The 72,089-nt window shown below is 35.0% G+C and overlaps 3 protein-coding genes across 3 annotated transcripts; all 3 read left to right on the top strand.

The window, feature by feature from the left end:
• The first annotated feature begins 36,602 nt into the window (after positions 1 to 36,602).
• On the top strand, positions 36,603 to 40,492 carry LOC110914461. Its single transcript, XM_022159249.1, has 8 exons — positions 36,603 to 36,882; positions 37,477 to 37,542; positions 38,010 to 38,189; positions 38,321 to 38,509; positions 38,604 to 38,840; positions 38,958 to 39,396; positions 39,478 to 40,421; positions 40,473 to 40,492. Exons 1-8 carry the CDS (start codon positions 36,603 to 36,605, stop codon positions 40,490 to 40,492), a joined length of 2,355 nt encoding a protein of 784 aa, XP_022014941.1.
• Positions 40,493 to 46,173: 5,681 nt separating this feature from the next.
• On the top strand, positions 46,174 to 56,631 carry LOC118487551. The gene is made up of 4 exons (XM_035984493.1): positions 46,174 to 46,732; positions 53,626 to 54,378; positions 54,465 to 55,906; positions 56,554 to 56,631. The coding sequence occupies exons 1-4, from the start codon at positions 46,174 to 46,176 to the stop codon at positions 56,629 to 56,631; spliced, it is 2,832 nt and encodes a 943-aa protein (XP_035840386.1).
• Positions 56,632 to 57,221: 590 nt separating this feature from the next.
• On the top strand, positions 57,222 to 63,810 carry LOC110912858 (vesicle-fusing ATPase). Its single transcript, XM_022157677.2, has 21 exons — positions 57,222 to 57,581; positions 58,538 to 58,633; positions 58,713 to 58,794; positions 58,876 to 58,926; positions 59,029 to 59,196; positions 60,499 to 60,653; positions 60,755 to 60,863; positions 60,974 to 61,073; positions 61,164 to 61,219; positions 61,321 to 61,386; positions 61,494 to 61,576; positions 61,665 to 61,798; positions 61,888 to 62,098; positions 62,188 to 62,319; positions 62,414 to 62,474; positions 62,560 to 62,619; positions 62,690 to 62,748; positions 62,835 to 62,922; positions 63,051 to 63,173; positions 63,265 to 63,330; positions 63,424 to 63,810. Exons 1-21 carry the CDS (start codon positions 57,409 to 57,411, stop codon positions 63,565 to 63,567), a joined length of 2,217 nt encoding a protein of 738 aa, XP_022013369.1. The 5' UTR covers positions 57,222 to 57,408; the 3' UTR covers positions 63,568 to 63,810.
• Positions 63,811 to 72,089: the final 8,279 nt, after the last annotated feature.

The following is a 72,089-nucleotide window of genomic DNA, read 5'->3' as shown; positions in this document are numbered from 1 at the left end:
CTAGTACTAAGATTTCAGTATGTTGTGTTCTTATGGGATTCTTTCTACTTCCAATTTTAGGCCTCAACACCTCAACAAAAAACATCGCACGGAAGTGATGACCGCGATATTGATCTTTCTGATCTCAAGGAGGTGGCAATCTAGGTGATGATGCAACTTTTCATGTGTTTTTCTAATTGGCTTGACTTTATCTTCTGGTTACATTTAGATCTGGGTTTTTTTCTCTCTTGATTAAAGTTGCAGGAAACAAGCCAAACACCTGTTTGATCCTTTGCGTAAGTTTTTCTAAAGCTTCCTTTTGGTCATGGAACTGAATACCATTGAAGCCTGATCTTTATTTGATCGGCTTCTAAATCTTGATGTTTGTTGTTATTAACATATTACATTGAGTAAAATGTCATTTTCGTCCCTGAGGTTTGTCACACCCTGGCTTTGCGGAAGCGTGGTTAATTTGGTGTGACTTCTTAATACCATAGCTTAACCATAACAAAGCTATATGAAATAAAACCATGCAAGATCATCCATTTAATTTAGTTTTAAAAACCAAATACAACAACATTGTCTTGACGGAACACATCCTAACGACATAAACATTGTTCGACAAACATAAACATCAACATAACATAAACACAGTTTAAGGACTGTGACTTGTCCAGGAAAGAGTCACATTCCCGAAACCCGGATGACCTCGTAACTAGTGCAGCGGGAAAACGTGTCATACCGCGCCAGATCCTTTAATTCCCTGAAATACATGTAAGTTGAAAAATCAACAATAATGTTGAGCGAGTTCATGTGTAAGTGAGTAAACAAACCTTTGTAAGTATAAAAATCCTGGTATGTAGCAAATAAGGGAATTGAGATCACCAATGATTTGCAAGACCATTGATATGTGTGAAGTGCAAGTAGGGAGACTCAAACCTAGCAGATTTATGCGTCGGGCACAAAGTCACCCCGAGGTCCGTTTCTAGTTTGGCCTGGGGCTGGGCTCGCTACACCCAGATAGATCTACCGCTCCTGTCCCTCGGTCCTACCATGAGGATTAATGACCTCATGTTGCTCCTACCCACTCACATGATCTAAGTAGTAAACCTCCTTACGCTAACCATACCATGTATAAAGTACTTGTAATCATAGTAACATGTATTTCACCCCCGCAGTTTATAAAACTGAAAACAGTTAAGAGAAAAGGGGGACATGAACTCACAGTGGTGCGTCTCTACCAAGTATACCTCCAAATCAAGCAGCTGTGCGACGACCTACATGTACTAACTCTATTAGACGGACGGCCGTGCCTTAGCTTTATGGTTTAAGTTTTTGGGAAATAGTTAGACAACTATTTCGTGTTTACATTCTGTATATACTTGGTAATCATTCTCCTTCCCAAGGATGGGGGATTTAATACATGTGTGTTCGAAATATATTACTAAGTCTCACTTAAAATATATTTTATTTCTAACTCCAAAATATAAATATTTTTCTCAAAAATATTATATTTTATTTCACATAATTTTCCCAAAATAATACCTTGACGAAAATACGCGTTCATAAATATTTCTTTAAATTGCGTAAGTTACGTTTTAACGATCGAGTGGTAATAATAATTACCGGTATAACTTATATATATTTATCGTGAAAGCGTTCGTATTATTTTGGATTCGCTAACATTCGATAATATTATTTTCACCCTAAAAATAATATTTATACACTTCACAAAATAATTGACAAGTGACGTTGTGAAAAATATATTTACTAAATATATATTTATCACGTTTTATTTTGTGAAATCCCACCTCCGATATTTTGTAAATAAAGTCGTGGCGAAACTTATATTTTGAAAACATGTCGAAAAGTATTTCTAACACTTGTAGTGAAAATATTTCTAAGTGTTAGGTTTTTGGAAAAATTTCGCCAGAGTTTCCTCTGTAACTGGAGGTGGCCACGCTTTTAAGCGTATCATTTTCTTTTATAAATCAACCCAACAATCTTTTTATTCAATCAAAACAACGTCCAAAACAACAAACTAGTAAATAAATATGTAAGTCGCATAAATCACATGAACTTGTAGTTTTTCCAAATTATGAAGTGAATCCCATTACTTTTAGTGGATCTTTATATAAATCAATCCGGTTTCGTAAAAACCTCGTTTTTAGAGAAATTCCGTCTTTACAACTTTTCATCATCTTTTACAAAAATAGTTATTTTGTCGAAACTTTGTGCTACACAAGTGTTTACACACTTGTGTGTTCTAAAAATCATTCTTGTTAATGTAAGATCCGTCTTTAGAAAACATGATTTCTTTGATACTTGGTTCTTTGAAAACACCGCTTGTAGATCCGTAGATCTACTAGTTTTAAACACTATTTCACAAGAAAAATCGCTTTTACACAAGTTCATGATTCGTGTGTAGTAGAGTTTCATCCTTTAACCCTTGTTATATTCAAAACAACCTTATGTCATGATCCATGATCATGACCAAACCGGGTTACACGATGATCCGAGCCACCACAACATAGATCGGGTCCAAATAACCACACAATTCAAATACTACAAGATTTACACAACAAACAAGCTTTTAACCATCTTTACTTGCATTTTTAGTGGACTTTTATGCTTCATCTTGTAAGATTACGAGTTTTAACCGTTACAAATCATATTAACCATCTTAAAAGAGTTCGAGAAGGTGATTATAACAACTTACTACTAGCTCGAGGCTAGGGAAGAATCTAGACACAAAATGAGAGGATAAAAGCAATAGAGTGAGGTCCTTTGAACTCCGAATGCACCAAGCCTCCTTATACGGGATCCTTGACACTTGTGTGTTCTTGAAATGAGGTGATCAAAACCGAAAAATGGTTGTGTGTGGGGAGATGTCTTCGGCCGAGAGCTCCAAGGAAGGGAGAGGGAGTGTTGTCTTGAGTTGTGAGTGGTGGAATGTTATGGTGTGCACAAGGGTGATCTTATAGGCAATTACAAGCTTAATACCCAAAGGACTTCATGTTCTCTAGATATGGGACCAAAGAAAATAAAATAATCAAATGTTGTACCATGGGGGTCACAAAGTGACCGAAATCGGCCAAGGGGGGGGGTAGTTTGGTTAGTTTCCAACTAATTATTAGTTAATAGTTAGGATAAGTTAGTTAAGTTAGGGATTAACCCGGTTAGTAGTGTGTTGTGCATTACAGCGGGTGTTAGGGTATTCAGGGACCCTAACTGGCTCAGAAGAAGATAAATAATGTTATTAACAATATTTTCATGTTCCGGGTATAGACCGGTTGTTCGGTTGGATAGTAATCCGTTATAGCGTTAAACAAAGCTTTAAAGTGTCGTTAATACCATTTTTAGTGACACAACTTATTCCCGACACTTTGGAAAGTGTCTAGTAATATTTTCTCATGTTTTGGCACTTTATTAGTTAGCTAAAAGCTGAATTGTTATTTAAAGTGCTGAATGTTGTACTCAGAGTACGTTTTAGGCACATTCAGTCATTGTAACTTATTCCTAGAGACGCAGTTCTACAACCCTTGTATCCTCACACTCACTATTGGTGTAGTGAAATATTTCTGGCTCATACAGGCCTTAGAGGCAATATCTGCCTGATGCTGGCTTTATCAGCATGTTCAATAGGTTATCCGTTCATTGTGCTACTGTGCTTTTGTGCACCATGTTTGTCACTAAGGTTCAGCATGTAAATAATGTAGTGACGGTAAATAGAGTATGATGCAAGTATGTACAAGTATCAGAAATCAAGTAGCAGTTTGTTCACAATTCCAGGTAAGCACAGTAATTAAGCAGTAAATTATTGTTAATTAAGTCGTACGGATACCTGGTTTAGTGAGGGTTGTCACAAGGTTTGGCCAGTTTTGCGACTTTTGTCCAAAGGTTTGTTTTTTCGCATATTTGTTATCTATAACTGCCCAGGTAAGCAATATATTCATGCGGAAGGGGCGAATGAAATTGAAAAGAATAAATAGAAGCTTGTTGAAGAAGCTAATGATCGTATTGATTGACAGGAAGATGTGGTTTCAGCTTTGTGAGTTTTGATTCGGGATCGGGTATGTGTTACTAACCGGCTGCCCACTTTTATTTTCAATGCAATATTGTTGATTAGAAGAGATTTATATATTTATATACTATAATTGAGGTAGAGTAAGGAGATAAAAGTGCTAGGCTGGAATGAAGAGGGGGTGTGTGGTTAAACCAAGGCTTTTGGGTTGATAATTGTTGTGAGTTTTACTGCTATAATTGTATTTGGCTAGGCATGGGTATGTGTAGGGTGGACTGGAGGTCTTAGGATTCGAGTTTTGGGAATATAGATGTCATTTTGCAGGCACCCTACTATCTTATCCTGGTACTCAGTGCATCTATATAAGGTTTACAATTTGGGATTGAGGTGCATTTTGGCTGCATCATATTGATTTATAAAATCTACAAGTAGTTCGAGTAGTTATAATCTATTTCAAAACCAAATTTCTATATGTGGTCACTATGATCTCCAAACTTAATTTTTAATATTAGATAAACTTTATGCCTTTAGATTACTTAAAAACTTTAATTAAGAGACATTCTGACCTCAACTCATTTTAGTTATCAGTTGGAAAATTTTAAAGGTGTTTACCCAGTTTGGTCTTTTAGTCATTTTTTTGTTATTTTTATTATACTTAGAGTTTTCAATTAATAGACTAACCTAACTCTAAGAGGCTTATGCATTCAAGTTAAGTCCAGTTGAGAACTCATTATCAAACTACAAAATCATCACCTATACATGTCTTCCAATATATGTGTATATATGTCACGTGACTCGACACCAATACCGGTCTAAATTTTGATTAACACATTGCTTAAGACTCATGTCAGTATTTCAGACCTCCGACCAGTCTTCCGGCGAACCATCAGTGAACAGTTTCGATTCACACATCCGCACACGTGTCGAAAATTCAATACCTCTGTCGATCTAAGTTTTGATGTGCTTATTTCCGCCGATTTTTGGCTCTTTCTTTTTTTATTATTTTGTGATCAAATTAAAAGTTGTTTCAACTATAAATGAGTGTAGAATTTGGTGAATATGATTACAGAAACGATTTCATAGCTGTTGTAATGTTCATTATTAGTTTATTTCAATTGATTTTAGATGCATTATCCACTGTGGCTACTGGATTGTTGTGAGTTTTTGAGGTCAACGGTTTTTTTATTGCAGGTTACTGACCCCATTAATCCTCGATTAGGGTCATCTCTAGCAACACGAAAAAAACGATCCAAGAATGTGTTTATGAGTACATCAGTTTTGTGACGGGTGAGTCAAATAGTCGTTGCCAACGTGAACAGAGAAAGACGATCACAAGCCAAAGATGTGTCATGTGCTTTAATATAAAAGATAGATAAGTAAATTGCTGAGTTTTACAAACATAAACAAGTCATATCATAATTAGTTATTCCATAAACTTTTGACAAACCATAACATGTCAAAGTTGATATTTAAACCTTCTTCAACTGATGTGCTTAGACCCATTAAATTCTAATTTTTCAAATTTATCCCCGTATTTTCATTCTCTAGCTTAAAAGAAAAAAAAGGCTACTTTTTGTTTGTTTAATTTAATTTATTTAGGAGAAAGAAGATGGTTCCAGGAGGATTGATGAAGGCTGTGATAAGACCAAGAGGTGGTGATGCTATGCCTTCTGATGGTGATCAAGTTTCAAATTGATTTCTATTTGTGCATCTGTATTCATGATCTGTGTTTTTTTGTATTATTTTTTTATTTGGATTTAGTGCATAGATAATTTTAACTGTTAGCTTTGCTATTGGTGGGATTTACTGAGTATGATGATGATGATATAATTTTAACTGTTAGTTGATAGGTTTAAATGACAATTCTAGCAATTTTTCGATGCACATCTGTAGTTTTGGGATGAATAACAAGTTAAATCCATGTATGCAATAAGATCAATATGGAAGTTATTGTAACATTTCTTTGAAAGTGCGAAAGCTATCAAATTCGTCTCATAAGGCGAATGGTATTTTAAATGGTTGGAGAAATTAGACCCCTTTTTGCCAGTACTTGAATAATATGTGGCAGTAATTGAACTAATATGTTACTACGTTACCTTTGTTATGAACCTAATTACCTAAGTATGTAAGGTGCCATAGAGAGAGCGTAACTACATTCTTTTATTAATGTTTTGTTTTGTGCAGGTCATATATCATTGCACTGTTCGTACGCTAGATGGGGTGGTTGTCCAGTCTACTCGCTCAGAATTTGGCGGTGCGCTTGACTTTACATTTCATTTTTTCATAATTTTTGTGGATTTTTACCCATTGACCCTGTTAATCAGTTAAAAAAGATTAAAAGAACGTAGTGCACTTTTAATCCATTTTCATCATAAATAGCAATTCTACTTACAGAAAGACACAGCCAGAAAGCTAGTTAAAAATCCATAAAAGAATTTTAACTGGCTTTCTGGGCGTGTGTGTGTCTTTCTGTAAGTAGAATTGCTATTTATGATGAAAATGAATTTAAAGTGCACTATGTTCTTTTAATCTTTTTTTTGTGTACAAGGAGGATGTGGATGTACTGTAGGGATGAGCTCGGTACCATCCGGTACCGAACCGGTACCGAAAATCCTCAAAAATGGGTACCGGTACCGAATATACCCGGTTCGGTACGGTTTGATACCTGTACGGTTCGGTACCCGTACCGGTTTGGTACCGGTACGGTACTGGTATTTGAGGGTAAAAACCGGTACCGAAAATGCTAAAAGTCGGTACCGAATCGGTACCAAAAAAGTGCCCGGTTCGGTAAATTCGGTACCGGTACCGAGAACGATTTGCTCATCCCTAATGTACTGTTGAATGTTAAAATTCTTTTTTTGCTGCAAAAGTATTATCTGATGTAAAATTATTAGCTTCATAGGTAGCAGGTGATGTTCAATATTATAATTAATAGTCTTTATGTAATCTGAATGCAACAAGTTTAAGCTCTGGGTTGAGCAAGTATAAGCTCATTATATATCTTTTGTCTTCTTAGAAGTCTTGGCTCATTGAACAATTAAGATATTTATGATACAAACTATCATCAAGTTAAGTTTTGTTTTTCCCCGAAAAGTTTTTGAACACAAAAGCACATAAGTATTTAGGTTTTCTAGCCATTGTAATGTTAGAATTAATGATTTGTAGGTTGATGGTATGATTGAATGACTTTTAGGCTGATAGTGGGAAGCTAGCAGAGTTAGATGGGTTCACTTATTCATGGAGCTAAGGACGTCAGTGCAGATTGCTTGGGTCAGGTTTCTAATGTGTATTGGGTTGTCCCATATATGTGTTTCTTGCCTATTGTTTCAGGACTCTGCTGGTTAAATACACTTGCCCACATCATCATCACCGGTTAGTTTCTAATACTTATGAATAGGTTGATTTGGTCTATGCATTTACTTTAATGGGTCATATTTTCTTAGTACAAGGTCTTTAAATTACTGTACCCATTTATGTGATGTTTTTTCATATATTATTAATGGTTGATGGTATGATTAAATTTAAAGAAAGAATGTTATTTAACTACTCTGTTTAGTTTATATATTTTTTGTAACAATTTATTCACATTATGTTCTTATTCATGATTCGTATCAATAAATTTCAGTTTTTATTGCCTTTTTAGCTTGGTTTCTGTTCTATTCGATCCGAACATTATGACAAAAAAAAGAATCATATTCTCATGTCTTCTTTTTTTATTCAATTTTTGTTCATGTTAGTTTCTAATTATTTAACGAGTTTATAAATCTTGACTTCAATCATTCATCCAATTTCTATATAATTAACAGCAACAACACCAAGTAAGCTTTGTATAACACGATACTATGGTTCTCATAAGTTAAACTTACCTAAATTGATTGTGCTATTCTTTTATTTTTTTGTATTATTTTAAAGATAAGGCTCAATATACAAAATCCAATGTGAGTGCTCTAACTTGATGTGTACAGATTTCATGTCAACTTAATTGTTAAATTGAGACGGTGCATAAGTCTATTAAATCAAGAATATCAAATTAGATCTAAGACTGAATGGGTCAAATGGAATGGGAATGAAAAGAAAGCACTAGACTGAGACTTATAATGAGATTATTTGATGTTTTGAATGGATAATATCACATGAAAAAGAAAAAATAGTAATTTGCATTTGAATGTGTCGATTTCTTTAGTTGTATAATCATTGTCTCTGTATTAGAAAAAATCCAATCAGCCCTATTGTTCGGTGTGTATAATGTGTTTACTAATTAATTTTCAAGTAACTGATGCATAGATTAGCAAAGAGGCATTGGTGGATAATTCATTAACAAAGGAAGGTGGGCATGTGCCCACTGGACAACCCATAAGTTTAGTGGTTGTGGCCCAAGTGCCCAAGCTTTTTTGAATTGTGCCAAATTAATTCCCCCAGTCTCTGCTCATTCGTTCTTCCCCCTTTGTATTAGTGAGCATCACAACTCAGGAGCCAGTCAAGGCATAGCGATCATTTTGTTCTGAACAGTGGCTAAGGATAGTGGTCGTTACTACATACTACATACAGGGAATTGGGTAAAGCTGGTGTTATTTGTAATCAATTGCTATTTTGATTCAGTTTGAGTTAAAGTGGAGATTGTATATGAAATTGGTTATATTAATGTTCAAAAAAGTCATGTTAGATAAGGCTGCTCAACAGGGGTAAAGGAGGATTAAGAATAGAGTTTGCAACGAGGTCCAGAGAACACAAACAGGTAATTAACTCTCCATTTCTAAGCAAGGTGGTATTTTGGTGTCAACTTTTATGATTCTTCATTCTTAATGGGTGTATGTTTAGGCATGGCAAGATAAAATGGAACCTTTAGCAGTGAGTTAGAAGAAGAGAATGTGGTATTGTTGCAAGTAAAGGACACTTTTGTAAGCCCAACTTTTGTGCAGTCTATTTCAATATATATATAAGCGCGACAATTGTGTATATATATCATGCAATTTCTTATGTGACGATGAATGAATTATGCTGATATTTATATATTTTCGTTGTATAGGTTTTCTGTAAGACATATAGACATGTTGATTCTACAGTATATTGAATGGGACATATTTTCGGGACTTGGAAAGGAGTGTTTCCTCCTCAAACGCTTCACTCAATAGAGAGAACTCGGTTTATAATTAGGGGGTGTTTGGGATTCCTTCTCAAAAACAACTTATTAACTTATATAAGTCATAAGTTATAAGTTAGAATTTCTAACTTCTCCAAAACAACTTCTTCACACACAAAAATAAATCTGTTATACTAAAGCAAAATAATGGTTGACTTTTTGACTTTGATGTGGCTATTCTCTTTGGCCAGAGAATTGGGATTTTGGGCGGCATTCTCATCTTCTCTCTATTTCCTTCAATTTTCATTCAATGCTCTTCAATACACCAAAAATTTCCACCGCCTTCTCTCTTCAATTCTCTCGAATACCAAACGCTTTCCATATTTCAATGGATTTTCTAAATCAACCTACATATACTTCGTCCTTTTCTTCATCTTCTGCATCTTCTTCAATCGATTTCTGATTTTCTTCATTGATCCATATCGAAATCTGTAAGTGTAGATTGTTAATTTCTTAGTTTAATCATTCTTTTTTTGTTCGGAATTTGATTTACTTTTTGAAAAACTATTTTTCTATTCAAGAAACCCTAGCTCCGATTGTCATTCTAGATCTGTTGTTTATGTTTATTATCTTTATGTTTTTGGTATAGATTTTGATGTTTACTCATAGCCCTAAACCGATTGTAATGTATAATAACTTTTATTTCATATGTTAATGTTATCTATCCAGATCTGTGTGTATAATAACTTTTGTTCTGTTTTTGATTAATTTTTTTAAGAAATATTGTTCTGTTGTAGAAACCCTAAGTCCGATTGTAATTCCAGATCTGTATTTTATGTTTATTAACATTAAGTTATTGTTATTGAATTTGACGTTTACTCATAGTCCTAAATCCGATTGTAATGTTTAATTTAACATTATGTTATTGTTATTGAATTTGATGTTTACCCTAAGTCCGATTGTAATTCCAGATCTGTATGTTATTGTTATTGAATTTGATGTTATTTTTATGCAAATCCCTAAATCTGATTTTCATTAAAAAAATGTTTAATTTTGATTGAATCTGTATTCTATGAACCCTATTTGTTTATGTAATTTTTTTGGATTATACTAAATTATTTGAATGTATTCTTTTTAAATGTGTTTGATTGGTTGGTTTATTGATCATTGTTATTTTATATTAAGCCTGTATCTGATTGTCATTCAAGATCTGTTGATTTTGAGTATTAACATTACGGATGATTTCCATTATTAATCCTGAATTCTTTTTCTTTTATGTTTGAATTTTACAATATATTATCTGATTTTTTTTTTGTCATTCAAACCTGTTTTTGTAGGTTTCCAATATGCCTGGATCTTCTTCATTAAGGTATCTTTTGTTTTTATTATTCACTAACTTATTGTATTATATCTTTGAAATTATGTTGATAATATGTACATTTTGTATAAAGTTTTGATCATTATCTTATTTTTTGTTTTTTTATCAGTTTTTTTATACCTTTATGTTTAATGTGTTTATTAAAACAATATTTATCTTATCGTTTATCATATGTAATTTGTGAAATTTTTTTCATTTTTTTGGTTATTCTGTTATTTTATATCATTTGTCATGTTATGATTAAATAAACTTCAATCGTTTATTGTTTGTTGCTTTTGCTTTCCTTCTTTATCATTTGTTTCGAACAATAACATTTTAATGTTTACTAACTTATTATTTTTTAAATTAGTATCAGAGAACCCTGTTTCTGTAGGCATATGAATAAAGCAGACGAAGTTATTCTGGTAATTGATATACTATTACATTACATGACATACTTCTGTTTTTTTTTTTTTTTTGTTATCATTAAATAAGATTTATTATAATTTATTTTTATATTTTTTATTATGTAATTATAATTCATGTTCCACTGTTTTGGTTTGTTAGTCTATTCCTTCTGATGCTGCTTGCAAACTGTGGGGTATGGATAAAGCCCCTACAAATGTTATGATACATACTGATGATGGCCGGATTTTTAATGTTTGGTTAAGCGAATCTAAAGGAAATTTGTTCTTTTTCCAAGGATGGTCCAATGTAACCCAACATTTGCGACTATCCAAAGGATGTTTGGTAGTATTCAATCCCCTAGATTGTACTACTTTTAAAGTAACATATTTCCTTGATGGTGTTAGTGGTAGCTCTTTTTGGACATATCTGCTACGTACATCATCTCATTTTTATGTAAGTTATTTTTTACTTTTATCTATCTTAACGTATTTTTGTTGTTCTTTATTGATATTAAAACTAACTTACTTATTTTTTTTTGTTATCTGTTTTATAGGTCATTCATGAATTTATTCTGCCGAAAACCTTTAATACATCCATTGATGTAATATCCCCTATAATGATAGAGAACAAAACTTTTCACGTTATGATTGAAACGGCTGACGGTAAATTCGGTTTTACCGTTGGTATTGACGTTATTGTTAGTCAGTTGCAGTTAGATCCTGGTTGTTTTTTGTTATTTACAAAATATTTTGGTAATTATTTTAATTTAAAAGTTTTTGGAAAAAACTGTCACACCCCCAAAATCCACACACGGAGTATCACCATATGGAGGCATGACTGACCAGGATCCAGCCACCAATCATATTGAACAATATAAATTAAGTAAATAAAAGTCCAATCCAATCAATATAATTGGTGTCAAAACAATTCAACCAAGTTAAAGTTATCAGCGGAAGCATAAAGTTTAAAACCCAAAACATAAGTTAAAAGTTCATAAGTTTAACATGGAACTCAACAGTCCATGTCCCACAACGTCCACGCCTCCTCGTGCAAGCTCCTGAAATACCTAACGACCTGCAAGGCATGTAACAACGAGTCAACAACAAAGTTGAGCGAGTTCACAGTTGGTGTTCATTATTAAGTTGTTTCAAAACCAGGAGTTCATTTGTAAGTTGTAAGTTAATCCGTTTACCCTGTTTCCCAAACATATCCATAATCAGTGGGGGCTTCCCCATGTTAACCACTAGACCCGTTTACCATATCGACCACTGACTAAAGTAAGTTGGTGCCCTGACGTCAATGTCTATCATCATTGACTAGTGCCCAAATCCATTAGTTCACGCCCATCCTCTGCGGCACGGTGTGAGGCTTGTCAAACCTAAATAGCGCTATCTAACTAATGACCCGCTCGCCATTGGCCCAGCGATTAAGTCGATATAAAAAGGAGGGACTTCATGATAGAGAGTTTTGGTCTAGTATCCGTGTTGTCACCCTTCAATAAAGAGGGTGTGTACGAAATCCCCAAACCAGGAGATTACATAGGTTCCAAGTTAATTACTTATCACATGTTGTCACCCTTCAATACAGAGGGTGTGTACGTATTCCAAACCAGGATATCACACAGTTTTAGTTTAAATCCTTTACCCATTCCCAACCCCTGGGAATCCCATGCCTTGTAGAAAGTGTGAACTCACCTTGGTTTGCTCGGTTTGACTCTTAAAAATAGCTAACAGTCAAGGTCGGTCAATCACGTCCTAGTACGATTAACAGTTAGTCCATTAGTGGTTTCAAGTAGGGCACAAAGTTCCTACACGTATTCTAACATGTTGCACATAAAATATTATAATGTATATATGTACACATGCATGCAATGTGTCGCTATTCGAATTAGCGACCACATATTCGTCATAAATCACAAGTAAATCTTGTCACAAAATTTCAGCTTTTATGTGCATTTTCGGACAATTTGAGGTGCATTAATCGGGACCGTTCGGGCATCGGATAGTTCCCGAAGAATTACAGAACGTTTCAATCGAACCAGAGACCATTGCATTAAAATTTAGTGACCAAATTCCTTACAGATTTTTCGTGAAAAATCATGCGCCAAACCATGATCAGATTTGATGTAATCTGGTCAGGTTTGCCGAAGAATTTATTTAAAAATACACATTTATCCGATTGACGAAATTCCAGTTGGAGGTTTGCATGAACACTTAAGATCATCTACAGTATAAATTTCATGGTCTAAATCTAAGTACGCAGCAAGTTATGTCCAAAAACATATCGCGTAAAATTTGCAGAAAACGCAGCTTAAATTGCTGAAACAAAATAAATTATTTAAAATAGTACACGATGTCTAAAAATCATGATTCCAGCGCCATAAGTAGCGTATTTTGAAATAGCACGTTATAGAGTCAAGAAACGCTAATTTTCGTTAAGTTATTACCCCGTTATAGCCGATTAAAGTCGGCTGAAACTACCGGACAGCTTGCTGTTTTTCGCATATACATTACTAAAACGAGTTCCCGGGTTTCTTTACCGTGTTTTACCATCACATAACACCTTCATAATATTCATGGCAGGTCATATGTTGTTTTATATCAGATTTATCATACTTAACATCAAGATCATCGAGAACATCAAACCCGAATCCATATCTAATGTCTACACACGCATAATCAAGAACAGTAAGCATCAACCTTGACTAATATGATTCCTATACCACAAGATCCAGCAATTACACCCAAAACGCAGCCATGTTTCAGGAGTATTAACTACCGAAAATATGACTAAACATCTAAAATTATAAACAAGTTCAAGTGGCGATACCTAGCGATGAGGTAGGAGTATCAACAAGCCTTGAACCAAAGTTATGAAGTTCTTGAACCCCCAAGATGGCGTCAACAGAAAAGTAAAAAAGAAAAGAATGGCTGCTCCAAATTGTGTGGATTAGGGTTTATGGCAGTTTGTGGAATGTACTTGCATGATCACGTAATGTATTTTTATAGGTTATAAAAGTGGGGGCGGTTTGGGATTTGAGTTTGGGCAGGAAACAAAAACAAAGGTTTGGGCTGGCTTCTTGGGCTGCAACCAAGTGAATGGGGGAAATGGGCGGCACACATAATGACCATGAATTGTTCTTGTACATTAGTTTATGTTTATTATTATTATTATTATTATTTTACACTTATCTACAACTAACATATCAAATAATCAAACAATTATAACCAACTAACTATAAATAGAAAAATACAATTATTCAACTAATATATATGTAAAATATTCATGCTATGGTTCGGGTCTCATAAGTTTCAAGTTACGCGAGTGGGTTGAAGCGATACGTGATACAAGTGTTTTGGTTCAAACGGTTCGGGCCGGTTCAACACGATATGGATTTGGTTTCTATAAATTAAATAAGTATAAACGAAACGAACGGTTTTTACCTCGAAGTTACGGGTTGTCACAAAAACAGTGTTGAAAAGAACTTTCTTGATGTAGATGTCGATGTGGTAAGTATACATTTGGGTACTTCTATATATTTTTTATATATTTTTTCATCTAATAAATGTTCTATTTAACTTGCAGCCTTTAGTTGCACCTATCGATGCTGTAAATGAAATTTATAAGAACCACATGGTCGTGTTCATCGGTTTTCCCATATGGCTGGTACCGATTTTGTAAGTTCTAAAATCATTTTATAAAGTACAAGAATTTAATTGTTAATATATTTTTTATTTTTATTATTAATTATATTTTTATAACAATACAGATGCTTCCCGATCATGTTTCTGAAATGGAAAAACTTGATCTTGGTTTAAAAGATATAACCGTCAGACTTTTGAATCGGGATCCCCCAGTGCAGTTTACCAATGGTACTAGACGTGAAAGGAAACGTGAAGGTTTTCGATATGCTTTAAGGCGATGGTCGAAGTTCATGAAAACTGCTGGAATTAAGGTCCGTGACACCGTTGACTTTTCTTTTGACGAAAATGAGCAAGTGCTAAGTGTTGAAAAGGTTGTACCTTACGTTAGGAGTAGTAATTAGTTATTTGACATTTTGGTTTTTGTTTTTTCCTTTTTGATCAGTTAGATATTTACTTTTTCTATGGTTTTTGGTTTTTAACATTGTTATGGTTTTCAATATCAAGATAGTACATTTTATCATGTCTTAAGTTTTATTTTAACCACTATAATTGCAATCTATATGATAGTATCATATTATTAAATACCCAATGTGTAAAATGTTTAATCTTTATTTTAAGAATTTTTTTCCATTAAACATATACATAAAAAACGGTAAAAATAAAACCTTTTAAAATATTTACCAACAATTATAATTTATACCAGTTGGTGATATGTACATATAGCAGTCATACTTAACATGTTGATATAAATGAATTAATATATTCAGAGATTAACATAGATATTAATTTTTAAAAAATATGCCATTACTGTTTATATACACATGTTTATTAATATCATAACTGAAATACAAATTTTTCATAATTTACTTTGATATTTTCATATTTTTTGTAATGTTGTTCTAAACGAATTAGATTATTTCATAATATGTATTGTTTATCAATTTTTATTAACACTCATTTTTTATATGTCAATTACAAAGCGTTGTGGATGCTCATGGTATGTTTGATATTAATGGATCTATATTGAAAACCCTTTTAATCTACTGATTTGCTTTGTGGATGCTCATGGTATGTTTTGATATTAATATAAATTTAGTTTTTTAATGTTATCTTGATTTCTGATGACTACAAAGTAATTGGAATATGACTCGATTGCTATTTGTGGTACAATTTGAATGAATTTAATGTTTTATCTAATAAGAAGTGTTCAGTTTTATATAATTTTATTACCTTTTTGTAGTAATTTAGAAATTTACAGTTCTAATTCGTGGATTTTGATTCCATATAGCGTTTTCAGAATCTATACTATCTATTAAGGGAGATTACAGGATGAACTCGATTTGCCTACGTGTCATGTTTTTAGCTATTAAGGAACAGAGGAAGACACAAAGGATGTGTCAAATACATTTTAGATGATACATGTTCAAGGTAATAAGAAGAAACCCTCTGTTGAAGAAGCAACCAGTGAGAGTGTTTTGCTGGAAACATGGAGGGGTCGGTGATGTTGTCGAGGAGTGTCAGGAAATGCTAAGTGATATCATTTCCTTACACTCCTCGACAATGTCACCGACCCCTCTTAAAAATTCCATCAAATCTCTCTCACTGGTTGCTTCTACAACAGAGGGTTTCTTTTTGTTACCTGAACCTGTATCATCTCAGCTGTGTTGACTGACCCTGTATGTGTTGTTACATCAAGATTCAATTATGATTTTTTTGTTTTTGAAAATTGGTCGATTTAGTTTTGATCACTGCAGATCATCTCATTTTTATGTAAGTTATTTTTTACTTTTATCTATCTTAAAGTATTTTTGTTGTTCTTTATTGATATTAAAACTAACTTTCTTATTTTTTTTGTTATCGATTTTATAGGTCATTCCTGAGTTTAACAATCGGAAAACCTTTACTACATCCATTGATGTAATATCCCCCCTTTGTGTCCAGTTGATTTGTTTACTAAAGAAAAAATTAGCAGAATATTGTTGTATAGTTTATAACATTTTTATTCAGAACCCTTTAATCTTCTTAACTTTTTATGTTTTAACCATAAACTTTATATGATAGTAGTTGCAGAATTCGGATTTGAAGATGTTCTTGAGATTTAAGATTTCCGCAACACATTCCATATGCATTTTACAGCATCGGATAAATGCCGAGAAAAAAGTCTTATGTTCATAAGTGAAATCAATAGAGATCAATTTCATTGATATTCAGTTGCAAATAATAAGTAAGTTGTTTCCTCTTTTTATACTTTTAATTTTTGAATTTTATTTATTATATGATATTCTTGATGAGTGTTTAAATTAACCTATTTATGGATATGTAAACTGATTGACTGTATTTTTAGAAAATGCCATTCTTTGACATATTTCCATGTTTAATTGCCTTCATAATTGATTTTTTAGATATTTTATTTTTGGTTAATCTTCATTTTTTCTTTAATTAACATTTCCTACCTAATTATAAATATTCTTTAAACATTTCACGTTTACTTCATTCTTCTCTAATTAGAAAATTGTCTATGAATTTTCATAAGCCTAGGTAAGAATAGCATTGACTGTTCTATAAGAGATTGATTGGTTATCTATTAGAATGTGTTAGTATATATTGTTGTGTTTTTTTTACTAATCTTTCCTTTGAATTTTATGCAGAAATGGAACCACCTGCAATAACTCTGTTGAATAATTTAGACCTCAACGTTGATAACTACACCATCAGAATTCGCATTGTTCGTTTGTGGACAAGAGCTGATTTCAATAACGCTAGAAAAGTTTATTGCTATGATATGATAGTCATGGACAATGAGGTAAGCGTTCATAGACTTCTGTTTTAATTTAATATTAATTTTTAAAGTACGTATTTTTTGTTGAAAATGATGCTTTTTTTTTGTCAGGGAACAAAAATGCAAGCTTTTGTTTTAGCTAAAAACGCAACTGAATATCAACATCTTTTAGAAGAAAAGCGTTGTTTGACGATTCGAAATCCTTCGTTGGGTGAGAATCGTCAGAAGGTCAAATACGCTCACGGTGGTTTGAAGATTAACCTTAACAAGAACACCGTTGTTGAGGAATGCCACGAGGCTATTGGTTCTGAATGGGGTTTTGATTTTACTTCGTTTGATTCTGTTGTGGAGGATCCAACAGATGACAGCAAGTTTTTTAAAAGTCCAATTGGTATCATATACAATTTACACTATATCCATGCAAGATAACACATATTTATATTTTCCTCAGATGTAATTGGATTTGTGGTCAACAGTTTTCCCTTCGAGGTAGACATGGAAACTAATAATGGAAAGAACCAGAAGAAAGTCACGTTTATGCTTGAAGACTTGAAGTATTTATTTTTTTTTCACTTTTATTCCTGATACTATTATCTTTGTTATGTTATCTTTTCTACACTAATAATTTTATTTTTAACTACCTTTAATGTTCAGCAATAAGCAGATCTTTGTGACACTTTGGGACGGTTATGCGGATCAAATAATGGAGTATGAGAGCAGCAATTGAGGTGAAAAAAATGTGGTCGTAATCATTCAGTTTGGAAAATACAAATTCTGGGGAGGGGGAGAACTACTTTAAATCTATTCTGTATTTTCTTTACTATTTCAATTTTAATAGTTGTTTAAATTAATCAAAAAAAATTTTATTATTATGTACAGGACATTTGTCTGTTTCTAATTTGTATACCGTCACTCGAGTCTTAATTAATAGTGATATTGATGAAGTTGCTGAGTTTAAAAAAAGGTGCACTATCATAATATGTTTTTATAATTATGTAACCAGCTTTGTGAGTGTAAAGACATATTTCATGTTTGATTAGATTTATCGAGAAACTTTCTCCCGAAATTTCTTCCAGTTATTCTGGCTTAAGTTCTTCTGTTGTGAAGTCTGCCACTGAAGAGTTCCTTTCTGACTTGACTTTTTATCCCATTGTAGATATGGTAACACGGATTAAAATTGTTTTAATATGTTTTCCTTTATCTTTGTTTTTATACGTTATCTATTTCTTAAACACAGACGAAGTTTGTTGTCATTGTTGGGACTATCAAGAGTTTTGTATCGAACAATGAGTGGTTTTACAACGCGTGCACAAGCTGCAACAAAAAGGTTTCAACCATTACTGTTGTTAAAGAGAAGCAGGATGGTACTGATGGTTTTGAAGAGGTTACTGTCTTGGAATGCAAGACTGATGTTTGTAATACAAGGACCGTTTCATCAATTCCAAGGTAAATATTATCCATATTAAGCTTTGTAGGATCGTGTAAATGACCCGAATGAGTCGTTTAGAGAGGTTCTGATCTATTTTAGTTGCGGAAAACAAGAAATAGACTTAGATACAGCAAGCAGTTCACTTTAAACACTGATTATATTGATTTGACAGCAAATACAATCAGTCCTCACACCGGCAGCACTTCGGTATGGAATTCAGCAAAAGTTTTTTTTTAACTGCTTGATTTCGCTCGAGACACAACAATATATAGTATGTGTGATTCCGCTCGAAAAACACCAGAACCAGTTGGAGCGGAATTAGCAACATTGTGATTCCGCTTGAAAGTGACTCAGGTCATTTCAAGCGGAATAAGCTTCTTCGAGCGGAATCAGCTACTAAATCACCTAAACATTGATATTTTCTCGATCTACGAGCCCTGATCTATACAATCTAATCTAAGACTCGATACAAGACAAAGTCGACAGATGCATGCACTAACAGACTCCCCCTCAGATGTTGACGAGTCTTTAGTGTCGAGTCTTTGCAACTTCAGTCTCTATCAGTCTTTGGGCTTCACTCTCTCTTTCTTCTTTTGTATGTCTTCAGACTCCCCCTTGCGATTTGCTGGCATTCCTTCAATTCATCAGCATCATCAGCTTCAGGATCGTTGTCTGGCTTTCACAGGTCCATGATCGTTGCCTGGCTTTCTTCAATCAGAGTCCTCAGGTATCGTAACCTAGCTCTCTAAAATATAATCTTCTCAGGATCGATCAACCTGGCTTTCTTTTACACAGCTTCGATTTCAAGATCGTCACCTGACTCTCTTTCTGCTAAGGATCTTTAAGCTCAGCTCATACTTAAACCTGCATAAACTCTACCTCAAAGTAAATTTCACACATTTACACATTTCAAATATAGAGACATGCTCTAACTCAGACTCTCCCTCAAAAACATCCAGAATGATTTTTCTCATATAATTCTGATGAACCAGATGAAGATTTGATTAAAATACAATCAATTAAAAAACAAACTACCCCTCAAATTATGCTCATCATGTTTAGCACTCGGACTTTTGAAAATCAGCTTTTCAATACCAGTTGTTGAAAATCTTTTTGGATTTTTCAAAATTTATGCTAAAACACACTAAAATCTTTTTGGATTTTGAAATAAGAAGAAAATATAATGCAGTAAAAAAATATTTACATACAATATTTTTGTGAGTTTGTGTGAGAGGATCATATCAGTTTATGAGACAAATCACCAACACTAAGCTTCATTTCATTTTAAGTTCTAAACAATTCACCTAGATTGTCAGTATATTTGTCCACTTAAATTTTCACACAATTTTCAACTGATCCGAGATACGATATTAATGTCTTAATTACTTAAACTTATCTGTGTGTCCCACTACTTGAATATACTCCCGTATCCAGATCCCAATATTCAGTCTTACAGGTGAGTATACCTAGATGATATCTGTCAGGGGTAAATTGCGAGGGCCGTGAGAGCTCAGGTCGATACTTCCGTATACGCAAAGAGATGACGGCTTCGACTTTTGGTGTGTCCCCTTTAGAGGATCTTTTTACAACAGCAATGACTATCAATTTTATTGTTTCATCAATTTGCTGAAGGCGGCGCTATATTTCAAGCTTTTTTCAGAAAGTATTATACGGGGACTAGGTCAGTATTTCCATATAGCAGAAGTCCCGGAATAATACCCCAGATATCACTGAGTATAAAGACCTAGTGTAACACCCCCAAAATACCACCTACGGAAACCCCGCGAGGCGTGTTACACATCAGAGTCTGAGCCACCAATCACATTGAACCAACGATAAATATTTAAATAAAACATGTTATTAATTGCCAAGATTAAATGTCAACATAATATCAATTCACAAAGAGTTATATAGCGGAAGCATATGATAAGTCGTTTAGCAATTGTTTCATAATCAAACTCAAACCAATGTATCAATTATTAGTAATCCAATAGCTTCGATCCATGACCATTCCAGCACTCCCAGATAGCAAGTCCATGTTCCAAGGTTAACGACCTACAAGCATGCAAACAAGTGTGTCAGACTACGCTGGTGAGTTCAAGGTTTTGTTAACGTGACATGTTACCAGATGTATGTTAATGCGATTCAATGTTGCGTTACGATGTTGCTCATGTTAGATACCCTAGGGAGTGTGCCCATGTGTATCCGGGGAGTGGGTACCCCTTAACGACCGATTGCTATGTTGCCTTCGTTAGATACCCTAGGGAGTGTGCCCATATGTATCCGAGGAGTGTGCCTCTAACAACCATAGCCCTACCCAGATAATTAGTTCACGCCCGTCCTTACGGCCCGGTGTGAGGTTTCCCACCTAATAGCGCTATCAACTAATTACCCCCATTTCCCTCCAGGCAATAACCAAAACCGATTAAGTTGTTTACCCAATGTTTCCCTTCCAAATGTTTACCAGTTGTCCCAAACCACCGGGACGCATGCTTGAGAAAATGCAATGAACTCACCTTGGTTTGCTCGGCAGATTATACCAAAGTTACTTGACTTAAGAGTGATCAAACACGTCCTAACAGGATTACCATACATGTCAGGTTTGGTTCAAGTGAAGCACATATGGTTACACAGAGTTAACACGTTACAAACAGGAATGGATCATGGCAACATTTAACAGTCAAGCAACACATTCAACTTGTGCAATTATATGTCCAATGGAAATCAGCCCAAATAAATAAACAGCCCAAACACATACAGCCCAAAGTGAAAACGTATAAGTTGTGCGATTCGCTGGATTTGTGCGATCGGACTGGCCCAGCCCAATCACTGTCCGGCCCAAACAGTCAACATATATGTGGCCTTGTGCGATCCAAGCAGACTTGTGCGATCTGCTTGGGTTGTGCGATCTGAATTTGGACTTGTCCGGCCCAATAACACACGCAGTCCAATATCGGTTCAACTAAATAACCCAAGTTTGGCTTGTGCGACCCGGTTTCCCTTGTGCGATCCGGACAGCTTGTACGCGTGGAGCCCTTGTGCGAATGGGCTTGTGTGGTTGGGCTCTTGTGCGATCAGAGCCCTTGTGCGAATGGTCTGCTTGTACGAGTGGACCTCTTGTGCGACCAAGAGGTCTTGTGCGACCGGTTAACTAATTTCCGTGAAACATGCAATCTGTTACATCTATCCCATAGTTTCCAATTTTATTATCAATTAACACAATCAATTAACAGTTACACCGGTTTCCAAATAAATCAATTAACACGTTTCTCATCATCCAACAAGCATATCATCGATCAAACTAGGGTTTTTATTACGAACTTCCTATGAACCCTAACCGGTTTAATCATGAACAAACGTAAAAATCATTCAAACAAGGACATTTTACAGCCGACTATGATCCAATCGGTTCTAGATCCTAGCGCATAATTATCATTCTACATAATTCATGGCACTCATAAAATCATTCATCCTACGATTCACAGTTCATATTCAAATCCGATCACATATTATCAACATATCAATATATCATTCAAACAAAGCACATAACATGAAATACTAACCGGTTAAGAGAAGGAATCAGGTTTGATCCGAACAATAAAGACCCGAGATGATGGGGAATTGCTTGGCTGCCTTCGGTTCGCGAAAGAGAGGGGGAGAGGGACGAGCTAGGGTTTTGTGCGTGTAGGATGTTTTGTAACAAATGAGGAGGTTGCCAAACTCTAGGTGCTAATCAATCAAAAAGGGTTGGGCCGAACCCACATTTGGGCCGCCCTATAGTCCGAATACAAGTAATGCGGCCCAAAGGCCTTATGCGTTCGAGTGATGGTTGTTCGATTCGGATTCACATACACATTTATTCACATACACATTTACATATAGCAAAACATAACATTCATTTAATTAACATAGCTCACGTAAGCACGTAACGTTACACAAAAGTAGGTTCGAATTACGAGTTGTCACACCTAGTATCTCAGAAAGAGGGGCCTTTCAAACAAGATTTCAGGGGTTACCTATATATTCAAGAAGTTGTTCCCCACGAATTAAGTAAGTTTGAATTTTTTCGGTTTATATCTCGTCACAATCTACTAAATGTGTAAAAACCTACTGATACATCCACAGTAAGATTGTTTATCACATATTAACTTTCCATTTCTTTAGCATGTTGTGACAGTCCACTGATGTACTATCATTTCCTCTTTTTACAACAAAAACTTCATTTTGATTTTATCATATTTTTGGCTTTTTCAAATTTTCTAATGTTTTTGGATTTTCTGAAATTTTTTCTACTCCCCCTAAAATGCAAACACATTTAAAAACAAATTTGAAAACAAACTAAGCTCTTGACCCACTTAGACAGAATTTGAAAACAAACTATACAAATAAAGTGATAACTGATATCGAATCGCATCAATTCACCATCCACTAGGCGTAAACAATCAGAACTCCCCCTTTCAACAAACTATTTTCTCATTTAGATTTCAAAACACTTAAGTTTGTTTTAATCAAAATGATTTTTCCGGAAAATAAGTTTGTTATAACCACTTGTAGGTTCACTTGTAAGTTAGGGGTATGGTTCATCATATTGTTCATCAATCACTTGTATTAAGATTACATCAAGTTCAACTCAATGACCTTGACGAATACTTTGTACCACTTGTAAAAACATCCATAACATCTAACCATATGTAGGAATAAACCTCTACACAAATCGTTTTACCAACCAAGATGTCGATTCCTGCTTCGCACTTACCAACCTGGAAGCTCCGGCGTAGTCCTTCAACCTGTAAAAATTTCAAAAAATTTTCAAATTTTGCACAAAAACAATTTTTAAGAATGATGCCAATTCCTGATCCACGATTACAAACTTGGGATCTCCGGCGTAGTCCTGATGTTCAGGGAAAGAGAAGTTCCACCCAAGTCTTTTCAGACTTAAGTGTTTTCAATTCTTGCTCAGTAGGGTTGTAAGTTGCCTTTTTAGTTGCATAGAAATCTTTAACCCCTTTTGCTTTACCATCAAGCATTTTCCCAAAAATTTTCTTAACACTTCCATTGAAAACTTTCTCGACATCAAACTCATTCTTCTCGAAGTAGAACTGATTCGAGATTTCAACCTTACCAACTTTCTACTTAACTTCTTCAAACTTCAGTGATGGAAAATTAACATCATCTTCTGAAGACTTTCTTTCTTTTACCTCAACTTGTGGCTCTTCTGGTTTTGTGGAACCAGGTTCATCGCCGACTTTCTCAACAATTTTCTTAACAACCCACACTTGATTGTCTTTTGCTTTCTTTTTATAAAGATTCTTCTTCGAACATTCACCAATTTCATAAGTATAATTTTCAAAAATTTTAAAGTTTTCGGTTGGTGGTTCATCATTAACAACTTTTTCTTTCAGTTTTTCAGAAACTCCCTGTTTTGTCTTGATATTCTTCGGACAATTCGGTGCAATGTGACCAGCTTCATTACACTTGAAACAGGTTCGAGTTTCTTTTGGATGAAAAACTCAAGTTCCATTTCTCTTCTTTTCAGCAAGAAACTCCTGGTTTGATTCTTTCCAGAAAGGTTTCTTTTGTTCATCCTCGGCACTTCCACCTGAAACAAATTCTGTTTTTGTTTTAGAATTTTTCTCATTTTTATAATTTTCTGGTGGAATAAAACCTAAACCTTTCTTTTTGTAGCTACTATTATGGTTTGGTTTCTTTTGAAAACCATAACCAAAATTGTATCCTTTTTTCTTGTTTAAACGTTGTTGTACTCTTGAAGTGTATTTTTTAGGTTTTCCAGTAAGATTTAAATCTTTTATTTCAGAAATGTTAATTTCTGTCATTTTGAAAACCTTTTTGATCATTTCAAAACGAACACTTCTTATTGGAAACTCTTTGTCAGAGTATAATTTGTCAGAATCATTTAAAGTGTATGCAACTTCAAATGTTTCATCATTCAACTTTTTCTTTGATAACAAAAATTCTTTACTATAAGACCGTTTAACCGACGACTTTGGACTGTTGACTGATGGACATGAACCTCCAGACTCAGACTTTGACTCAGATTCCTCATCAGTATCCAACACCTGATCGACCACCTTTTTGATTAACTCAGACTCATGATCAGTGTCAGACGATGTGAAAGTTACGTCAATATTTTCTGGTAATTCATCAGTTGTGTCGGTTTTTAGCTTTATACATGACTGCTTTTTCGACTTGCTCCTCATTTGGTTTTCTGGGAGAATACCCTTCCCAGATTGGAGGCGGACACTTGTTATAAGTAACACTTGGTTTCTTACCAGTATCCTTCTTCTTTGGCTTGTCATCTTTGAATGCTTCAAAACCTGCAACAGTCGGATAAATTCGATCAATAAGATAATCAGAACTAGAATAACTCTGCAATAAACGTCTGATCCTCTCATTCTCAGTTTTCTCTTTTTCCAACTCTAGCTTCCACTTTGCACTCTCCTCTATGTAGAAGTTGATAGCTTTTTGCTTCGACATCATCGTAGCATTCATCATCGTCAAAGCATCTTCTCGTTCAGAGTTTGTCTTTTGAAGACCAGTTACAGTTCTGTTCAAAACATCATAAGATTCTTTCACATAATTGAGATTGAACAACAACTGTTCCTTCTTCTTCTCATACTCAGCCAGCTTTTCATCTTTAGCTGAACATTCCTTGCATGGTTCTAAACATTTTGTGCAAGGTTTCATGACCTCTACAATCTTTTCAATTTCAATAATTTTCTCAATTTCAACCACCTTTTCTGCTTCATCAACCTTCTCAGTCTCAATAATCTCCTCAACAACAACTTTAACTTCTTCATGTTGAACATTCTTATCTTCACCCTGACTTTCAGACTTCATTTCTTTTTGTTCTTGTGCAGCTCGTTTCTCCTTTGGTTTTTCCAAGCGATCTGCAAAATAAAAATGAAAACTTTTAGGAGAAAGATAAGATTTAACAATGTTAATATGTTTTTCTTCTTCATCATCACTGCTGTCAACTGTTGGCGACTGATCAAATGCTACAGATTTGTCAGAATTATCATCTGAAGACTCAGTATCAGATGGTGTTTTATCAAAAACAATTTCTTTTTCTGAACTGACATCACTTTGTGATCTTTCATCTGCACTCTGTGAGCTTTCATCAGATGCAACAGACTCTTCCTCCACATTCTTTACAATCTCACCAATAGACTTCATACATGTAGCAAACATATCTGGTTCTTTAACGATCTTAGCAATGAACGCTTTAAATTCTCATTTTTCATCAACAAACATATCCCAGCTGAATCCTTCAGGTAACCTTTCATCATCCTGATTGATCAAACATGCTTTGTTTTCGGGTGATATATATTTGTTCCAGTTAAAATCCACCAGACATGCTCTCTTTGAATCCTCGATCACCTTTCTACCATGACCCACCTGTGGTTCTTGCTGTTGTTGCTGACCCACTTGTTGGTATATAGCTTTCCGGTAGTAATTATCTTTACCGAATGGATTCTTCACATCACTAGCTTGCCTGTTCTTGCATTCACGTTTGAAATGGCCTTTCTCCCTGCATTTAAAACAAGTAACTTTAGATTTATCGAAACCTAAAGTAGAAACATATGCATCAAGAAAGTCATTTCTCCCAGTAATCAGCTTGAACTTTTCAGCTCGTCTAAGAACACTAGCTAGACACCATTTGATGTCCATAAGTTCCATTTCTTCGGCGTCTATCTGATCGTAATCCTCCTTTGTGAGCATAGGATTTCCGATTCTTCCAGCAACTAATCCTTCATAAGATAGCAACACAGAACCAAGTAAAGCCATGTGATCTTTCGCAACTTCTTCAGAAAAACTTTGACCCTCTGGAAGATTCAATGCTATGTTGAACTAGAACACATAACCATTTCCAGTTTTCGTGCTCTGAGAATGAAAGCTTGTAGTTGAGTCTTTTGGATTGACACTTGGGTAAGAAGAAAAACTACTGCTTTTGGTTGAACTCTGATCAACTTTTTCCGTTGAATCCCCAGCACTAAACGCAGTTTTGGATCTTTGGGCTTCTTTCAGCTTCTGGAACACTACCTTTGTAGTACATTTTTACATCCTGTTGACCACTTGGACTGTTCATCCTCGCGATCTTCTGCTGTTCCAAATTCTGACCCTCAATCTTCTCTATAAACTGAGAAATTGTTAACCTATCATACACCCCAGTGTTCTTCAAGATCATCAAGTATGTACTCCACTCTTTTTGCGGTAAAGCGTCTGCTAATTTATCTACCCACTTTTCCCGATCTTTTGTTATACTAAGCATTGACATGGATCGCACCAAATGGCAGTATCTTTCAATCAGCTTCTTGGTATCTTCCCCGAGTAAACTCGTGAACAAATCAAACTCTTTCTTGAGCAATGAATTCTTGCTTTTAATCATGTGTTCACTACCCTCAAACTTGATATGAAGAGCATCCCAAATTGATTTTGAAGTTTTGTCGTGCTGAAGCAATATGAAGATGTCTTCTTTGATAGCTTGCTGAAGTAGACTGATCATCATTTTTTCAGCTTTGTACATCTCATGTTCTTTGTCAGAAAATTCCGAGAGTTCTTTGATAACTTGCAAATCAGTACGTGGTAAGACATACTTCTTCAGAATACATTCCCATGATCTCAGATGATTTACCTGCACCCAATTCTCGAATCTGTCTTTCCATCCGTAATACTCCTCAATGCTCATTAGCTTAGGGGGTTTTTGAGTAGTTCCCGTTTCGTTTTTTAGGTTCATACTTTGAGCAATTGAAGCCGGAGTCACTGAAGATGTAGCGAACGCGTTGTAGAAATCGTCACCCATTTTTCAATACACGTATTCCAAAAACAGTTGATTCAAGCAGAATGACTCTGAACAAATTCAAGCGAAATAGCAAACAACTCTTTTCAAGCGAAATAACAATAGAACATCTTCAAGCGGAATACCCAAGTTGCAATTTGAAGCGGAATCACCAAGATGCTGTTTAGAGCAAAATCAACAAAAAGTTTGGAGGGGAATCAACTTTTTGTAGCTTGGAGCGGAATCTCAAGTCTTTTGAAGCGAAATCAGCAATAAATTTGAAGCAGAATCTCAGAAACAGTACCCTGGAGCGGAATCAGCAGGTATTTCGGAGCGAAATCAGAAAAATCTCTTGAGCGGAATCTCTGATTAGGTAGCTTGGAGCGGAATTACAAACAACTTTGAAGCGGAATCAAAATCTGTTCGTTCGAGCGGAATCACTTCGGGGTTCAATTTTTGCCATTTTTAAGCCGATTTTAGTTGTGAAACTTTGAAGGGTTTGTTAATGTTCAATTTTATATAGTCTGTGAAAATTTGAACTAGTTTTGACCGTTAAATTTTGTTCTGATGAAGAAAGAAGGTGTAGAAGATAGAAAATGCAATCAAATTCAGCTGTAAACTGCAGAACTCCTCCTCCTGAGCTCTGATACCACTTGTAGGATCGTGTAAATGACCGAATGAGTCGTTCAGAGAGGTTCTGATCTATTTCAGGTGCGGAAAACAAGAAATAGACTTAGATACAGCAAGCAATTCACTTTAAACACTGATTATATTGATTTGACAGCAAATACAATCAGTCCTCACACCGGCAGCACTTCGGTATGGAATTCAGCAACATCTTTTTTTAACTGCTTGATTTTGCTCGAGACACAACAATATATAGTATGTGTGATTCCGCTCGAAAAACACCAGAACCAGTTGGAGCGGAATTAGCAACATTGTGATTCCGCTTGAAAGTGACTCGGGACATTTCAAGCGGAATAAGCTTCTTCGAGCGGAATCAGCTACTAAATCACCTAAACATTGATATTTTCTCGATCTACGAGCTCTGATCTATACAATCTAATCTAAGACTCGATACAAGACAAAGTCGACATATGCATGCACTAACAAGCTTTGTTTGTCAAAAAAAACTAAATCTTATTAATATATTATGCAGAATTAGGCTTTCTATACGTGTGCAAGATTGTACTGGCATTGTGACTCTGACATTGTTTGAGCGTGAGGTGACAAAGCTTTTGAAGGTTAATGCGAATCAGCTGTTAGACAACAACATTGAAGTATGTACTAAATAACTCTTTTTATCATATGTTTGGTTATTCTACAACATTGAAGTATATTTTGTTTTTCAACAGTTAGCAAACGAAGGAAACTTTCCAAAGGAGCTAAATTCTTTACTCAATATGAAGTTTGCGTTCAAGATTGCTGTTTCTTCTTTTAACATTAGCAAGAAGTCTGATGGCTACTCAGTCTCCAAGATGACTGATAACCCGGTGATTTTGTCCGAGCTTGATAAACATTTTGACACTATTCAGGTATATTTATTCCATTTCACCTTTATACTATTATTACAATTTGCCAACAATGTTTAACTTATAATTATTATCATTTTTTTTTTAGTATTTTAAAAATAAATCAGCCTATTGATGAGGAAGCCGTCAATGTCGAACCATCCGATTCAAATCGTAATGTCGATTGGCCTGTTAAGGTTTACTATCCTTTAGTTTATATATGATTTAATTTTTACTCATTATTTGTTAAATGTATATTTATAACTCATCCCTCTTTAATTATTTTATTTTTGTAGGATTCTATATCCCAAACGGATGACGATGTAACCCCTTGCTCAAATGTTTTTAAAGTTGGCTTTACAACATCGTTTGATCAGAAGGATGCTAAGTTGGATACGATGAGCGAACGTGACTTGAAGCGCAATTTGGATACCGTGTACGACGTGGATGATGTTTCTTCGCAGTCTTCATCAAAAATGCGTAAAGACGGTGGTGTCGATGCAGTGCTTCTAATTCCAAAGAAAGAAAATTAGTCACCTATAATTCAAACATTTGATATCATCGTTTGTTTGTTCAGTTTTTGGATATTTTTGTTTGTTTTTTTTTCGTAATTTGACAATGGTTTGACTTGTGTGGTTGTTTTATATGAACATGATTGTTTCATGGTTTAGTTTTTTGTTTTGAATAACAATTGTTTTTTGCTAATTGTTTTTGGTAATTCTACTTTTTGTTTCTTATATATATGTCATCATTATTCTTTTTGCTAACTCTCATTATAATAATATATCGTTTGATTATTTATATTGTTACTAAAAATATAAGAGCTAATATCATTTTGTATACTCTACATCATTTAAAAAACGTATAATTTATTATAAACATATATATTAATCAGGTTATATAAAGTATTACATACTATTAACATAACAAAATTTTACCTTTTTTAATTAATACAGAATCAAAAAATACAATCCGTTTTTCAAAAAAATAATGTTACTAAAAATATAAGACCCAATATATCTTTCGATAATCTAGAACATTTAAAAAACGATACTTTTATATTATCTAAAATATTCATATTATTTTCTAATATTTGTAACTAAAATTCAATTTTTCAATGATTTTTAAATTTCTAAGCAAATTAATATAGATGTAATGTAATGTATTTAAGTAATGTAGTCAATACGTTATCAATTTTTTTATATACAGTTACCATAATTTATTCTAAACATATATATTAATCAGGTTATAGAAAGTATTTCATACTATTTAAAAAAAATTAACGTTTTTAAGTAATACAGAATTTAAAAAATACAATCCGGTTTTAAATTTAAAAACTTTAAATATACTCCTTTTATTTCGTCAAAAAATTTATTTATATTTTTTATTTTCTAATTCCCACTTTTTGTAACAAATAAACTGTACTCTTGCATCTTTTTTTATAAAATAGTAACAAAATATATTTTTTCCATAATTGAGAGTATTACTCTAACTATAAATAATTTTATCTTCTAACTATACATAATACATAACCATCTTCATCCTGTCCAACATTCATATATCAATGGAGTTTTTGAATTGTTTTTTACTTTATCTTTCAGACAACAAGATGAAGTCTCGGGTATGTAAATGTTATCTTTATTCTTAATTTAATTTTAATATTTAATGTTTATATTACTATTTGTATACAGAGTTTACCAAGGAATTACCACAATTGGGTAGCTGATTTCAAGTTACATCCTGATTGTATGGTTCAAATCATCACGACTGATCGAAGGGTTTTTTCTGTCAGGGTTAGAAAAGCAGGGTCTTCATATTTTTTTCATGATGGATGGTTTAACATGATACAGTCACTACTATTACCAAATAAGTCATTCCTTTTATTTTTGTACGAAGGTAGTCTAACTTTTCGACTCATATACTTCTATCAAGATTTGACACTTGCTCAAGATGATTTCTTATACTGCCAAACATCACAGTTTTGTGAACATAAAGATCATTTGGTATTTAATTTTTTTTATATTTATACTATATTAGCTTTTGACAAATTTTATAAAACTTTTTTTAACATAATTATTTATTTTTGACTTGCAGCTTATCAATAGATTTTTTGTTCATCATAAGTTGAAGAACACAATACCTACCAACCATGTTACTATAACTGCTTTTCCTAACCGTACATGGTTGGTTTTTATGGAGAAGCATGGTCAATATTTGTATTTCACTACTGGATGGAATCAAATTAAAGAAGACATGAAAATTACAGACGAACACTATATTTTTTTGAGATGATTTCGGAATCAAAATTTGATATGATGGTTTTTAGAGGCACAGAAGATTTGGTCTGTATTCCTGAACGTCGTCTTGCACGTGTTAAAATAGAGTGTAAAGAAGAAGTTATTGAAGAAGGTGCTCCTTAAATTGTTTTAGGATACAGAATGAAGTAGAAAATTATTTGTTTCCTTAGTATTAAATTTTATCAATTTTTACTCATACATTCATTTTTATCGTTTATTAACCCACCTTTCATACATTCTTTAATTATTAATATATCTCGATTTATTTTTTTTGTTTATAAAGATAGATTAACAACCTTTCATTATTCACGCTTGATATATTGGAGGTTACACTAGATGTTATATTAACATCTGTCATAATTGGAGGTTACGCTTTATTTAAACTTAATTATATAAACTTAATATAAATAATGAAAAATTGAATACAAAAAATTTAAACAACATTTACCAATTCACTAATTTATTACATATGTACTAATGTACTAATAATACTAATAATTTAACACTTTCTTCAATATTTATTAACCATTAGTGGAACATAAAAGGGTGTTGTTGTAATTTATGGTTAAATCCATTTTATTGTCGTCAAATTTCAAACTATAGGGGATGTTTATGTAACATTTCAAATGGCGGTTGTAATTATGGACATTGTCCTTACCATACTCTACCATCATATCAAAACTCTTATCATCCCAAGGAGAAAGTGAATCGCCGACCGGAACTACTGCTCGGATTATCGCCGGAATCATCGGTCTTAAGGTTTTCGGCGCCGGAACTAGGGCTTGGAATCTTGATTTAGAGGTAACAACATTTAAGTTCCTTCAGATTATTCATAAATTTTTGATTTAATCGTTTCTATCATTGATTTTTTACCATTACATTGATATAGTTCGAATCTTAACCGTTTATATTGTTGTTTTTTGTAAGATTGAGTCTTTAATTGTTAGAAAATTAGTGTTTGTAGTTTATTTTTGTTATGCTATGTTCAACTTGTGTTTATATACCGATTGTACTTTAGACATTGACGTTAAATGATGATTCTGTATTTGATCATTCACTTAAAATTTGATAGATACGGGTATAAGAACTTTAATCTTCAGAATCATTAAAATTAGTTATAATATTGTCTGTAAGGTCATAGAAAATTTGAATTTTTGAACCATATAACTTTGGTTTTTGTATGATTTGAATCTTCAGTATTTATAGTCGAATCAATGTTCTGTCTGTAGTGTTTTTTGTGTATATTGTATAGATTAGTGTTCGGTAAAGTACGAGAATGTCAAATTATTTGTTTTTTGAAATCATTCGTCTTAGCATATTTATTGTTGCAGGTTTGAAAATGTATACTTCGTTTGTAAAGTATCTTCTGAACCCATCATCATTAAGTATAGTAAGCATTCTTTATGTTACCTATAATTCAGTTTTTTGAGTATTATTTTTTAGTATTTTGATGTTTGAAACTTATAATACTAAATATACTTAATATTAATATATATACAGGATGTCCCGATCACCTTTGTTACTCAATTCTATGGAGAGGATTGGGCCGATAGGAAGCTGCGTATATATCACTCAAGTGGGAAAATTTGGGTCGTAATGTTGAAACGAGTAAAATGTATGCCAGTCTTAACTGATGGCGGGCAAACAATTGTTTCAGAACTCAAACTTCAAAAGGATTGTCTGCTGACATTTCTTCCATTGAACCATTTTGGTCTCCATCTTTCATCTTATGTTAATGGCGTCTGTAATCAATCTTATTTCACAATTAATCGTCATCTAAGATTGGGTTTTACGGTATGTAATCTCATTTTATTTTCATTACATTTTATCATTAACATGTGTTTCACACTTTATAATCTAACGTACAAGTGGAAACTCAATGTATTATGCTTCATATTATGTAGATCATTGAAGATTCTTTTGTTCAACAATGTTTTGAAGACAATGTAGTGGCTGGCTCATATGAAATAAATTATAAGGGTTCTCCGTGGACAGTGTCAACAAGTAAGTTTAATTCAAACTATGTATTTTCACAAGGTTGGACTCAACTTTGCAACGATCTTGGCGTTCAAGAAGATGATTTACTGTTTTTTGAAAAACTTGATGATGTTATGTTTGGCTTAACCGTGTATCGAGACGAGGTTGAGATAAGGTTGAGCAAGAAGGTTGAATCTGATGATGATGATGATGATGATGTATTTCAGATCTCTAAGGCCGATTACTTAAAAACGCTTTTTAAGGTTCGAATTTATTAAGTAATACATTTTGTATCCATTTTTATCCTTCTTTGATTTTTTTTTCAAAATGATGTTTGCAGGACATAGAGGAAGATGATAACCAGCCAACTCCTGATGAAAGTCCATCGGGAACAGTCCTGTCACGTACATCGAAGAAGGTTCATGTTAAAGAGACAATGCAAGATGTAAGTTTACCACCACTAAAATATATTTATATTAATTTAGTTATGATAATTGGTATTATAACTCATAAACATAAATTCAAGCTTGAATTAACCCATACGAACGTTAGTACTGATTTGAAACCTACGGTTGCATCTATATCATTAGTGTTATAGGTTGTTTTTGGTTGTTTGTTTGTACAAACACATTGTTTAATCAATTTGCTGGATAAGTAAGGTACATGAAATAGTTTCAATGCTCATATGAGTTGTATTAGAGGTTTAACAACTACATTGTTTATTTCCTAGGTTTATTAGTCAAATAGTATTTCAATACTGATGACATTGTACAATTAATTTAATAACTTTAGTATATTAGAAAAATTAACTGCAGCTTTATTAGATCGAATTGAAAGTCTGTCTGGGATGTATGTTGGCCGTTTTTTCCTCAAAATATATTACATTTTGTATATGGAATATGATGCAGTTTAATTTTAGCTATAAATTTATAAAACATATAAGATGTAAAATATTGGATGTGCTAACTCTATTCTTTCACAACAGGTTAAAGGAAAAGGAAAAGCTAAACTTTTTGTCGACCGATCCGACACAGTCGAGAATTTGAACAAAGAATGCAAAGGCCGAAAACGTTCTACAACATCTGCTGAAACTGTCAAGGTATTAAATATTTTATGTATTTTTATTAATTTTACTAATATCCATTTTTATTGTCATTGTTTGCTTAGTTATATTCATAAGGTTTGATAGAATTGTTGCTGAATAACAAGTTTAAAATTTAAATTATAGAATCTTTCGTATTTTATTTTTTTGTGGTCAAGTTGAATCTGTTGAGATTCATGTTCAAGTAGAATGAATCGAGTATTAATTTAGTAAAAAGTGAATAAGTTTAGATTCAATGTTCTTAATTCTTTATAAGTCGTACAAAGTGTATTTATTATGTGTAAAATTATTTAAGTAAAATAATTGTTTGGCAGCCAAATCAGTATGTTATCCAATTTCATAAATAGTCTTGGTATAAGATAACTTTAATTGTACAATATATAATATATTTGGTGTTAACTACCTCTGTATAGTTTTTTTTCTTAAACAAGGCAAAGAAACGGTTAACTGCTGTTCAAAATGTGAAGCATCGAAAGAAGGTTACAAGGAATGCAAGCAAAGTTTCCGGTGTCGGCATGGATCCTGAATTCTTCAACTTTAGTCGTAAAGCAGAATATAGGCTGGTAGGTTTATTTTACATGATTTACCATCATATTTTTTTAATTTTTTCTATTCACTTATATTTTGCTTTCTTTCAACGCATTTAGCGGCTTCCTGTTGAGGTTGTAAATAGAGCAGGCCTGTCTGAAACCTTGCAACCTTTATCTGTGCAAAACATGAATGGTGATGTTGAAGTTTATGAAACAAAGACAGAGTTAAACGGTGGTACGTTACGTTACGCCGTTGATGGTTGGAGGAAATTCATGGAAGATAACCGGTTGCAGTTTGGACACATGCTGCACTTCACATATGTAACTTCACAGAGGAAGATTGTGTTGAATGATGTAACTTCGATCTAAGGAAGACCGGTATACATTTTGTTTAAAACAGCTATGGTTTGGTAAGTTGTTTGTTAGTCTTTTAAATAGATACATTTTGGTGGTTTGGTTGATGAACATGAAAACTTTGCTTACTTTACTATGGTTTAGTTTATTTACATGTTTTGTAATGATACCAATAACTTGTTTTGTAATAGGTTCAATGTTGTTAGTGTTTGATATGTCTATTTTAGTAAGTAGTTACAATCTTCATATTTCCACAATACAATTTTGTTATTTAATTGGAAAGATGTGATCAATCTCATTTTCCTTAAAAAAATATTGAATATAAGGTAAGTAAATTTATTTATGGAAATCTATATTACAATTTAATCACTTCCAAAAGTAACATATTACATAAATATATTTCCATTTTTTTGTATATTCTATCTCTATATATTGATATAGAGTTGTTTAAATTTGTTAGTTCTATATCACCCTTTCATTTCGTATTGGCTGATTCAATAAGAATTGATCAAAACACGTTTCTTCCGTTGCTAATTTGCTCCTGGTGATTCAACCTTTGAACTCGGTTAGTTTGTTCACTTTGTATTTTAATCTATTGTTATTCTAATGATTTAACATTTTATTTGAACTTGTATGTTTTTTTTTCACAATATTTGTTTTCGCATAGTATCATTCACTTAAGTTACATGTTGTGATTATAATGTATCTTTATAGTAATATATATATATAGATATATACACAAATCATCATTGTTATGTATTTCATATTTTTTTTTCTTCCGATGTAGTTCAGATCATGGAAGCTATTGATTTTGACACCTCAGTCGTGGAAGTTTTGTTTAGGCTCCCTGCAAAATCAATTTGTCAATTCAAATGTGTTAGTAAAGCATGGTGTGCAGAATTATCAACTAATCAGTTTGCCATTTTGCATTGTGTATGCCTTAATAAAGCTAAAAATCGGAAGCTAATATATTTGAATGATATGTCAATAGATGTTGATAACGTAATCTGTGGCAAGATTGAATTTGGTTCAACGAAAAGTATATTTTTCCTTTCGAGACTCCACCACTGTCATTACGTTTTCTTTCTTCTCTCGACGGACTTTTATTAGTTTACTGTATTAGAAAACTTATCCTTTGGAATCCAACTACTAATTGGTATACTATTTTATCTGATGACTACCCTAAACATGGATACGATCACGAATATGATACTAGCGCTATCTACTATGATCAATCTAACGACCTTAAAGTACTCCACATCAAACGTCGATACCATAATGTATTTGCAAGTGTCTATTCTCAACGTTTTGGTATATGGAGAGATGTCGAATTCATGAATGCAACTAACTTTGGTTCAAGTTCTTATGCCTGGTCTGTTGGAACACTATCCGCTAAGACTGTATACTTCATTGTTTCACAATCTTGGTGGGTAATTGGAAAGAAGTTTATAGTTGCTTTTGATGTTTTATCTGAAACATTCAAACTTATTAATTTTCCTTTGAGTAAAGATCTTATTCCTAGCCAAGGGCATCTTATCACATTAAACCGGAAGATTCACATGTTTGTTGTTTCCGAACCTGAAGAGCTTATTGTTGAACTCTTCAAACTCGAAGGTGAAGTATGGCATAAGGTTTTATCTTTTCAGAATTCTTAAACAGTTTCTTTCCAAAGTAGGCGGCACCAACCACATATAATGGAGTACAACACATGGATTTTAATGAGTGAATGGGGACATATGGTTACCGTCAAACTAACGAGCAAAGAGTTGCATTATGTACAAGATGTTAATACATTTAACTGAGTTAACGGAGTGTTATTCATAGAGACTATTATTTCTCCTTTTAGTTAGAAGTTATATAATTTGTTTTGGTTCTGTTTTTATTGTTCCCAAGTACTTACTTTATTTATATAAATTTTTTGTTTTATTTTGTTTTTATAAATTATGATGTTTTTCATATTATTTTTTGTTCATTAATGTTAATTCATTCTATTGTTGATATAGACTGGTGTGCAACTGTTTTTTGTTTATATCTGTTTACATCAATTTTATGATTTATGAGTCCGTATAAAATAGAGATCGATGTACACAATTACCACCATAATGGTTTGTTAGAGTTTATATATGAATCTGGATTGATTAAATATTACTTAACATGTGATCCAACATACCAACTCTTTAATGTAACACTTTTTTTTTAAATTTCCAGCAATGCCTAAACGACCAAAGACTGACTCCGTATACAATGACATTGATAACGAAAACACTCAGGATGGTAAGTTATTTAAAGTTTTTCAGCTTTTTTCCTACTCATTCCTAAAAAACAATAACTTTAAAATTAGCGGGCACATGATAATTAGTTTAACAACTATTTGAGTGTGTATATATATATATATATATATATATTTATGCGCAGTTCACCGAAATGGAAACACATCCACCGACATTGTTAACGGTATAACACTAATTCCTTCATTGTCCATTTCGATTCTTTTACGCCTACTTAGTTAGCTATCTATGATGCTCGAATTGTTTATTAATTCTTCCATTTTTTTTATTTATGTCACTTCAAAGTTCGACGAGGCAGAAGACCTTTATCAAGCATAACCAATGGTATTATTTTAGCTATATATTTTTATAACAAAATGAAAATTATCCTTTCTTGATTTACAGCTAACTATTTTGATTTGTTTTTGTTTGTTGATTATAATTTTTGTCAATATGTATACGATTTTCTGTTAGTTGTCCTCCCAATTGTTACTCAAGACGAGGCATCTCATAGAAGGAAATTAAGGAAATTATACTTGGATAATAAGAGATCAAATGGAGGAACTACATTGTCATCCCTCAATATTGTATCCACCAATATTAATTCCACTTCCACTCCGTCTGTTACACAACATCGTCCAGTTTCACCTGATGGTATGTTATTTTATAAGCTATACTTTTGTTTAATTTATTATATATTATTTTAATTACGTTTAGTATGAATTAAATTTTATATAAATACGTGACAATGAATTTATTTTTTGTGCTTTAATATTTTCTATTAGTGACTCGGATTCTACAAAACAAGGATAGAGATAACATGCGATTACCTAGATCTATTATTGACAAAAGAAGATCTACTACCATAGGTGTTACATCGGATAACATAGTCAATGTTATTGGTTGTCACAATTTTGAATCCACTCCTGATGTGGCTAATAATGTTACTCCAAGTCCCTCAAGTATGGTAACAAGTAAGTAATTTATTAATTTAATGTTTATATATTTTATTATGTTTGTATTGTTTTGCATCGATATTTTGACTATGCTTTTTGTTAATTGTACTAGGTAACATTAGTTGTAGTACCAGCAATCTGACAACGAGAGAAAATGGTTTTAGAATAAATATTTCAACTGGCATCACATCAACCAACCGCACATCATCTTTGAATTGTAATTTGCCAAGGCTATCATCTGGGAAACGTAAGTTGGTATGCAAACCATGTATTTCATCTCCTATACCAATGATCGACTTGACCACAGAGGAAACCGTAGAAGGAGATCCTTATAAAGGTGTTTCTACAGGTTAGGTTTGTTGATAAGTAATGCTACATAATGTAAAAATATCAACTCATAAATATGTATATCTTATTATTTTAATGAATGTTGTATATATAACTCTAATGTTGTATGTTTTAACAGATTATTTGGATCATGGTGATCAAGTTATTACTTGTAAAGTTTGTTATGCAAAGTTATGGGATGCAGAGAAAGGAAGCGGAAGAAAAGAGGGTGGCAAAATATGTCATATGTTATGTTGTGCTTATGCCAAAGTTGTGTTACCTGATTACAAATCTGCGACACCTTATTATAAAAGTCTATTCATGTCCAATGATAATGAAAGCAGGCACTTTTTGAAGAACATTCGACGTTACAATTATATGTTTGCGTTTACGTCAATGGGTGGTAAGGTTGACCACACCGTTAATACTGATAATGCTCCTTTTTGCTACAGAATTAGTGGTGAAAATTATCATTCTATTGGTAGTCTTGTGCCAGAAAACGGAGAGAAACCTAAATTTTGTCAGTTATACATGTACGATACTGAAAATGAGTTGGCAAATAGGCAATCAGTTTTTAGGTACCATGCTAAAACTTAATTTTTTTTAATAACATTTCTTTTAACTATATATTTACTTACTATGTCAATTTTATGAAACAGGTGTTCAGACGATGCTTCCTCATCAACTTTTTCAGACGAAACTGATAATAAGCTGATACAACAAATCAAAGCAATGTTGGATGCCAACAATGTGCTTGTGAAAATTTATAGGATGGTTAGAGATTGCTTCCAACAGAATTCTAATACTACTTTAAAGCTTCGCCTTATTGGGAAAAGAGAACAAGATGGTCGGACTTATAACTTACCTACTTCCTCTGAGGTTGCCGCTCTTATTATTGGAGATATTGATAACGCTCTTGAGAATAGAGATATCGTTGTCGAGATACAAACAGGGTCATTAAAAAGAATAAGTGAGTTGCATCCTTCCTATCTTGCACTTCAGTATCCTATTTTGTTCCCATATGGAGACGACGGTTACAGAATTGACATACCCCATAGGGGTGTCATTGATGTTACTAACAAGAAACGTCCGAATTGTACAATGAGAGAGTTCTTTGCGTATCGTGTACAAGATCGTAGTAACCAATTTTCATTAATTCTAAATTCTCGACGGCTATTCCAACAGTTCTTGGTTGATGCTTATACGATGATCGAGAGCGAGCGACTTAACTTTATAAGATTTCAGCAACATGATCTCAGGTCTGATACATACGAGAGTATCCGCAAACTAATATATAACGGCCAACAAGATTTGTCTAAGGTTGGAAAACGTATTTTCCTTCCATCTTCGTTTACAGGCGGGTCACGATATATGATGAAAAACTATCTAGACGCTATGGCTATTTGTAAATGGTATGGTTATCCCGACTTTTTTATAAGCATTACCTGCAATCCCAAGTGGCCGGAGGTTCAAAGGTTTCTTAAGGACATAAATCTTAATCCGGAGGATAGGCCTGATATTTTATCGCGAATGTTTAAAATAAAGCTGGATGCAATTTGTAAAGATTTGAAAGACCGTCATTTGTTTAGAAAAGCTTCAGCTGGTATGTTATTAAATTTAATTTTTTAAACATGATCTCAATGATATGTAACAGTTTCTTACCTTTTTGTGTAGTTGTTTACACTATTGAGTTTCAGAAGCGAGGATTGCCTCATGTGACAACCCTCACAATTACAGGTATTGTACAATTAATTAATTCTAATTATGTGCTTAATAACTATGCTTGATAACAACTGACACTTTAAACTGCTTACTGATTTATGTTACAAACATACATGTGCAACACTTTACATACAGTCACTCCATTTATTGCATACAGACTCTTAGTGACAAACCTGATGCACAAAACACAGTTAGCACAGTGAGCGGATAACTCAGACACATGCTGACAATGCTAGCACATAGACAGACACTATATTGAGGCCAGTATGAGCCAGGGATACAGTACTACACCAGTATGGAGTGTAGGGAAGTGAGGACCATAAGACTGTGTCACTAGGTGATAGTTTGAGTGCCGGAAAATGCCTAAAACTCATTTCAAGTGCAGAACTCTGCAACTTCAGCAACCATTCAGCTTTTAACACACTCGTATTATACAGAGAATTGACTAAATGGTCCTGAACGCTTTCCTAAGTGTTGGAATTAAAATTCGTTACAAAAAGATGCATAAAAGACACTATGCGGTACAATTAAACGCTTTAACGGAACAATACGTAACCGAACAACCAGACATTACCCGGGACACCAAAATTTTGTCAGAAACATTATTTTATTATTTCTAAATAATCATGGTTTACTAGAGTTGCATGATTTACTAGAGTTGCATCTTTCTGAGGACATGGTCCAAGATAGGACTTCGTGGCGGCGTAGGATTAGGGTTAAGGACTTCTAGAGGATATTGCAGTAAGGACTTAGGTGTTTTTTAGGGGTGTAGGTCTTTCTCATTCTTAAATTGACTTTACCGGTAATTGTCTTCTGGTGTTTATGTCCAAATGATGTTGTATGCTATTATACATGATTTACATTATATTGTGTCACTCTGATCACTTCCTTGGTATTGGTGGCTTCATATTTACATTATATTATGTCCAAATGATGTTGTATGCTATTTCTATATTGTTTGACTTGGAGTGTTGGCAAGTTGTTCGTTTTGGAGCCGAGGGTCTCTCTGGAAGCAGCCTCTCTATCCCTAGGCGTAGAGGCAAGGTCTGTCTACATCCCACCCTCCCCAGACCCTATAAGTAGCTTTGCTATTTGTGGGATTTACTGGGTATGGTTGTTGTTGTTGTTGTTCTAAATAATCATGGTCACAAAAATCCCCACACACTATAGAAACATGACATACACCCACTATTCTAGAAAATACCCTTAACCTTCTAATTTTTACCTACTAATTACCAAAATTTTACAATTTACCCCCCCCCCCCAACCGAATTTCAGCCCATCATTACTAAATATTTTGTTTAGATTTTATTTTTATCTCCTTAATTTTGATTGGCCAAGAATTCATGCCATCATTTATCTAGGATTTCCTAGGGTGGCTTGGTGAGTTCCAATGCACCATATAACTCCATCATCTTCTCAAGATCAATTCACCACACTCAAGCTCACTCCTCTCCCTCTCATTTTTGACTGCCCACATCTGAATCCATCACCATCACTACAACTTCCACTCCTTTGATCCATTTATAAGTCTAAAACAAGTGTTAGAAAGAAGCCTTGTGGAGTTTGGAGCATTAGAGCCTTAAAGAAGCATCACCACTTGCATTCTCACACCTCTTTCACCATCATTTCTTGTTCACAAGTTCATCCCTAGCCCTTGTGCTAGTAGTAAGTCTTCGATCTAGCTCATGAATCATTTCTACGTTGATTGTTCGAAACATTGTTGTTTGAAGCTTAAAATAAGAACACAAAGAGAAAGTGAACAAGGAACCTAAACACAAACTTATATAATGATAAAATCTGGTTGGATTATGTTGGTATAAGTATGCATGTTGTTTGATCATTTATTTCTCGATAAACCCGTTGTTAGAGCAATTGTTGACGCGTTTTAGTAACATTTACACTCTAAAAAGCATGCTGAATTGTATTTTCAGACATTTACAGACATTTATTTACATGGTATGGTTAGCTTAAGGAGGGTTTTTATTACGCGAACATGTGAGTGGTGGGCATGACACTTAAGGCCATTAATCCTCGTTGTAGGACCGAGGGACATTAGTGATAGATCTATTTGGGTGTAGCGAGCCCCACTCCTGAGTCCGCTGAGTGGACCATGAGATGACTAAGTGCCCGACGCACAAATCCGCTAGGTTTGAGTCTTCCTGCATCACTTCACACTTATCATTGGCTTTGCAACCCAGTGGTGGTCTCTTTTTCCTTAATTGCTACATACCAGGGATTTTCATACATACAGACATTTTCACAAAGGTTTATACCTACTCACTTACACATGAACTCGCTCAACGTTATGTTGACTTTTCAAACTACATGTATTTCAGGAAACTAACGGATCTGGCACGGTATGCACGTATTTTCAAGCTGCGTTTGAATAAAGAAGTCATCCAGGGTTTAGAAGGTGTAACCTCTTCCTGGACGGGTTATATATACCTAAACCTGGTTTTGTTTAAAGTCTTTTGCTAAGTCTTTATGAACTCAAATAAATCAAGTTAAGGTTTGTAAATTATTTTGTGATTGTTGAAAATGGGATTTTTCTAAACTTTATTAATGGATGAATATCTCATGTTTTTATCATATAGCATTGTTATGATTGTTGCTATGGTATTAAGAAGTCACACCAAATAAACCACGCTTCCGCAAAAGTCAGGGTGTGACGGCTTGGTATCAGAGCCTCGATCATAGCGAACTAGGATTCTTTCTCGAGTCTAGACTATGATCATCAGGGCTCTCACGAAAACATTTTCAAACATATTTTTTTTTGTTTTGTACATTGCATACACTAAGCGTCCGGATCCAGGGAACAAACTTTTTTTTACAAACAAAAGGCACAATTACACATTCCAAAACTTATATTTATAATTCAGTCTTAGAGACTGAGGGAGGATCAGTCTTAGAGACTGAGGGAGGAATCAGTCTTAGAGACTGAGGGAGGATCAGTCTTAGAGACTGAGGGAGGATCAGTCTTAGAGACTGAGGGAGGATCCGTCTTAGAGACTAAGGAAGGATGGGTCTTAGAGACCAGGAAATTGGACTTTGAGTCTGAGAGACTAGGAAAAATTGAGTCTGAGAGACTAGGAAAAATTGAGTCTGAGAGGCTGGGAGGCTTAGTCTGAGAGACTAGGAAGGATAGTAGGTTTCATGAAGAATAGTGTGAATACATGACTATATGACAAATTATCTTGTTTGCATAAACTGATTGTTAGTACTTACTATGGATATACATGTTATGACTATTACGTACCGGCACACGTGTCACACTATTTAGAAGGCGAGTTATCAGACATTGATAACCCTACGGCCACCATTTCCGATAATGAGACTGCATCTGCGCCAGAGACATTTACGTCAGACACTGAGAGTGATCCTGACATGCTGACCAAGGATGAAGACGACTTCCAACCGTCCGTGCTGCCAAACTTTGGCGATGAATTACCCTTGCTGATGGCTTCTTTGATGAGAATCTTTCTGTCATTCTTGTTGCGGTCCACGACCCTCTAATCATTTGGACACTTCGATGGCGAGCACATCATGGCTCTGATCCTCGACGCCGTACCTCGCGTGGTTATTTTCCCGAGGATCCGTCTATTTGATGAATTGTTTAATGGCGACATTAATCTGCTTATTGATGATCCTCCTGTTGACGCCCAGGACGATGGAAGATTAGAAGGCCCCTGTTAACAGGCCACCCTCTGATTCTAGCGTATATTCGATTTCAGACTCCCTTGAGTCTGTGACATTTACAGCCTTTTAGATGGCCTGGTCACATCTTTCTACTACTGACACAGACGACGACGCCATTATGACTGCTACACTAACACCTGCTCGAGGCACCACACCGTTACACGACCCAGGGCCTGCTCCTGAGTTAGCTTCTGCACCTTTTGGGACAGCTTGATGTTGCACCTGCTGATCCTGCACCCTTGCTTGATTATGATCCTGTTTCTTTGGTATACCGGGCATTACACCCCTTATGTCTGACCCAGTACATGTGACTGACGGTCTCCTTATCGGTCGAGACGTTTGTTCCTGCACCTTCACCCGCTAATGTTGCTCTTGTGAAGACCGACATCCATTGCGCCAAGATGCCTAACGCTTTCCTTCAAGATATACCCGCACCCCGAGAAGGTACTCCAGGTCAGCATCCGCGTAACGATCCCATCGGCTATAGCAACATTTTCTACGACCTCACAGACCGCACCGTTTGCTACTTTCACCTCTACGGCACTGGATGAGCCATTTTGATAGTTCTTATCATACACTACGCTAATGTTAGATCCTCACATAATGGAGGCCACACACGAGATGAGTTGCTCCAGTAACACCAACTACAGTATAAGGATATGAGTCGCAGAATGTTGGAGCTTGAGCTGACATCACAATTGGCAACTTCAAATGCAAAACATTACACAACCGAAAACATGATTTGAGTGTCCTCATCACAAGACAGCATATTGTCTGAAAAGCATATGTAAGACACCACATCCTCCACCCTGTCTATTACCAGCATACCTTGATTCGCCACATACATCAAGGTTCCTTTTTGCGCTCTTGACTGTTGCTATTACACCATTCCCAGGATTTGATGCTCATTTCTATACGGCCAAGCGGCAAATCAGCTAACTGCTTCTACGTATATACAAACTCAAGGGGGATTTCACGCATGATAACAATTTACTCTTCTTTCCTCCTCCACCTCAGTCACCAGTATGGTTGATTTCTGGACTATGCGGATTGCATCACAATTGGGCAAAGGCACTAATCATGAGCCGAGAATGTGAAGACTTTTTGAAGGCCACTACCTGATCCATATCACCCATACCATGTTGGGCACTCTACGAAGGACACCCTCATTTCTTTGATGATACAACAGAATGCATTGACGCGTCGTATGCAGGTTTTGGGGAGTGCACCACGTCCATTTTGTCATTGTTAGGCATCGTCTGCAGTACCGCACCTTCCACGTCCACTGTCTCCCGATTCTGCCGCTCGTTTATGGACTACTGAGCAACGGATAGCAAAATTGCTACGCACCTATCGTGCTAAAGAGGAGGACTGGTCACATATGCGTCACTTACCTTTCTTTCATTTCCCTCCTCTGCCGCCATCAGCATAGGCATATTTTTGGTGTTATACAGGTAGACTTTTGGTGAAAAGATTCCGATTGTGCCGACTATACGGCAGTTTGGAGACCGCATTTTGACGTCATGACTTTTGATAGTTAGCCTTTGGTTGTGGTATAGGACTAGCTAGTTCAGACAAGGGAAATGTGGCCCTTAGTTACTTGTGATGTTATGTGCTTGGTTAATTTATAACATGAGATGTTATGTGCTCGATGAATGATTTTACGTACGTGTGTTATTACTTACTATGACCTGACCCATACAAACATCATTTAGAAGATGCCTCCAAGACGGGATGTACGCATGCCCACCAACGAGGCGGAACTTCAAGGAATCATGGTTGCGGCCATAGCACGACACGAGGCCCTGCGCTCCGAATCTAGCAGGGGCACCTCAGAAAGTCATGGCTGTACCTACTGGCACTTCCTCAATTATGAGCCTCCGAAGTTCGACGGCACTGGAGGTGCCATAGCCTTTGTGAAATGGATCGAAAGAATGGATTCCATCTTTCAATTGAGCGGTTGTACGCCAGAACAACAAGTCCCGTACGTTTCTGAGTTGTTTGCAGATGAAACTCGATTATGGTGGAACCTTCAGATTCGAATAATGGGCGCGACTGCAGCATATGTGTTAACATGGGGTGAACTGAAAGGAATGATGCATAAGAAGTATTGCTCCCAAATGGAAACCCAGAGGTGGGAAGGTGAATTCCGGAGCCTGATGAGGGAAGGTCCAAAAGTGTTAGAGTACGTGCAAAGACTCCACGATTTGTCACGAGTTGTTCCGTACCTGGTGAAACCAGAAATGAAGGAATTGGGACAATTCATTTGGGAACTGGCGCCTCAAGTCTTGAGCTTGATGACAACATCAACACCACCAACAACTATTGCTGCAAGTAAGATGGGTTTGGCACTCGCTACGGAAGCACTTAGACTGGAAAAACTTACTAACCCTACCAAGAAGAAGGAGACTCAGGTTGAGTCATCCGGAAAGAACAAAAGGAAGCTCACCGAAGATTCCCGAACGGATAATGATGAACAAAGAACTGTTCGAGGTTGTTTTGACTGCGGGGACAAAGGGCATTTCAAGAAAGATTGTCCTAACAACAAACAAGCCGACGTTAAGATTTACTTAGGAGCTAAGCCTAGACGTGGTGGATGCAAGTATCACCACGAATGTGGGTGTCAGAAGCCTAAGTGCGGTAGGTGTGGGAAGAGAGGACACAACAAGGATACCTGTGGGGCGAAGAGTCCCGAACAAGGAGGTGATAATAACAACAACCAAGGTGGAAATACTACTAAATTTCCAGGCTGCTACCGATGCGGGAACATGGGGCACTTTAAGAAAAATTGCCCAAGGAAGATTAATAAAGACCATGAAGGGACATCCAACATCGGAGCTTGGGAAGCATGCCAGGATCCAGACATGATTACTGGTACGTTCTCTATCAAACCGAAATTTTGCATCCATGTTATTTGATACCAGTGCTGGCCATAGCTTTGTATCATTGGAATTTAAGAATATATTCGGGTTAACTATTAGTAAGTTAGATATTCCGTACTCAATCAAACTGGCTAAGGGAAAGCTAGTAGAAGCGAATGAAGTTGTTCGGGGATGTGTAATTGAACTAGGAGGTCACGAGTCTACGATAGACCTACTGCCAGTTGAACTGGGAAGCTTCGACGAGGTAATTAGGGTGGATTAGTTGCCAAGCGGTCGAGCGGAGGGTGGTATCCGCACCTCGATGACGAATGAAGGAACGATCGTGACTCACGAAGTAGGATCCGCCACCACAGATCACGAATTGCTTAAGGCACAAAAATTGTGGTGGGAAGAATGTGTTGTTTTCTGGCTCATGTCGGGGATAAGGGAGCCGAAGAACCAAAACTCGAAGATATACCTGTGATAAGGAATATCCTGAAAGTTCTCCCCGAAGACTTACCAGAATTATCTCCTCAACGACTAGTCGAATTTCGCATTAATTTGATTCCAGGCCCCGCGTCTGTGGTAAATGCACTCTAGATACTTGCACCTTCGGAAATGCAAGGATTGACAGTGTAGTTTCAGTAGTGGATAGAGAAGGAAGATAACAGACCAAAATTGCCAATTTGGGATACCCCAGTTCTGCTCGGCAATAAGAAGGAAGTGACTTTCAAATGAGCATCAACTACCAGGAGCCGAACGAGCTAACCCACGAGAGTCGGCGACTCTTGCTAAGGAATAACGAACTACTTATGTAACTAACTGTGAGGACCCAACTACTATTTCACGACAAATCAATGATCGAGTGTTGTTAGCTGTGAATTCAGGAAGGAAGTATACCGGGGAAGTTGTGGGACAATGATATCTTTTGAACGGACACACGAATGGTGTGTCACACACGATGCACTAGATAGTGTTACACCGAATACGAAACCTTAAGGATCTAGAAAACATAGGCTTAGGACCTTTGGGAACCCAGGTCCAAACTTGTAGAGGTCGCTACTTAGAAACCATACTTGTTAACTCGATCGAACACCATTAACCTGACATATATGCCATTTCAGTTAACAAAATAGAAAGTACTTAAATTTCTTTTGTTGAAACCGTCACTTTTACTTCTAGCGAGTAGATATTTGCATCTCTACTCCCCTTAATGGTAGTTGCATCACGTTGATTTTCTTCGCTGAGAGCGAACACTCTTTTGCTTCGAATATTTGGTCGTTTCTCCATTTTAGCAAACACTCATTGTGTCATTACTTGAAAACTCACATATTACACATGCACCTTTTGCTACGCGTGCGGTTTCATTTCAAGCGCTTCATTGAAGTTCGAATATTATGTTGCTAAACCTAATCACTGGGTTGTGATTCAAATGGCTTACATTATTGTTATTGTTGACTCTTTTGTTACCAAGTCAACACACTTTCTTGAAACTGCTTTCATTCAAGTTACGTTCATAATTCATCATCGTAACCGTGCTGGGATTCCCTTGTTGATGCATACGTTTATTATCGGATTACGCCAGAACCAAATTAAATTGCTCGAACTTATTCATTTCGCCTATCCAGTTTAAGACGTCATATGATGTATTGGGAGCGTCATATTCAAACATTTTTGCAAAGATTCTTTCATTACGAGTCGTAGTAGATTCGGTTGATCTACAACTCCACTAAATCGTTTGATTGACTTCGACACCTTGAGGTGATATTTTTCACAGAATTGAAGCTTGTGCTAATTGGGTTACTCACTTCATATACGGATTTAAATTATTTATTTGCTCTAAATCTGTCTAGTTTATCACAATTAAAGCAGTCTCAACACAGTTGTGTGTCAAGGCAATGGTACATAGATTCATTCCATAGCACAATGTACCTCTTAATGACTCTTTCATTGACTAATCGAATACCTTGCGGTATTTAATACTTTTTCACCTTCGATCAAAAACAGTGGCTCTTTGATATTCTTTGTTCAACTGGAAACTTTACGACATTGTGTAAATTAAACCTTCGGGTTGTCTTTGTACACTTTCATTTGATTTCAGGCACGATAAAACTTGTTTAGTCACCACCATTATTGAATCTCGTCATTACGACACCTTGTGGTGTCATTATCTTGTGCTAATCATGGTCAACTGTTTCACCCAAAACTACATATACTTTTGTTGACTTGCCATTTAAACATTTCTGATGCAACTACGAATCAAGACCGTGATACACCAAAATTCGCTTGTATTCCATTCGGTGTACCTACGAAACTTAAGAGTGCCAACACACTAAACCTTTCCGTTCATTTAGTCGGGAGATTTACAGATCACTTTACAACTACTTTTGGGTTATTGATTTTGAGTTCATATAGCTGATGCTACGGTTGTGAAAACTCGTTGGCATATTGTGACCGACTATCTAAGTATCCTAATGGACAAGACTCCTCTTTTGTGGAACCCCTGTTAACTGGATTGCACTAGACTATACGTCGATACGCCTTGTACCCTCGACACCAAATGATAAAAACACATACCTTTTAACCATTGGATTCGTAGTGTTATATATATATATATATTCTTGGACTCACTTAATGTGAATAAGGTTTGATTCGATTTGGTGATTATCTACCTTGGTACTATTCATATACATACATGCCCAACGAAACCCTAAGGAATTAAGGTAGTACAAATTTCGAGGACGAAATTTTCTTAACGGGGGGAGAATGTGACAACCCTCACAATTACAGGTATTGTACAATTAATTAATTCTAATTATGTGCTTAATAACTGTGCTTGATAACAACTGACACTTTAAACTGCTTACTGATTTATGTTACAAACATACATGTGCAACACTTTACATACAGTCACTCCATTTATTTCATACAGACTCTTAGTGACAGACCTGATGCACAAAACACAGTTAGCATAGTGAGCGGATAACTCAGACACATGCTGACAATGCCAGCACATAGACAGACACTATATTGAGGCTAGTATGAGCCAGGGGTAGAGTACTACACCAGTATGGAGTGTAGGGAAGTGAGGACCATAAGACTGTGTCACTAGGTGATAGTTTGAGTGCCGGAAAGTGCCTAAAACTCATTTCAAGTGCAGAACTCTGCAACTTCAGCAATGATTCAGCTTTTAACACACTCGTATTATACAGAGAATTGACTAAATGGTCCTGAACGCTTTCCTAAGTGTTGGAATTAAAATTCGTTACAAAAAGATGCATAAAAGACACTATGCGATACAATTAAACGCTTTAACGGAACAATACGTAACCGAATAACCAGACATTACCCGGGACACCAAAATTTTGTCAGAAACATTATTTTATTATTTCTAAATAATCATGGTCACAAAAATCCCCACACACTATAGAAACATGACATACACCCACTATTCTAGAAAATACCCTTAACCTTCTAATTATTTACCTACTAATTACCAAAATTTTACAATTTACCCCCCCCCCCAACCAAATTTCAGCCCATCATTATTAAATATTTTGTTTAGATTTTATTTTTATCTCCTTAATTATGATTGGCCAAGAATCCATGCCATCATTTATCTAGGATTTCCTAGGGTGGCTTGGTGAGTTCCAATGCACCTTATAACTCCATCATCTTCTCAAGATCAATTCACCACACTCAAGCTCACTCCTCTCCCTCTCACTTTCGGCTGCCCACATCTGAATCCATTACCATCACTACAACTTCCACTCCTTTGATCCATTTATAAGTCTAAAACAAGTGTTAGAAAGAAGCCTTATGGAGTTTGGAGCATTAGAGCCTTGAAGAAGCATCACCACTTGCATTCTCACACCTCTTTCACCATCATTTCTTGTTCACAAGTTCATCCCTATCCCTTGTGCTAGTAGTAAGTCTTCGATCTAGCTCATGAATCATTTCTACGTTGATTGTTCGAAACATTGTTGTTTGAAGCTTAAAATAAGAACACAAAGAGAAAGTGAACAAGGAACCTAAACACAAACTTATATAATGATAAAATCTGGTTGGATTATGTTGGTATAAGTATGCATGTTGTTTGATCATTGATTTCTCGATAAACCCGTTGTTAGAGCAATTGTTGACGCGTTTTAGTAACATTTACACTCTAAAAAGCATGCTGAATTGTATTTTCAGCCAACTTCAACAGGCTGTAACTGGACCATTTTAAATCGAAAAACTGATTTTCTGAAGCCTAAAATATGCATTTTGGAATAATCGAACAAATGGCACGGGAATCGTAATTTTTCAAAGTCGTTTACTATTTTTAAAGGACTGTTTTTGGACAGCAGCTTAAGTTGTGTTCTTACTGCAGAAAAAGTGTGTTGTATTCGGAGTCATAACTTGAAATCTGAGTAGAATCAACTCATGGAATTTTTACAGTAGATGGTCACCGTTGTCACGATGATCCTCCAACTGGAATTTCGTCAACCGGACTTACGGTTAATTTTTAGTGAATTATTCCGTAAACTGCAATCAGAAAGTAACAAATCTGATTGCAGTCGGGTAAATAAATTTCTGTAAAATATTGGTAACGAACTGGACCCTGATATTTTTACACAATAAAATTTGGATCGTATGAGTCATTCTGTAAAAATTTGGGAATTTTTGGAAAAGTTTAACTATTTTATAAAAATCCTCGAAAACAGTCCAGTTTTGGGTGATGAAGCTAAAATAAAGTAAGTAATGCTTTGTATGTCTATATGTCGGTTTGATTATTGAAAATGAACTACGGGATATACGTAAAAGAAAATGATATGCTATGAAGCATGGACACCCCTATTTACAAAGGAGACTATGACGAAATTTTCCGAAAATCCTAACACTTGATAAATATTTTTGAGACGGGTGTTTACTAGTATACTTTAGATTTTGTTTTCAAAGATAAAACTCGTCATAATATTTATCACAAAATACAAAGTATCGGAGGTTGGTTTCATACATGAATATGGTTAAATATGTATTCTCTAAAATGGGACTTAAAAATATAATCCCAATACGAACAGACACATGTAAAATATCACATCCTTGGGAAGGAAATACGAATACACAAGTATAAGAAGTATTATTACTAAAATATTGAAGACCCTTTAAAACATAACTCAAAGGCACTAATCAACACTAAGACAAGGCACGACCCGTTCGTCTAATAGACGTTAGACCATTGTAGGTAGTCGTGTTTGCTGAGGAGATTTGGGTTACGAGTACCGAAGACGCAATACTGTGAGTTCATATCCCCCTTTTCTTTTAACTATTTTCAGTTTTACACCTCGGGGGTGAAATACATGTTACAGACATTTAAAGACATTTATTTACATGGTATGGTTAGCTTAAGGAGGGTTTTTATTACGCGAACATGTGAGTGGTGGGCATGACACTTAAGGCCATTAATCCTCGTTGTAGGACCGAGGGACATTAGTGATAGATCTATTTGGGTGTAGCGAGCCCCACTCCTGAGTCCGATGAGTGGACCATGAGATGACTAAGTGCCCGACGCACAAATCCACTAGGTTTGAGTCTTCCTGCATCATTTCACACTTATCATTGGCTTTGCAACCCAATGGTGGTCTCTTTTTCCTTAATTGCTACATAGCAGGGATTTTCATACATACAGACATTTTCACAAAAGTTTATACCTACTCACTTACACATGAACTCGCTCAACGTTATGTTGACTTTTCAAACTACATGTATTTCAGGAAACTAATGGATCTGGCATGGTATGCACGTATTTTCAAGCTGCGTTTGAATAAAGAAGTCATCCAGGGTTTAGAAGGTGTAACCTCTTCCTGGACGGGTTATATATACCTAAACCTGGTTTTGTTTAAAGTCTTTTGCTAAGTCTTTATGAACTCAAATAAATCAAGTTAAGGTTTGTAAATTATTTTGTGATTGTTGAAAATGGGATTTTTCTAAACTTTATTAATGGATGAATATCTCATGTTTTTATCATATAGCATTGTTATGATTGTTGCTATGGTATTAAGAAGTCACACCAAATAAACCACGCTTCCGCAAAAGTCAGGGTGTGACACCTCATGCGCATATGTGCTTATTCATGGAGAATGATTACAAACTTCCAACTGTAGACCATGTTGATCAGTTTATTTCTGCAGGAATCCCTGATATAAACGAAGACCCGGAACTATATACGCTTGTGAAAGACCATATGATTCACGGTCCATGTGGTAACGCTAGAATGAGCTCTCCATGTATGGTTGATAGAAAATGTTCAAAAGGTTTTCCCAAGAAATTTCAAGATCACTCAACCTTGGATTGTAACGGATTTCCCTTATACAGAAGAAGAGATGACGGTCCATTCGTTTTAAAAAAATAGAATTGAGTTAGACAATAGAAGTGTTGTATCTTACAACAAAAAACTTTTGAAAAGATATCAGACGCATATAAACGTTGAATGGTGCAACCAAGCGGCGTCAATAAAGTATTTATTCAAATATATTAATAAAGGGCCTGATAGAGCAACAGTTGCTGTGGTTTCGAGCAATAATGAAAACGAGCAAGCAGAAAATGATGAAATTAAAGAGTATTATGATTGTAGGTATATATCGGCTTGTGAAGCCTCTTGGAGGATTTTTTCGAATGAAGTTAATTATAGGAGTCCTTCTGTTATGAGGTTGCCTTTCCATCTTCCTGGACAACAAACAGTTTATTTCGGTCCTGATGAAGATATTAATCACGTGCTAAACAAGCCATCTGTGAACTCATCAATGGTTTTGTCTTGGATGCAACGTAATCAAGATCCTGACGACACCGTTGCACGTACATTAACATATGTACAGTTTCCACGTTTTTATGTGTGGAAGCTTGACCAACGTATATGGGTTCCGAGAATAAAAGGAAAAACAATTGGCAGAATTCATTCCGTTTCTCCGTCTACCGATGAAGCGTACTATTTAAGAATTCTTCTTAACAAAGTTAAAGGACCAACATCGTTTGATGATATTAAAACAGTTAATGGTCGAGTGTACGATACTTTTAGAGATGCTTGCTATGCGCTTGGTTTGTTGGATGACGACTCGGAGTACATTGAGGCCATCAAAGAAGCAAATATATCAGGTAGCGCAGGTTATATTCGCAATTTATTCGCCACCATGTTACTGTTAAGCACTTTATCTAGACCTGAAGTAGTCTGGGAAAGCACATGGAAGTATATGACAGATGATTTTCTTTACAGATTCTCAAAGTATCATCGTGTTTCAGGTAAAATTATAAATTTCATATTATATTTTTGTTACAGTTACTAAAAATTTATCATTAAATTTATATGTTATTCTGAATTTTCTCAGGTTTATCAATTCCTGATGAGCAACTAAAGAACTATGTTTTATGCGAAATTGAGAAGTTTTTAACTCGAAATAATTCATCGCTTCGAAGATTTGTATCAATGCCTTACCCAGATACTTCATCTTTAGATAACTTTCGCTGCCGATTGATTAACGAAGAGCTTGCATACGACAGAACAGATTTACAAAATGTTTATCAAGGTCAGGTGAATTTGTTAACGGATGAACAACGTTCAGTATATGAAGAAATTATGAACGCAGTTGATGGAGACAATGGAGGAGTATTTTTTGTTTACGGTTATGGCGGGACTGGTAAAACATTTTTATGGAAAACATTGTCTGCTGCAATTAGGTCAAAAGGTGAGATCGTATTAAACGTTGCATCTAGCGGAATTGCATCATTGCTGTTGGATGGAGGAAGAACGACGCATTCTAGGTTTCATATACCTTTGAATCTCAATGAGGATTCCGTTTGCCACATTAAACCTGACGATGATGTAGCTAAATTACTACAACAGACCAAACTCATTATATGGGATGAAGCTCCTATGGTTCATAAACATGCATTTGAGGCTTTGGATAGAACTATGCATGACATTTTTAATATCTCTAATTCATCCAAATCTGATGTTCTATTTGGAGGAAAGGTTATTATTTTTGGTGGTGATTTTAGGCAAATATTACCTGTTGTTCCAAACGGTGGACGACAAGAAATTGTGAATGCCTCATTATGTTCATCTTATTTGTGGAGGAAGTGTCAGTTGTTGACGTTAACTAGAAACATGAGGTTAACCGTTGGAAGATCGTCATTTGAAGTTGAAGAGATCAATAATTTTGCAAAATGGTTGTTGGACGTTGGTGAGGGAAATGTTGATGGTTCGAATGATGGAGAAGCAATAATTGAAATACCACCTGAGATTTTAATTGACAACACATCTGATCCAATTTCTAGCCTTATTGATTTTGTCTATCCGTCAATCTTGGAGAACTGCAATGATCGTAATTACTTTAGTACTAGAGCTATACTTGCGCCTAAGAATGAGGTGGTTCACGAGATTAACGACAGATTGTTGGCACTTTTCCCAGGTGAAGAAAAAGAGTATCTTAGTTCTGACAGTCTATGCCCTACTGAAGATGGCAATGCTGATCAGCAAAAAATATACTCACCCGACGTGCTGAATGGTCTTAAAGTATCTGGCTTACCAAATCATAGGTTAGTGCTTAAAGTTGGTGTTCCAGTAATGTTGTTACGAAATATTGACCAACGAAATGGTTTGTGTAACGGTACAAGGTTAAAGGTTACAAAACTTTACAGCCGTGTAATTGAAGCTGAGATAATTTCAGGTGGAAATATTGGTTCTCGGACATTCATACCTAGAATGAATTTGGTACCTTCGGACAGAAAGATTCCTTTTGCATTTCAAAGGAGGCAATTTCCAATAACGGTATGTTTTGCGATGACGATTAACAAAAGCCAGGGCTAGTCGCTATCTAAGGTTGGTTTGTACTTAAGACAACCAGTTTTCACACATGGTCAATTGTACGTAGCTTTATCCAGGGTTACAAGACGAGATGGAATCAAGTTACTAATACTTGACAATGAAGGCAGACCTACAAATAAAACAATGAATGTTGTATATAAAGAGATATTCAATGGCTTGTGAATTTTTTATGTTTATCATCTATTTCTCTTACTTCACGTACTTTCTATCATTTTTGTTTCTATTCGAACGAACCTATAATAAAGTATTTACGCATTAAAGTATAAATTGTTTTTTGTTTAGCAACCTGTGTTTTGCCATTTGTCCTTTTATTACCCATCTTATTGCCAAATATAAAACCGTTTTTTTCCTACCTTAGTTCCCGTTTCCTTTTTCATCTATTTCTTTGAAATCCTTTCAAATAAAATGGTGCCTACAATTCCCCTCTTTCATATTTTTTCCTCCAATTTATCATTGCATCTATCCAAACTATAGCTAATCACATCAGTCATTCCCAATTTTCGAATATCTTTGTTTACAAGATTAAGAAGATAACATGTATTGGCGTGTGTTATCTATGACTCTACTTTCATGTGTTAATGTAAATTTAGATGTCAACACTGCCGGTTCAACTCTTATTCGCCAAAAGGCATGAAAACATCATGAAGATTTCGTTAAGAAAAACTTAATATCTAACGAACATTAGGGAGATGTAGTATTGGCACTTTGTCAACAATCTTAAAATATTATGGTTTCGAAATAACAGTTTAACGATTAAACGTTCAGAATTTGTATGTGTTTAGTTGGTGTTAAGCCACCCGTGTATTACACGGGTACTTAGACTAGTAACTTATATAAGTTAATCCAAACACTCTAAAAACAACTTATTAACTTTTATAAGTCAATAAGCTATAAGTTGCTCCAAAATAAGCTAACCCAAACACCCACTTAGTTAGGAACGGATCAACTTCAACTTCAATCAAACGCTTCATTTTAATTTGATATTTACGTTAGTAATAAAACGTTAGTATTCATGTATTTCGATTATTTGGTGTACCCTATATCATTTCCGTTAATATTTCAACGTTTATATAATTAAAATATTTACATCAACAATGTTAAAGTAGTTATTTTTCTTATTAGCTACCCGTTTTAGACTAGTTTACTCTTAAATGTAAAACTCATCGATTTGATTGTAAGTAAGGCGAGATAAAAAAAGGTTAAAAAAAATAGGAGATTGACATAATTTGAGGGGCAACCTTTGCAACATATACTCTTCGAGAAACAAAATACCGAGCTGTAAAACGACGCCGGTTGGAAGATTCAAAGTCTGGTCATCTTTCTTAGCCCCGTCAACAATCGATCAGACGAAACCGATTTAAACCATTCTTTCCCATTTCCCTTCCCATTTTCTCTCCTAAATATCCACAACATTCCACTCTGATTACCTGAAAAAATCACCACAAATGGCGGGGAGGTCAGGATCATCGTTGACGATGACTGTTACAAACACACCGGCTAAAGATCTCGCATACACCAACTGCGCGTATTGTTCACCTACCGATCTTCGTCAGTTTGCTGTTCCTGGATCTAATCTCGCCTTCGCTCTCGTTGGTGACGTGTTTGTTCTCTCTATAGCATATCCTTTTTATCGCTTACACGAGCGAATGTATTATGTGTTTGTTAAATTGTTAGGGTTTCTGGTTTTATATCTGTAATTTACTTGTGTTTTTCATGATTATCGTGTTTTAATTTGGATATTCTTCGAACTAAGAAGCATTGGGTTATGCCAGATCTGTTTTCGTTTAAAATGAATTGGATAAATTTTGTTATTCGGGTTGTTGATGTATTTTGAAGATTAGTGTATTAGATTGTAGTGTGGGCTTGTTGTTTTATGTGTTTAAACGATTTGTTAGTTAGAGCATTAAATAACTACTGCTGTTAGATCTAAATTCTAATCTGGTGTTCGCTTTCGTTGGTGACGTGTTCGTTCATTGTTTGTTTGTTTAATTATCATAGCTTTTGGTTGTGTTATAGGATGATTTATGATTTACTGATGTTTTCGATGAATGATGTTTGACATTTTCTGAAATCTGTTGAACTAAGATGCATTTTAGGTTATGTCTGATCTGTTTTGGTTTAAAATGCCTTAGATAAAGTTTGTTATTGGTGTTCTTGATATATTTTGAAGATTTGTATATAAAACTGTACTGTATTGTTGTTGTTTTTTTATTTAAAATGATTCGGTAGAGCATTGAAACTGTTCTTATCATGTTAATGTATAAAGTGTCACTTTATTGTTTCCCTTCGGATCTTCGTCAATTTGCTGTGCCTAGATCTGATCTCGTTTTTCTATAGCATTTGTTTCAATTCGTATCTGTTGAACTAAGAAGCAAATTAGGTTATGACAGATCTGTTTTCGTTTAACATGCTTAAGATAAAATTTGTTATTTGTGTTTTTTAAGATTAGCATATCAAATTGTATTGTAGCCTTGTTTATGTGTTTAAATGGTTTGTTAGAGCATTGAATTACTGCTACTAGCAAGCTGATATGTATGAAGTGTCACTTTATTGTTTGCCTTAACTGAAATAAACTGCCTACAATACCATACAAAGTGGGCAAATTGGACTTAATGCTATCCAAAGACGTCATGCAAGAGTTTCGACTGGAGACTCGGTATCTGTTAGCAGGTTTGTGGTTATAGTTACTCTAGTGTATTAACTCGGTTTTGTTTGTTCTACTATAAATATCTTCTGTAAACCGTTTTAGGTTTATTCCACCAGAAGATTTCAACATTGCATTACTTACCCTTGAGTTGGAATTTGTGAAAAAAGGGAATAAAGAAGAGCAGGCATCTCTTAAACTTTGAATAGTAACTTCTTGTGTTGAGATTGTATCCCATCTTCAAATTTGAAACTTGTGTATTTTGCAGGTTGATGCTGTCCTTTTAGCTCAACAGCTTCGAAAAAGATTTATAAACCAGGTATGACTTTGTATGCTCTTGAAGAGTGTAGTTACAGCAAGAAGCCAATGTTATTATACAAGTATTTGTTGGACAGTTACATGAAGGCTTACTTCAATGCAGGTTTTGACATCAGGACAAAGGGTAACTTTTGAGTATCATGGCAACGGTTATATCTTCACAGTCAGTCAGGTTGCTGTAGAAGGGCAGGGAAAATCAGACATTGAAAGAGGCATGCTTTCTGAAGATTCGTATATTGTTTTTGAAGCCTCCAATTCTAGTGGAATTAAGGTATTAATTTCCAAAGAGTGAATTGCAAGTTTTGTCCTTTATCTTTATACCATTTTGCAGGCGGTGTCCTTTATGTTTAAAATTGACAAGTATTGTACTTTATGTTTTAAAATCTTACACGTTTTATCCTTTAGGCCTAACCTAGTTTGTTTTTTCAGTTAAATCTAGTCACATACGGGTAATTTAGTCTTTTTACCTGTATATATAAATATTTAAATTAACAATAAATCAAAATTAAATATAAAAATTAATATAGTATAATATATTATGTATATAAATAATATACGTATATGTACATTACTACCCCTCTCTCTACCTCTGTCCACCACCACCATTAACCGCCCCAACCACCACTCTCAACATTAATAACGCCACCACTGTTCTCACCGTCACACCTCCTACCGGCTACCACCCCAGACCGATAAACCCACAAGACTATAAAAATTCTGATTGGTATAAGAATTCAAAATCATTAACAAAACTGTGAACAAACACAAACAACCCAAAAACAAAACTTTTTACTTGATACAATGCATCTCTTTCTCTCTCTCTTGAAACACAGATAACCGAGAAACAAAACAATGGATACCTCTATCTTGAAACCCAAAAAATGAAATTTGTTTGCTCAAAACTTTACACAGTCCCTCCCTTTCCATTTTCTTTCCCTTTCTCTTAGCTATCTCTCCGATCTGCTGTAACCACCAAATTCACCACCAGCAGACGTCCTCCTCAACACCACCGCCAGTTGTCTTTGTCGCGGCCAGTTGCCAAAACACCAACAGCCGCCACCTCCGTCGCTGCCAGTTGCCAAAACACCAACCGCCACCGCCTCCTAAACAACACTACATTCACACCACCGCAAGTTGTCACCGTCGCTGCCTTTATTCATCCTCCTCGTGTACTAGATGGTGATGGTGGAAATAAGAATTCATCACTGTTGAAAAACCCACTTCATCTCCGTCTATATTCTGGTTAATGCTGAAACTAATGAGAAAAGTGAAAAGGGGTTAGGTTGTGGAGGTGGGTATAAATTGGGGAAAATAAGAAGGATTGATGAAATGACTGATTTGCCCTCATGTGCAACTCACATGATTAGATTTAACTGAAAAAACAAGCTGGATTAGGCCTAAAGGATAAAACATGTAGGATTTTAGAACATAAACTACAAAACTCATCAATTTTAAACATAAAGGACACCGCCTGCAAAATGATATAAAGATAAAGGACAAAACTTGCAATTCACTCATTTCCAAAATAGTGCTTTTTGTTTTTCAGTTCAATAGCTTTTCTCTTTGTGCGCAGATTGTTAATCAACGTGAGGCTGCTAGCAGCAACATTTTCAAGCATAAGGAGTTTAACCTTCAGTCACTTGGTATTGGTGGTCTGAGCAATGAGTTTGCAGATATTTTTAGAAGAGCTTTTGCGTCTAGGGTTTTCCCTCCCCATGTGGCAAGCAAGTAATGTTCTATCTTTATGTCATGATATAAGACATTTTTGTGTGAAAATTATTTACCAACTTTTTCGTTCTATTATGGAAATGGGAATGTTTATGCATTAGACTGGGAGTAAAGCATGTCAAGGGAATGCTGTTATATGGTCCACCTGGTACTGGCAAGACCCTTATGGCTCGTCAGATTGGAAAGATGCTAAATGGGAAGGATCCAAAGGTATACAATCATTTTTTTTTTTTTTTGTAAAGAGCACACAATATGATCTTACATGATGCTACTTGTGGCTGCTTCTAATGATGACAATGCTAATTAATTCTTCAAACTAGATTGTAAATGGACCTGAAGTACTGAGTAAATTCGTTGGTGAAACTGAGAAGAATGTAAGGGACTTGTTTGCTGATGCCGAACAAGATCAAAGAACACGGGGTAGGACAGTAGACTGATTAGATTCCAGACTATGAAACAAATTTATTTTAGTTCTTGTACGGTTATACCCTTTTGTTCAAATTATTCCAGGGGATCAAAGTGACTTGCATGTGATTATTTTTGACGAAATTGATGCTATTTGCAAGGTAAGTTCATCTCCAGATATTCAGTGAATCTCTCTCTCTCTCTCTCATTTTTTTTTTCAAACTTATGCCTTGTTGTAACAATTTGTTTTTGCATTCTGCAGTCTAGAGGCTCAACTAGGGATGGCACAGGAGTGCATGATAGCATCGTTAATCAGCTCCTTACAAAGGTTGGATCAACTTTTTAAACGTTAACTTAATTATTAACCAAAAGAAGTAGAATTTCTAAAAAGGCCAGTCCACGTAAGAAACTGAGTTCGTAAAATATATTATTTAGATAGACGGTGTGGAAGCTTTAAACAATGTGTTGCTCATTGGAATGACAAATAGAAAGGATTTGCTTGATGAAGCTCTTTTGAGGTGAGCTCATTATCCCTCATAAGGTGGTGTTAACTGTCATTAATTTGTATCAAGTTTTCACTAATTTTTTTTTCTAAAACTTGTTTAGGCCTGGTCGTTTGGAAGTCCAAGTGGAAATCAGCCTTCCAGATGAAAACGGTCGTTTTCAAATTCTTCAAATTCATACAAATAAGATGAAAGAGAATTCTTTTCTAGCTCCCGATGTTAACTTGCAAGAGCTTGGTATGTTTGTTCACTGGTTTCTATAATTCTGTCATTTTAATGAAAAAGCATGTTACGGTTTGATTAAGTTTAATGTTTTTGTATTACAGCTGCACGAACCAAGAACTACAGTGGAGCAGAACTTGAAGGTGTTGTGAAAAGTGCGGTTTCTTATGCTCTGAATCGCCAGCTCAGCCTTGATGACTTAACCAAAACCATAGACGAGGAGAGCATCAAGGTCACCATGGAGGATTTCTTGAATGCTCTTCATGAAGTTATTCCTGCCTTTGGTGCTTCCACTGACGACCTTGAGCGTTGCAGGTATAAAGTGTTCTCTCAATTCTCTGAATAAAATAATCTTGTTTTTGTTAACGATGACTACATTTCTTAAATCTTTTAATTTAATGCAGACTGAATGGAATAGTTGATTGTGGTCAGCGACATGATCATATCTTTAAAAGAACCATGCTATTAGCAGAGCAAGTTAAAGTTAGCAGAGGTAGTCCACTTGTCACAGTTCTTCTAGAAGGTCCAAGTGGCAGGTAAATTTTGTTTTGTTTTTTTTTTTTTTTAATTTTATATGATAATCAGTTTTAATATAACCTGTCTTTAATGTTCCGATAATGTTTCTGGCAGTGGTAAGACTGCAATGGCAGCTACTGTTGGTATCGGTAGTGATTTCCCATATGTGAAGATTGTAAGTTCATTTATATTTTAGAAAGTCTTAAAATAATTTATTCACTGCATAGTGTGAAATCAACATTTTTTTCTAATGATTATAGATTTCTGCTGAAACGATGATTGGACTCAGTGAAGGAAGTAAATGTGCACAAATCGTCAAGGTTGTATGCTTCTTTCATATTTTTATGATAGATTTTCACGAATCTTTTCTCATGTGAACACTTTTTATAGGTATTTGAGGATGCTTACAAGTCAACCTTGAGCATTATTGTCCTTGATGATATTGAAAGGTAATTGATTCACTTGTTAATATCATACAAACAAAATCTGTATTGGTTGCTGATTAATCTCATTTTATTTTATTTCACTAATGCAGACTACTTGAATATGTTGCAATCGGTCCTCGTTTTTCAAATTTGATATCTCAAACATTAATGGTCCTCCTCAAACGGCTTCCTCCAAAGGTATGTTCTTTATTATTTCTTGTATGTTAATAATAAGAATAATGTGTAAACAAAACACGAAAAAATTAAATGTTTTATGTTCTTTTACCCTTCTAGTATCTTACATTTTTTGTTACTAAAACTTTCAGGGTAAAAATATGCTGGTAATTGGAACAACAAGTGAGGTATCCTTTTTGGAGTCAGTTGGTGTTTGTGATGCTTTCTCGGTCACTTACCATGTTCCTACATTGAAGACCGAGGATGCTAAGAAGGCAAGTTTCAAAGTTAAATGCTCTTTTGATGTGATGTTTAACGGTTAATGTTTTTGTTTGTTTGATTTATGTTCAATCTTTGTGATTTCAGGTATTACAACAACTTAAGGTGTTCTCTGATGATGATGTTGAGGCTGCAGCCGAGGCATTGAATGATGTAAGATTTTAATCTCCTTAACTATTTTTGCTTCAGTTACAACTGAACCGCTTTCCTTGGTAAACTTAAATATTTGTGGTGGTGGTTGTGTAGATGCCAATCAAGCGGCTATATATGGTGGTTGAGATGGCGGCACAAGGAGAATCTGGTGGAAGCGCAGAAGCAATTTACTCAGGCAAGGAAACGATACAAATTTCACACTTCTACGAGTGCCTCCAAGATATCGTTCGGTACTAGTATTTTCCTCTATGCGCATGTTTTTTGATATCTACAAAAAAAGGCTGGAATATTGAATGTTGGCTTGTATTGGTTACTGCCATTTGCTTTGAGTTGTAGTTAACATGAGCATCGTATAGTTTGCAGCAGAGTTTAGAAAAAAACCATGTTTTTGTATGCTGGTTTTAACCCGGTGTGTGATGAATGCCTGTTGATTTGTTTGAAGTGGTATGTCATTGATGTTGCGAGAATTTAGTTTTGGAAGGGTGTTGTATTAGTTTTTTTTTTTAAATAATTTTGTGGGATTAGTTCTTATCTCTACAATCGACTCAATCTGAAATGTGGCTTTAGTGAGAGAAAGGATGCAGATAAAGTGTGCGCGTGTGTAAAAATGGTGATTATTCCATTGCAGCCATCTAGACATGTAAACACTTCATAAAGGGTATGGAACAATCATGCATTTAAATATGTGGAAACGTCATTTAAGGCATGAAATCATGGGAAGATTTTAAAGCATGGTTCTTGTATGAAAGAAAAAGGTTTGTCGTTAAAATTACCCTTTCCCTATATTTTTGTTGAACTTATCCTCTCTCTCTCTCTCTCAAATTTCACCTTAATACAATTCAAACTCTTTTGTTTTTGTTTTATCAATTTTTATCTTTCAAAATTATTTACAAGAAAACGTTTTTAATTTATTTTTTAAAGAATGTGTTTTTTAATTTGTTTTTAAACATTTTTAAATATGTTTTTTTTTTCTTCTTATTTTGAAACAAAAACATTTTTTCTGAAGTTTTATTTTTATTTTTTATGCAAGTGTTTTTTTTTTTTTTTTAATTTTTTACAAAAAGTTTTTAGCAGTTGATGAGGTGGGTGGCTTGTGTCTTAGTTTGACTATACGCTCACTTATGCTGTACTGTAACCGCTCAGCTCAACCTTTCCCCAGCCTTCGCTCTCTAACGTAAGCTCCAAGGCTTTACCACAAGTCTTCACCGACATAATATGCATAGCTCAACCTTTCCCCAGCCTTCGCTCTTCTAACGTAAGCTCCAAGACTTCACACCAAGTCTTCACTGACATAATATGCATGCTTAAGTAGGGTCAGGCAACTCTCCTCCATATTTAGATTTTTGTAATAGTCGGTATGTTAATGGAATTTTTAGGATATTTTCTTTATGTATGCATTTGAAGTTGAATTCTTAATTCTTTTGATTTATATTATCCAATAACAAACATGCATTCATTTGAAGTTGGATTCTTAGTTCTTTTGATGTATATTATCCAATAACAAATTTCAAGTTTCCGTGTATCTGCGTAATGGATTTTCAAGGTTATTTGCTTAATTTGTTCATTTGAAGCGGGGATTTTTAGTTTTTTTGATTGAGTATTATAGAACATTTGTGTTTTGGCTCATATGTCATATGGGATGGAAACTTTAAAGATTATCAGAATAATATGTATGCAGATAGTGATAAAACTCCGATCTGACCCGACCCGGAAGTTCTAGCACCGAGTCGATAGAAGTTTGATTCCCTGGAAAAATTGAAACCAGCTACGCTTTTTGATTTTTTAGTGGCTGTTTTATATAGAAAAAATGTATTAAAAATGTTTTTATTTTCTAAAAAAAAAGTCTTTGTTTTATCACATAAAATTCGAACCTTTTCTCTTTTTTTTTTTAACAATAAATTTTCTAAGGGTGAAATAATTTTCTAGGAAGAGGGTGTGATAGTGATAGTAAGATGAGGGTAAGTTTAGCCTGAAACGACACGTGGCACGAGCTATAATTCAAGTGGATGGGCGTTTTTGTCATTTTGCGTTTCTTTTTTTTTTTGTTTTTGGTTTTTTTGTTCTTCTCCCACCACGCGCTCAGCTTCGGTCTATTTTCATTAACGTGTTCCGTAAGGCTTCTTTTTATGGTGTTTTATCTTTCTTGGAGGAGATTTTTGCTAAGATCTTTTTTTTTTGTTATGACTTATATGTCATTTGTTTATTATTGTCGATGTTCTATATTTTCACAAATTATCATGTATGGCGTTTTTAGCATGTTGATAGAATTTTTATATGCCAAGCATCTATTTGAACTTTTGCGAAGATCCAACACAAGCATCACATTTTCATTATTTGTTTTGACAATAATAAATGCACTAAAGTATTTTCATTAAAATACGTGGCGTTTTATGTGTGAAGGAAAAATATGGCGTTTCCATAACATACCATGATTCTTTCGTTAAAATACATTACAATAGAAAAGCAATAAAAACATATCAATTTAATAATTTTCATCTGATGGGATCAGATCAGAGATGTACCCATCACTACTCTCTTCTTCCTTATCATCTTCTTCATCCTCCCCATTGGTGTTTAACGCCATCAACTCGTGTAGTCTGCCTTGCATCATCCCTTCAAACATAAACACCATCCTTGTTCATACTTGGTTTGAAGCCCTAAATTCACAGATTTCTTGAAGGAAGGCGATATTTGTTGTGTAGGATGTGGTGCATCGTGAATCTTTCTTCCTCTCCATTGCTATAAGTCACTGTCATCATCCTCATCTGCTTATTTAAACTCCAACCTGTTATCGTTGGAAGAGCAACGTTCTCTGCTGGAGATCTTCTCTTTAATCTTCTAATGATTGTTTCAGTCTTCCCACACAGATTGTTGAGAAGAACTCCAAGAGCTAGTATCTGCCTTTGAACCCCCCTCTTCCATACCAAGTATGACGTTAATGGTCTTCACCATCACCCTTCTTCTGTTAGAGTAGTTTATCACGAAACGGTTAAATGACATCTGGAACCTCCATTAAATAACTTGGGCCATTTTTTGATTTTTTTTGGTGTGTATGGCGTTTTCTGTGCTATGGTGTTTTTTCTTAGTGATTTGTGATGAACATTTGTATGGTGGTGTTTCTTTATATAATGGTGTTTTTAGCGCCATTAATGAGAAATGAATGCAGTTTTCATAACTACGACTATTTATATCTTTGGCACCAAACGAAAATAGATGTTACAGACCTTCTGAATTATCTCTTTAAAGTGTATGCTATGAAGATTCCTTTTTAGAAATGTGACAATGAAAAGCAAGAATGGTATGATGTATGTATTTTTTTTTTTTTTTTGTTTTGATGTGTTACTTTATTAATAACTAGTTTATATTGACGTCACGCGTTGCAGCGAAATCGAGCAAATGATAATGTAAAACAAACGTGATTTGAAAATAAAACATATTGTTTAGAAGGCCAAACCATTAGAACAGCTTAATTTATCATCGTACCGTTTTATGATACCAAATAAATACTTTATTTTGAGTACAACTTCGTTTTTAACAAAAGTTATAACGGAATGTCGGGGAAAAAATCAAGTACAACTATGTACTTAAGTTTTTAGAAAAAAAGTTATAAACGTAAATTATTAAAGAAGTATCAAATTAATCGATAAATTAATATATATTATAAAAAAGAAAGAAATAAAAAATATGTTATTAAAAGTAAATATAATAGTAAACTATTATAATATATTAAATAAAAGAATAATGAAAAGTTATTTATTATTATAAAAATAAAATTACTATTCATCATACTTCATCAACAATATATATATATATATATATATATATATATATATATGGGGGCTGCTAGAATGAGAACCACCTCGAGTTGTAAAAACCGCGAGAACTACTTGATCCGGGGCGAGGTGGACCAATTTTTTTTTTCAAAAATGTAGATGCATGTATTATAAACACATTCGTAAAAAAAAAAATTTAAAAAAAAATGCCGTGCGTGTAGTTTTTTACACCACAAGTTTGTGGTTTACGTTACGGAACTCGTAAACCACAAAGTTGTGGTGTAAAAAACTACACGCACGGCATTTTTAAAATTTTTTTTTTACGAATGTGTTTATAATATATGCATCTACGTTTTTGAAAAAAAAATTGGTCCACCTCGCCCCGTATGGTGTGGTTCTCGCGGTTCTTACAACTCGAGGTGGTTCTCATTCTAGCAGCCCCAACATATATATATATATATATATATATATACATATATATATATATATATAATGGCATTTTAGTAAATAGTTTCACTTTGGCGTTTTATATGACATCATGATCAGTATTTAAGTTGTTGCAGTATATATTTTTCGTGTTTATGTCACAAGATAAACATAACATTTGTGTTATGTTAAAAAAAGAAAATATGGCTTTTTAAACATATAATTCCAAAATATAACAATACATAATTGCAGGTGTTTTATAAAAACATGCAAAACATAAATAAACCAACCACATGCAACATACATTATCAAAACTTCTAAGGAAAAATTACACGTTTTCTCCATTCTCCTAATACCATTTTTCGGCGGTGTCCTTGGCCTCAAAATTGACGAGTTTTATACTTAATGTTTCAAAAGCTTGAACGTTACGTCCTTTAGCCCTAACCCAATTTTTTTGGTTAAATATGGTTATATGCCTTGCACATGAGGGCATTCTTGTCACTTCACCATCCCAGGAAGTATTGTGTAAATAACTAGATCTAGGGTTTGGGTGACCGGTGGTGGTTGGGTGTTTGGTTAGGGTTGGGGTGGGGTGGGGTGTGGTGTGGCGGCGATGGTGTGGGTGGGGGATGATGGGTGTTGGTGGTAGATGTGTGGGTGGTGGAGGATGATTGTGGTGGTGGTGGGAGGTGGCCGACGATGGTGGTAGATGAAGGCCGAGAAGGGTGTCGGATGGTTGTGGTGGTGGTGGTGGTGGTGAGAGGTGGGAGATGGTGGTGGTGGTGAGAGGTTGGAGATATTGGTGATGGTAGATGTAGAGAGAGAGAGATAAAGGGATAGGATTTATTTAAATGTGTTTTATATAAACAATTAATTTTTTTAAATATTGTTTTCTTTTATTGTTGGGATTGAACCCTATCAAATGAACAGATAATTAAAGCTAAAACTGGATTAGAGCAGTGGATCCAAAATAAGCAGATGTTATGTATACAAGTCTCTCCCCTTGAAAGTGGTTTCAACATCTGATGACCTCCAATCCACTGATCTTTACAACTGCTGACCTACAACTGCTGATCAAGTCAAAGACTGATGGAGACTAAAGCTCTGCTGATCAATCTACTGCTATGGGTCAAGCACTGCTGCCTATATCAAGTACTGCTGGAGTCACAACAGTGGAAGGATAAATCAGTAGTTTAGTTTGTTTTTATGTAATGTATTGTAATCAGTAGTTAACACAAGAAGTGTTCGTATTAGATCAGTTGTTAGAGTTTGTTAGGAGGTTAGATGTCACTTTCATGGTGACGTCAGCAAAGATGCCACAGTGGTTTGGGCGTGCCTATAAATAGAACAGTACCCTGTACTGTTCTATTAGCTTTTCACCACTTTTCTTCCTGTACGAACAATTACTATGAGCTCAGGCTGAGGGGGAGTTTGTTACATGCATGCATTGTAATCGTTATTGAAATAAATTCAATCATTCGGTTCTTTGTTGAAAATGTGTGTTGAAAGCAATTCTCCTGTTTGAGTGTGTGCAAAGTTTGTTTCCATCTATATTCCGTTGCATTACTTGTTCATCTTTTATTTTAATTCAAACGTAAAACACAATCAATCCAAACTCAGATCCTAACAATTGGTATCAGAACTCGGACAGTCAAATTTGATTTAACAATCATTTTGAGATAAATAGTTCAGCTCACAATCGTTGATACTGATAGTTGTTCGTTTGGTTGAAAAACAGAGCAAGGTTTAATCACCATCAAAGTTGATTAATCAGTGCCTGTAAAACAACCAGGATGACGTCACAATCACAAGATGATAAGAATAACATCGGCTCACTTTTCAAACCACCCATGCTTAAACGAAATGAATACAACATCTGGGAGAGAAGGATGGGTCACATCCTTGCTCAACAGAACACTGGATGTTGGAGATCTGTTGTTTTTGGACCACATGTTCCTATGGTGCCAAGTGCTGAGGATACAAAGAAGTTCGAACCGAAAAAACCTGAAAACTATACTGAAACTGATTTTCAAAAATTCGAACTCGATGCCAAAGCATTTAGCATCATTGCATCTGCATTACCCAATGAAATTTATGCTGGGTTGTTACACTGTAACAATGCCAAGGAATTATGGGATGCACTTAAGGAACAATTTGGGGGAACTCAAGAAGTTATTGAAAATAATAGGGAAATTCTGAATCAGCAGTATGAAACCATTTATCATATTAAGGGTGAATCATTGACTCAACAGTTTGAGCGATTCAGTTGTCTCATTAGTGAGCTAAGACTTGTTAAAGTTACATTTGCTAATTCTACACAAAATAGTAGGTTTCTTAGATCACTACCTGAAAAATGGGATACAATTGCTTTTGTAACAAGGAATTCTGCTGAGTTCAAAGATCTGACCCTGACCCAACTTCATGGTAGACTCCTGACCTATGAAAGGGAGTTAAACCAGAAAAAGAAGTTGCAAGAGTCTGGTAAAGTTGCTGATGATTATTCATTTGGCAGCACAGCTCTTTTTGGTCAGGAAAAATCTGGTAGTAGTAGTAAGGATCAGAGTTATGATCATTTTATTGATATAACTGCTGGTGGAAACTTTAACAACTCTGATTCTCACTCTGCAAATTATGCTTTTCCTGCTAATTGTGAAAACCAGATGTCAGATAACTTGAGCTTTGAACTAAATGACTTACAACACTTTGATCCAACTGATCTTGAAGAAATGGACATTTTGCATCAATTGGCTTTGCTTAGTGTAAGAACAAGCAAATTTTATAAAAGGACAGTGAGAAAATTCCCAGGGTTACATGGGAATTTAAAAGTGGGGTTGGATAAATCTAAGATCAAGTGCTATAAGTGCAATAGGCTAGGACACTTTTCTAGGGAATGTAGGAGTCAAACCACTGGTCCAATTGTTACTCATCCCAGCTCAAACCCTAGGCCACAAAATCAAAGCACTGTGCACTATTCCCATTATACCCCTGCTGCCCATGTAAACACTGCTCATTATGCAAACCCTGTTCCTGTGCATTATGTTCAAAACACTGTCCCTCAAATTCAGTATGTTCAGGCTCCTGTACCTCAGGTACAAGTGCAACCAGTTGCACCACAACAAGCTGCACCACCAGCAGTGGTTCAACCAGATCAACAAAGTTTTTTCACCCAAGGCTTTGTTGACTGGAGCAGCTTACCTGATGAGCTAGGTGATGAAAATTTTGCACTCTATGCTACTAATGATGCTTCTAACGGTGAATTTTGTCTTATGGCATTAGAGTCAATACCAGAAGAGCTGAATGCTGAAAAAGGGAAAACCAGTGATGAAACAGTGGATGAAGTTGCTGAAGCAGTGGTTACTGCTGTTGCTGGTGAACTACTGCTGGGAGAAAATTCAGAAACCCTGATTGAACCATTATTTGACCCCTGGTCCAAAGAAGAAGAAAAGGAAGAGAAGAAAGAAGGTGAGAAAGAAGAGAGAACTGATGAAGAAAATGATCATCAATGTGATTGTGCCATGATGGCTGCAGCTAAGGTATCATCCCAGGTTCTAAAAAATCTGTGTTCAGACAAGTGCATCATAGCATTTGCTAACATTAAAGAGGTGAATGAAAACCTTAGGGATAAAGTGTTGAATGATGAGGTCAAATTTGAAAAGTCTTTAAAAGAACTTAAAAACAAATTGGCTGAAAAAGATAAAGAAATCTGCAGCTTAAAAGAAGAACAAAGCATAACCAAGAACCAACTCCAAACAATGGTAGAAAAATACCAGGTTTGCAAAAAGGAGTTGGAATCCACCCAAATCACTTGTGAAAAATGGGTGGAATCATGCAAAGGTTATGAGGTCATGCTTGAAAAACAGATCAAAAGCAATGTGAAATTTGGTATTGGTTTTAGAAAACATGATGAAATTGAAAACAATGCTTTAAAAGAATCTGTTCAATCCACTGTTGAAGTTATTCCCACAAACAAGGATGGCCAAGAGGTTAAAATAACTGACAAACTTGGTAACAAAATAACTCTGGAAAGATCTGTGGGGTCCTCAACTTTTGAGGAAATTGAGAAATACCAATTTTAAACCCACATGGTCTGATGAGTGTGACATCCTTGAAAACTTCAAACCAATGGATTTCACAACCACTGATGGTGTAAAAGCTCCCAAGGCAAAAGTCATTCCACTCAAAGATATCCCAACGGTGGTTCAAAACTCTGTTGCTAAGGACTCTGAAAAGAGGAAGAAAAGGGAAAAAAATCAAAAACTTGTTTTGTGATTTCTGTGAAAAGAAAAACCATCTAACAAAAGATTGTTTCCATCTAAAAGCATATGATCTCAACAAAACAAGTGTAATTGAATCTGCTGAGAGCTGCACCATCTGTGGTAAAACAAACCGTAAACCTCAAGAATGTGTATATCTCAAAAACTTTGATGTAAAAAAGAATGAGTACACTGCAAAAACATCCTTAAGTTCATCAACATCATCTGTCAAATTCACCAAAAATCAACCACTGTTTGTGCCAGTCCAAACAGCTGTCACAAAACAGCTGAACCAAACATCTATCAA

The sequence above is a fragment of the Helianthus annuus genome, chromosome 15, assembly GCF_002127325.2.
Source record: "Helianthus annuus cultivar XRQ/B chromosome 15, HanXRQr2.0-SUNRISE, whole genome shotgun sequence".
NCBI classification, from domain to species: Eukaryota; Viridiplantae; Streptophyta; class Magnoliopsida; order Asterales; family Asteraceae; genus Helianthus; species Helianthus annuus.
This window is presented reverse-complemented; position numbering and strand designations above follow the sequence as displayed.

Excerpts from the sequence above, each read along its gene's own strand:
- LOC118487551 (XM_035984493.1), top strand. The coding sequence starts at position 46,174 with ATGGATTCCATCTTTCAATTGAGCGGTTGTACGCCAGAACAACAAGTC. Across the intron at positions 46,733-53,625 it reads TGAACAAAGAACTGTTCGAG|GGCCTGATAGAGCAACAGTT; the intron begins GTTGTTTTGACT and ends ATATTAATAAAG. Across the intron at positions 54,379-54,464 it reads AAAGTATCATCGTGTTTCAG|GTTTATCAATTCCTGATGAG; the intron begins GTAAAATTATAA and ends GAATTTTCTCAG.
- LOC110912858 (XM_022157677.2), top strand. The coding sequence starts at position 57,409 with ATGGCGGGGAGGTCAGGATCATCGTTGACGATGACTGTTACAAACACA. Across the intron at positions 58,927-59,028 it reads GAAAAAGATTTATAAACCAG|GTTTTGACATCAGGACAAAG; the intron begins GTATGACTTTGT and ends ACTTCAATGCAG. Across the intron at positions 60,654-60,754 it reads CCTCCCCATGTGGCAAGCAA|ACTGGGAGTAAAGCATGTCA; the intron begins GTAATGTTCTAT and ends TTTATGCATTAG.
- LOC110914461 (XM_022159249.1), top strand. The coding sequence starts at position 36,603 with ATGAATGCAACTAACTTTGGTTCAAGTTCTTATGCCTGGTCTGTTGGA. Across the intron at positions 36,883-37,476 it reads TGAACTCTTCAAACTCGAAG|CAATGCCTAAACGACCAAAG; the intron begins GTGAAGTATGGC and ends TTAAATTTCCAG. Across the intron at positions 38,510-38,603 it reads TCCCTCAAGTATGGTAACAA|GTAACATTAGTTGTAGTACC; the intron begins GTAAGTAATTTA and ends TAATTGTACTAG.